A 72089-nucleotide genomic window follows, 5' to 3' on the forward strand; every position below is an offset into this window, starting at 1 on the left:
TTTAACTATAATAAGTATAGTTAAGACTACTGCTCATTCCCTCTATTACTATGATACTCACAATAATTACTACTATTACAAGTTAATGCATGTTAAATAGAACACTCTATATACTATACTAAAAGTTCACTATACTATAATACATGAGATTTCATTAATCCAAAATATGACACACTATCCCTCTATACGGCACTCTACTGCGCAAATACCATGTAACCAGAGCTTCCCGGAAGGAAAGCAACCCTACATGTATAGATCTATACAGGACGGACGCTATTACATCCCGACTGCTAACTACAGTCCGAGCCAACTAGGCCCAGGGGTGACAAAACATCGCTACACTATGTATGACCGGAAAGGTCATCGGACTCTCTATTATCACTCAGTTTGGTTACATGAGAGATCACATCCATATCAAAATTAACACACTAAGAATTTAAGTAAGAGCTAACTTCCCGAAAAAAAATATATATATATTACAAATTGAAGTTTGCAACACTACTACAGTCAATCTGCAAGATCTTTCCTCATCTACTTTACTTGAATGAAATCTGTTACCTTATTTTTATAACTGGAAGTTTCAATGGAAATACCTTTACACACTCGAAGGATTAAACTTACAAACGCTCGAATCTGGAAATTATAGGATTTTTTAGGGATTTTTACTATTCTCAAACATTAATCACCGCTTTTATATTACATGATTGTAAACACTTTTATACAAGCAACAACACTAAATTCTTATGAACTCACAAGCTTTATGTTGATACTCGTTTTCAAAATAACTTGTATTCTCAGGTCAAAAATAGACAGGTACTGGTGCAGCTTTTGAGAAGATGGAGCATATCAAAGACCCATCTTTTATTTTGTTTATACTTTTGGCGTCTATCAAACTGTACAGAACACGCTTGTAGTTATAATTACTATATTAATGGAATAGTTGTTGTCGCTTGTTTTTACTATTATGCAACTGTTATGATACTATACATGATGTACTCCACCCCAGAACATATTCTGTCGTTCTCGGTTTTGGGGTGTGACATACGTGTTCATTTTGGTTCAAGGCTCCATGTGTCTCGTTTGGCCAATCAAAATAATCATCATCTATGTTAGTTAAAACGTATGCAATAATTTTAGTACAAGTATTATCTTTTATTGCATCAATATTTTCATCTAAATAAAGTTCCACTCTCAAATATAATACTCATATATTAAAACAATTGAAATGTTGAAATACAAAAGTATTTGGTTTTAATAATAACAATAATAACTAGTTGCTTAGGATAACTTGATGGACCATTTTTGTCTTTCTTATTTTCATACCATTTCTAAAAGAATTTAGAATTTTCAAAATGTTAATAGTTCAAGGACCATTTATGTAACTTCTGTTTTTAATTCAAAATAAAAAAGACTGAAGCGTTGTTTCCTTTAGGAAATGAAAACTTGATCAAAACCAAAGGGGTTCTTTCTATAAATTTGAATCCCTCAAAAATAAAAAGTACACACTTGACTAGTTGTTTTGACCATTGTTTTGATCATTCATGCTACCCATCCAAAACAAAACCTGAATTTCATTTCTTGTTTACCTCACACTATTTTTATTCCATGTTTAAACAATTTGAAGCTTCAAAATTTATGTAAATTTAATCTGTAAAACCAACATTAATCATCTCCGCTTCTTATCAAATGTAATCATAAATTATTTTTCTGAAATACTCTCGAATGAATATAAATTCAAGCTTTTACAAAAATTAAAACACTTCAAAATTTTCATAAATTAAACTCTTATTGGGCCGAACAGAGACATTAAATGGAACCAAAACACTTAATGCAAACGTACAACCCTAATCAAATGACTATACAAAGATAAAATCAAAGAATCATACTTTAATTTGCTAGAAAGCTCCAAAAACCTTCATGAACTTCATGAACTTCAAACCCCGATTTGCTAGAAAAACCTTCATGAACTTTTGTGGGCATTCCACTCTATTTCTCGTGCCTTTTATAATGCCTAAATTTGTAACATTTCTAGTTAACCCAAAAGTCAAAATTTATGACTCTAATCAAAGTGATGGGTTTTGCAATTAAAATTCCATAATTTATCTATTTACTCCTAATTAGTTCCTTTATCATAATTATAATAATACATTTAGACCATATATTTATATATTTATTTTAATTTGAGTTATCACATTAGGCCCACTAGGGTTTTATTAGTCGGGCACCACCCACTACCACCTCGGGTAGTGGTGGTCAACGGCGAATAATGGTGGTGGTTATGGTTCTAGTCCATTTTTGCCCAATCATCCCAAATGAAATCTAAAAACAAACAAAACACACTGCCACCCAACACGGCAGCTGGTGGTGGCAGGAGGCGGTAGCCACTACCTCACGGTGGTGGTTATGAGTTTTCTTTATTATTCTAGTCACTAATTACAATTTACAATGCTTTAACCCAAAAATAAATACACACAAATAGATAAACACACACATACTACCATCCTTGTGTTGGCAGGCGGTGGTAGATGATGGCAGCCACCACCTCACGGTGGTGGTGGTGGATTTTCTCATGAAATCCGGCCAAGATAACCACACACACACACTCACTCTTCTGTTGGTAAATGTGTACAGCCACCCACCTGGTGGCGTATGGCGGTGATGGTGACACAAGAAAGCAGGCAGCAACGGTACACCTTTGTCATCGGCGGCAGCCACCATAGTCGACTACCATGGTGGTTCTTCACGACCTCTATTCAACAAAAAACCACCCTTCATGCACATCCATATCGCATACCTTGAAATATAGTTGCTACCATCCTCCTAGTGGCGTTCCATGAACGACAACAACCACCATGTTAACGATCGGCGGTGGTGGCAGCCGCGTCTTCAACAAAAATGGTGCTAGGTTGGCTGGAGGTGAGAATCTAGCAACACCCATAGGTCACCCGTTGTCCTTCCTTGGTCTTGGTATCTCTGGCCGTATTTAATGAGGCGTGACTAGTTGTCTGTGCTGCTCGGAAACATGAGAGGAACGGAGTGGTGGTGCGGCGCCGGAAGGAGGAAGTGAAGGTGGCGGCTCGGAGGATTCAGAGGTATAAAGTGGCAGCTCAAAGGGGTCTCCTAGGGTTAGGGTTTGGACAGGGGTTATATACCCGACTCCCATGAAACATCACCCCATAATGACAACATTATCCTCTCATCTTCCCTTTTCTTTCAAAACAGATCCGTAACTTACCATTTAAACCCTACCTCCTGAAATCCTTTACAAATTAAATCCGAATTTTACCAAGCAGCCGCTGCTTGACAAATTCTTTTCAACTTAGGTACATGATTTACTCTTTTAGCCCCAACCATCCAAATTCCTTTCATATTGAGTCCTGAAATTGCAGTTTTACCCCCGAAACTCTATATCATGTCATTTGGCTCCTCGAAACCAACGCCCCGCTAAATATTATGGATTTGTTGTTACAATAATATAAAATAATAATAATAATTACATCTAGGCGTTCCGGATTTATTATTTAATTATTCTATTTTAAACGGAATGTTACAGATACGGGCCCCTGCCCACACTTCGCTAACTAAACATACATACAAGTATCACACAATCAACAAGTATAAACATAATCTACCAGTTCATAAACATACTCAGATAATAGTAAGATACGGGCCCTGCCCACGCTTAGCTACTAATCATAAACAAATCTAAGATACGGGCCCAGCCCACACTTAGCTAGTCTATACGGGCCGACATTGGTGCCTTCAACCCGTGTCTACTTAAGGAAACTCACCTCTCAAGTTGGCTGCTGAAATCTCGTGTGAGGAATCTTTGATGGTTGCTCCAACGACTCCCCGACTATCACTATCACAATAATCACTTAGTCAAAAATTGAGAATCTTTCTAAGAGTAGAATGACCATTTTACCCCTAGGCAAAGTCAACATCCTGGTCAAAGTCAACATTCCGGGTTGACTCAACTCGCCAATTTGGCCTGTCATCTTGCTGAGTTCTATAACTCAAAAATCGTGAAATTGTGATCCAACTTGTCGATTCATCCCTCTGACTCGTCGAGTTCTATTTGGCAACTCATAGTCGCGATTTAACAAATCAACTCGTCGAGTTATCCATAGACTCGTCGAGAGTTACCATAATCAGAAATGGGACAAAACGACTCAACTCATCAAGTTCCTCTACTTGTTTGGGCCATATTAACAGATTAAGCCTCTACTCTTCGGATCCAAACTCCATACTTCTTCTACATACTGAAAGTTCCGTCTTAAGGGTAAAGTTTCCAACTTTACCCATTAATAGTCCTTCTTAATGGGTTTAGCTCAAACCCTAGTTCTTTAGGTCATAGATCTTTGTCCAAAAGCCATACTACTCTAAACCAAAGCATGAAAACCGAGATCTAGGTTCTAGACACCAAATAAACACGTAAACTCTCAAACTTTCCTTCCATGAACGGCATTTTGGGCTTAAAAAGACCAAACTAACACCTTAGAGCTTGCATGGGGACTCCAATGGCATAAAGTTTGCACCATTATGCATTAACAACCCTTAATGATTCCAGATCTGAAGGGATCCTTACTTGGGATGTCCATATCCCAAGGGTCAAGCTTCTTGGACCCAAAACCCAATAAAGTGAGAATAATAAGATCTGAGGACCTACTAGACAAGCTAGAGGCTTGATTACCAGAAAATGAAATGAAAAAGATGTTGCTTCTGGATCTACAATCTTCTCCTGGAATCCTCTTGCTTCTTCTTCTTCTACAAGCTTCAAATCACACAAATATCACTCAAAAATTGCTCACAAGCTCACACAATGCTCTAGGGTTTTGTGGATTGGGGTTTGGGACTTGGAGGATGGAAATGAGGCCAAAAAGTGGGGATTAAGATGCTTAAATAGGCTGCAAAACCCCAAAATTAGGGTTTCACTCTGGCAGACCTACTCATCGAGTTGAGGGCTCTCAACTCATCGAGTAAATTGCTTAAAACCCCACGGCTAATCTCGTTTCTACTTGACGAATCTTGGGCTTCCAACTCATCGAGTAGCTCTATAAAAATGAATAAATTATAATTAAATGCATACCAGGAATCAGGCGTTACAATTCTCCACCACTTGAATTAGACTTCATCCTCGATGTTTGTCGCGTTTGGAAACAAATCCATGTTGTTCTCCCTTGTCTCCTCCTTGAGCTCCTACGTCCACTCTGAACCCTTGTGGTGCTGCCACTGCACCTTCACCAGATCAAACCTCTTGTTACTCAGCTCCTTCGTCTTCTTTTTGAGAATAGCTATTGGTATCTCGATGTAATTCAGGCTATCATCAACTTGAATGTCCTCTAGAGGTACAACCGCTGAGTCATCCACTAAGCAATTTTGTAACTGAGAAACATGGAAAGTGTTGTGGATCTAGCTGAGCTCTACTGGCATATCCATACAGTAAGCAATCCAACCCACCCGGGCCAAAACCCTGAATGGACCGATGTATTTGGGGCCCAACTTGCCCGTTTCCTAAACTGGGTGACACCTTTACAAGGAGACACCTTCAGGAGGATCATATCGCCCACCTAAAAATCTAAGTCTGAACGCTTCTTGTCGGCATACCTTTTTAGCCGACTCTGAGCAGTCTGGAGCCTGCTCCAAACTTGCTCACTACAAATAAAATTACATTTAGGGGCACAAAGTTTTAGTGGCATTTTCCTTTTGTGCCACTATAACATACTTTTAGTCACACTTTGCTTTGGTACCAATAAATGTTTTAAGATATAGTGACACTTTGCTTATGACACTAATAGCTTATTTTTAGTGGCATTAATCATTGATGACATTATTTTCATAATTATTAGTTTTATTAAAAAAAATTCACTAACATTTTTTATATATCATATTTCATTTCAATTTTAATAAAATATAAAGAGAAATTCAATCATTATAACAACTTGATAAATAAATAAATAAATAAATAACCTTGATTTCATAATTATAATTTTAAACCATCCAAAAACTAAAAAAAAAAATAACAAATGATTTAGGAACTTCCACCACTTTTGTTGAAAGCGGGAAAATATTTTCCCCCAAAATTAAACATCCCGCCTACATTCTATTCCATCGAAAATTGCCCCCAGATTTCTACATATGTATAAGATATTAAGAGAAAAAAAATCTAAATTTCAATTTCACCCTTACCCTTATATTAACTTCGAGTCTCCCAAGTCCTACTGTCTCCCACCCTTCCCCTAATCCCTAATCATCGTTTCCGTCATCCTAACTCCAAACTTCAAATCATTTTCGCTTTGTCTTCACAACCTCATCATCGCTACCCCTGGAATTGCTTATATTACGCCAGTCAACACATCTCTTATCCACAAATGAAATTGTTCCTCCTCCAACAAATTTGGTATGTCGTTGCTTTCATAGCTCGCCATCTACGAATGTTAGTTCTCATCCTCTTCCTAAATCATTTGATTTACCGATTTCAAGGAATGATAATCATTTACTTTTCTAATTTTAGCCATCTGCGAAACGTGCTTACCTTCGGTTCTAAAAACAATTGACTATCGTCACTCAAACCCTAAAATATGGTTCGTTTTGGTGGCTATTTCCCTTCATGATAGTTGGATAATTGATATGTCGTTTGTATTAAGTGTTTGGAAAATGTCCAATAGTTTTTTAACGACTGATATAAGGTTCTCAGTTTCTTCTTTACCGTAAATTTGAACTTAAGACTACCGACCCAACTTTTCTATGAATTTCTAATTGGGAGGAAATGGATGTTTATGTTATGATATATGGCATCTATTTTTCTATCTCAAAGGGTTTTGTGTAATTTATGATTAACATTTTGTTTCAGTATAGCAATTGACTTCTTATTTTCATTAATGGCATGATGTTATGTCTTGTTGCTTTTGTTTGCATATAACTGAAGCTTTGTATGCCAATCTGAATTAGCATACAACTACAACAAATGACAATGAGAGCTGATGGTTGTTTTCTATAATTCTTATTTTTTTTCTTTGAAGAACACATGTAAACGAAATATTAGTATTGATTGATGTAATGTTAATTTTTATGAAACATGATTGGTAAACCAAGAGGAAAATTCAAAAATAGGTAGCACCCCCTTCACATTTCGTACTGGATCCGGGAAATCAGTTGCTATAAAGTAGTCTTCCATGTCAAAAGCACTATCTATGTTTGGATGCCAAGATGATGATGCATTTGTAGACAAAGGTCTATCTATTATCTACCTAATTATGTTTCCAAAAAAATATTGTATGTCCAAATCATTGTTATGCATATCTTTTCTTATAATGATGGACTTATATATTTTTATTTGTCCATGTGTTAAAAATACTCTTTTACAGGTCGAGATGGTTGAATTTATTTTTAAGATTGTATGGAGTATGGACCTAAAAATGTATCAAATTCCTCTAAATTGTTTGATGCTTGCATTTTATTTCAATCACTAAGCATCCTATAACTTTCTATATTGCAGCCTTAGTCAAGCTATACATGAATCCATCAAATCAACTCCCTAGTAAGATGCTTTAATTTATTTATAAACACATTATTATTATTATTATTATTATTATTATTATTATTATTATTATTATTAATTACCATTATTGATTTTTTTTAATTTGATTGGTTCAGGGTAGAGCACAATCACATGAACTTAATACAAAATCTCGCAATCCGTTTGATTTTCCTAGCGATACTGATATTCAAGCTAGCAACATCATGTTTTGAGTACTAGCATAATTTAGACTTACTTTTAAGACATTTATGTGTTTAGTTATTGAGATTATTGTTATTCTAAAAGTTTAAATCAATGTAAAGATGTTATGTTTTACATTTATTATCTTAATTGTCTTATTGTTTTATATTTCATTTAAAATTAAAACAACATATTTAATTTATAAATATTGGTTTTTTTTGTTAGAAATGTCATTAAAAACATGAAAATAATAATAATTTTTCAGTTATATAGTGGCATAAAAATAGTGTTACTAAAACCTCCAAGTGTTTTAGTGGCATAATTGAAAAGTGCCACTAAAACCCATTTAGGTTGCAGTGGTACAACCAAAAGGTGCCACTAAAGGTCTTTAGTGGCAGTGCTTTTAGTGACACTGCTTTTTTTTTTTTTGCTGCTGATTACCATGAGGGTTTTTAGTGGCACTTTTTCGGTTTTTAGTGACACCTTTTCTGTGCCACTTAATGCCATTTTATTTGTAGTGGTTGGATCCTCTCTGTAGTCTTAAGTACTACCTTAATACTCCCCATGACTCTCTGACCGACCTCGCCCCAACAGATTGAGGTCCTATGCTTCCTCCCGTAGAGCATCTCGAAGGGAGTTCAGTCTATGCTGGCGTGGTAACTGTTGTTATACAAAAATACCGCTAACGGAAGATACGTATCCCAACTGCCACCAAAATCGAAGACACATGCGCATATCATGTCCTCGATTTTGTATCGTCCTCTTGCTCTGTCTGTCCATCAGAAGGTGGAAAACGGTGCTGAAGTGGAGACGAGTACCCATCTCGTCATGAAACCGCTTCCAAAATCAGGAAGTGAAACAGACATCTTGGTCTAACACCACTGAGACAGGCACCCCATGTCGTACCAATATTTTATGCACGTAAATCTCGGCTAGTTTCTCAGTCGATATACTCTCCTGGATCGGATAAAATGAGCACTCTTGGTCAACCGATCCATGATGACCCATATTGAATCTACTCCACGTGCGGTCCTGGGAAGCTTGGTGATGAAATTCATGGTGATATCCTCTCATTTCCACACGGGGATATATAACAGCTGCATCTTGCCATGGGGTCGCTGGTGTTTGGCCTTGACCTTCCTGTATATCAAGCACCTCTCCACATGCCACGCTACGTCCCGCTTCATGCAAGGCTACCAGTAATCAGGAAGAAGATCCCTATACATCTTCGTCACCCCGAGATGAATGGAGAACCTCGAGTTGTGGGCCTCATCCATCAAAACCTGTCCTACTCTACCCTAGTACGGAACCTAGACCCTCCCGTGCAGGGTTAACAACCCATTGCTGTCATAATCAAATGAGGCCACCTGGCCTATAATCTGCTCGCACTTCCGCCGCTCCTCCTTCAGGCCCTCAACCTGCACCTCTCTGGTTTGCTCCAACAATGGAGTAATTACTGTCATCCTCATACATATGTCTCGAATCGGGGTCGTTACTGCCTTGCAGCTCAGGGCATCAGCCACCACATTAGCCTTGCCCATGTGGTAAAGGATCTCACTGTCGTAGTCCTTCATCGCGTTTAACCACTGACACTGCCTCATGTTCAGAATTGACTGATCCATGAGGTACCTCAAACTCTTGTGGTCCTTGTAAATGGTACAACGGACCCCATAGAGGTAATGTCACCAAATATTAAGGGCGAAAACCACAAATCATGCGTCGGATAGTTTGCCTCGTGAGGCTTCAACTGCCTCGATGCATAAGCTATCATGTGACCTCGCTGCATCAAAACTGCACCCCTAACCATGATCAAAGCATCACAGTAAACCATGAAATCATTGACTCCTTCTAGCAAGGTCAGAATCGGAGCCTTGCATAACTGTTGTTTGAGAGTCTCGAAGGTTGCCTGCTGCTCAGGTCCCCAGCGGAATGTCACCAACTTCTTGGTCTGTCGAGTCAAAGGAACAGTGATCTTGGAGAAATCTTGGATGAATCTCCGATAATAACCCGCTAGACAAAGGAAACCCCGAATCTCAGTTGGAGACCTCAAAATTCCCCACTGCATCATGGCCTCTATCTTGGCTGAATCGACAAGACTACCCTTCTGGTTGACAAGGTGCCCTAAAAACAGCACCTCGTGCAACCAGAACTCACACTTGGAGAACTTTATGAAAAATCTCTCCCTCATTAGTGTCTCCAGCATCTCCCTCAGGTGCTCCTCATGTTGCTCCTGATTCTTGGACTAAACCAAGATGTCATCGATGAAAACTATCACAAACTAATCCAGCATCGGTTAGCACACGTGGTTCATGAGATCCATGAATGCAGCAGGAGCATTGGTGAGCTCAAACGGAATCACCATGAACTCATAGTGACCATAGCGAGTCCTAAAAGTTGTCTTTGGAACATCGTCGTCTCTGACTCACATCTGGTGATAACCTGATCGGAGATCAATCTTGGAGAACCAAGATGCACCCTATAACTGGTCAAAGAAATTGCCAATCCTCAGGAGAGGATAACAGTTCTTCATTGTTACCTTATTTAGGTCTCGGTATTCTATACACATGCGATGTGACCCATCCTTCTTCTTCACAAATAGGATTGGGGATCCCTATGGTGAGATACTCGGCCTGATAAATCCCTTGTCTAATAGATCCTGCAGCTATGAAGACAACTACTGCATCTCGGGAGGAGTCAACCGATATGGTGCCTTGGCTATCGGAGCCGCACCAAGGACTATGTCAATCCTAAACTCCACCTGTCTCTCCGAAGGTATCCCAGGTAAATCCTCCAGGAATACTCTCGGGTACTCGCACACGACCGATACATCATCCACTATCGTCTTACCCTTATCCCGGGTATCCATGACATAGGCGACATAACCTGCACAACCCTGTTGAAAGTAGCCCCTCGCTCTTGCTGCTGAACATAGGGTTAATCCACCTTGCGGCCTCTCGCCCTAAATCACTAACCCTCCCCCACTAGGAGTCCGAAGCCTCACTAGCTGTTGCTCGCAGTTGATCACTACCCCATTAGGGCTCAACCGGTCCATACCAACTATAACCTTATTTCCTCGTAGGGGAATAGGAACTTGATCCATAGAAAACTTCTCATTGAACAATTGCAGTATACATCCTCGATGAACCATCACGACCCTGACAGTCCTATCGTCTACTATCACCACATCAAGTGGGCAATCCAGCTCCCCGGGAGTCCTTACGAATGTCTTGTTGGGCGCAAGCAACACAAACAAATGGGTAGCACACGAATCAAATAGTACCAAGGCTGATATATCATTCACTAAGAACGATCCTATAACAAAACACACAAACATAAGCAATAATCAGTATAAATAAAGAGATAAGGACAAGATACATACTCTCACCACATCGGGAATTGTTCGTGCCTCCTCTGCTAACAACTGAAAGGCCCAAATCTTCACCACAGGCACCTCAACCTAACCCTGATGGTCGTATGTAATCCTCAACGTAGCAGGAGCGGGTACTGACACCTTCCCTACTACTGCTAAACTCGGGCACCGAGACCGCTTGTGTCCTTTCTGATTGCACTGAAAGCAAATTAGGTTTGATATTTTCTTGGTGGTGGTAGTAGCTATACAATCTCTGCTCAAATGTCTAGTGCGGCTGCACTTAAAGCAGCCCGAACTACCTGCCCTGCATACACCATCATGTGTCCTGCCACACTTGCCACAGCAGCCTCGGCCCTATTGGCCCTTCCCTTGGGAATCTACCTTGGGATTCTTGCCCGCACTCCCTGACTGAACCCCCTATGGTTTCCTCTACCTCTTATCTCTAAATCCAATTCTCTCTCTCTCTCTCTCTCTCTCTCTCTCTCTCTTTCTCTCTCGCCCTAGCAATCATATCTTCCAGCATCTTGCAGCTGGATCGGCTCACAAACTGGAAGATACCACTATGCAACATCTCATGATATCGGGCCTTCTTTATCTCCCCGTCCACCACGTATTGCGGAATGTGAAGGGCCCTCTCCCTAAACATAGCGATGATCTCAGTCACTGTCTCGGTTGTCTACTGGAGATCCTGGAACTCTCTAGCAAGTTGATGCACCTCTACCAATCAGAATACTAATCATATCTCGAGGGATCACATATACTACAAGTTCCCTAGATTCATCTTATCCTTCCTTGATTCGAGTACATATCATCTGCTTTCAGTAGTACGAGCCCATACTACCTTCCACATCTATCTGTACTTTCCTCAAGAACTGCCTTGACTTCACCAAGTCCCTTCTACTACTACTGCTTCACGTGTTAATCTCATCCTAGGACTGCCCTAGGGTAATCAACATCCCAATCTCCGCCATCAACTACATAAGTAGTCCATGATATCTCCTTCTAACTACCTCCCGAATACCATTACATATCACTAAGACTAGATAATTTTTTGAATGAGAGATCCTACCTTACAATGGTTCAACTCAGACAAGAGTTGCGAAATAGAGCTAGACCTAACCTTCTAAAATTATTTAGTCCTTGCAATATGTAACTTAACATATTCATTTACTAGTTAGTAAAGATAACTAGAACTCCTAAAAGCACAAATCAAGCAACATTCGATCATTGAGTAAACATAATCAAGCATATCCTACTCATCATATCACTGACTCATCTGTACTAGCATGCAGTTCATAAAGTTGATACACATATAATAGGCATATAAGGCATCCTTCCTAGATCCTTAGCCCAAATCTAGCATGCAGTTCTCATAAACACATCATAACATAAACTTGTATAGGTAATCTGGGAGTACTTACTTGAGCTCGGCTGATTGCATGCACCACACCCTTTCTCCTTTTTTTTTAAATTCTTTTCTCTTTTCCAAATATCTTTTCATAAAAATGATTTTCTTTTGAAAAAATTGATACCAAGTCCTCAGTTTGAGTTCAGATACACTCGAGAGTGTGCCCGAATCCCTCAAACCAAGGCTCTGATACCAACTTGAAACATCCCAAAAATACGGTCCAAATATTTTGTTTTAAAACTCATTTAAGAAAACCATAATTCATCAAACATCATAATAAAGATCATATATTGTGCATCTTCATTCACCATAACAAAATATTGTGTCAAAATCATGTATCAAAATATCAGAGTCTAAACATCCCATGCTAAACGAATAGTGTGCGCACTGCAATCATCCCGAGCTCTTCCTTTAGCTACCGTAAGTACCTAAAACCAAAACTAAAAATTGTAAGCACGAAGCTTAGTAAGTCTCCCCAAACTACCCCATACCATACACATAACATATAACATGCAACTAGGAGATATGGGACTCGCCCACACTCAACTATCTTAGAGATATAGACCTCTCCCACACTCTGCTAAATAAGAGATACGGGCCTCGCCTACACTCAGTTGGCTAGGAGGTACAGGCCTCGCCTACGCTCTGCTATCCGGGAGATATGGGCCCCCACCCACACTCCGCTAACTAAACATACATACAATTATCACACAGACAATAAGTATAAACATAATCTACCAGTTCATAAACATACTCAGATAATACTAAGATACGAGCCCTTCCCACGCTTAGCTACTAATCATAAACAAGTCTAAGATACAGCCCAGCACACACTTAGCTACTCTACACGGGCTGACATTGGTGCCGTCAACCCGACTATAGTTAAGGAAAGTCACCTCTCAAGCAAGCTGCTGAAATCTCATGTGAGGAATCTCTGATGGCTGCTCCAATGACTCCCCGACTATCATTATCACAATAATCAGTTAGTCAAAAACTGAGAATCCTTCTAAGGGTAGAATGACCATTTTTACCCCTAGTCAAAGTCAACATCCAAGTCAATGTAAACATTCTAGGTTGACCCAACTTGCTGAGTTGGCCTGTCAACTCGTCAAGTTCTATAACTCAAAAATCCTGTAATCGTGATCCAACTTGTCGAGTTCTATCTGGCCACTCATAGTCATAATTTAACAAATCAACTCGTCGAGTCATCCTCAGACTCGTCAAGTTCTACCATAATCATAAATGGGACAAAACAACTCAACTCGTCGACTTCCTCTATGGACTCGACGAGTTCCTCTGTCTGTTTGGGCTATCTTAATAGATTATGCCTCTACTCTCCAGATCTAAACTCAATACTTTTTCTACATACGTAAAGTACCATGTTAAGGGTAAAGTTTCTAACTTTACCCGTTAATATTCCTTCTTAATGGGTTTAGCTCAAACCCTATTTCTTTAGGATATAGGTCTTTGTCCAAAAGCCATACTACTCCAAACCAAAACATGAAAAATGAGATCTAGGTCCTAAGACATCAAATGAACACGTAAAGTCTCAGACTTTCCTTCCATGCATGGCCTTTTGGGATTAAAAAGGCAAAACTCACACCTTAGAGCTTGCATGGGGACTCCAATGGCATAAAGTTTGCACCTTTATGCCTTAACAACCCTTAATAATTCCAGATCAGAAGGGATCCTTGTTTGGGATGTCCACATCCCAAAGGTCAAGATTCTTGGACCCTGATGCGACCTTCCTTCACAGCTCCTGCTCAATCGTTGGTATGGCACTAGAAGGTATCTGCAAGGTCACAAGAGAAAACAGCCGTCAGCCGCTTCCCGGGAGGAGGCTCCTGGAAGAACGCTCTGACGGTCAAGTTAGATGAAGTTTGAAGTGCTTTCAGTAAGAATTGCTCTGAGAAGAATGCCTACCTTTAGGGACTCCTAAGTGATCCCTTTTATACCTAGCGACCCTTCTCGTCCGTACGGGACAAGATCGCTTTTAGGGGACAAGGTCATAGGCGCTAATTGGAGAATTGTAGCCTCTTTCTATCAGAGTACTGCCATTGGATCCGGCGGTAATGCTCTGATTCTTTGCCTTGTCGCTTGATCGTATCCTTTGTCTTGATTCCGGGAGTATCCCTGGCAGGCGTGAGCCTTTCACCGGGGCACCCTGCTCTTAGGGGTGCTAGTGGGTGCTGAGCCTACTTCTCTTGACTCGGCCAGGGCGCCATGTTTTTGGGTGGACGTGACTCTTCCGTGCTGGCTTAGGCACGTGATCAAGTCCCCTAGTCCAGTAGTTGTAGCATTGTACTACTGGATAAGACATTCAGGTCTTGATAGCCTTATGCTTGTTGTTTCCCCGTTCGCTCGACTTTTCGATCTTAATGGTGACGTGACCGCTCATGATGGCCAGTAGTTACATCATCATGTCAGACATTTTGAACATCCCTTCCTTTCCATTTTCTTATAATAGCATTCATCATAACTTCTTATATACATTTCCTTTTCCGTTATATTCTTCTTCTTCTTCAACTCCATTTTCTTTTCTTCCTTCAATGGTGAGTCCCCCAGGCATTGTGTCCTCTGCTTCTGAGTATTCGTATCTTAAGACCACTTATGGTCTCACTTCTCTCGATGGTGCGGAGTTTCCTTCACCAGGTTCTTTTATCCTCTCCCCCCTCTTAGAAAAGTCAGGATCGACCAAAAAACCCTAGATGTTGGCCTTTGTCTCCCCTTAACTGATTTCCAGGAGGAGGTACTTCAAAGGGATGGTTGCAGCGTTCACATGCTAACACCAAATGTTTTGAACAAGGTTGTTGCTTTTGAGATGATCTGTCGGGCTAACGGGTATCTTCCTGATTACTTCGTGTTTAAGTACTTCTTCCGCTTTTGTTGCACCGGTGATAAATACACGTTTTTCGTTCTTCGGGGAGGACACACTCTAGTGCATGACGGTCGGACGCCCAAAAACTGGCAAGACAAGTAGTTTAGGGTTAATCATGGTTTGGTGGGTAGCGGATGCTACCGTGTTAATGCTTTTTCTGATACTACCCGCAAACTCTTTCCCCATAACCAGGGCATGGCCGATCTTCTTAAGAGTATCCAGGTATCTCCCGAGGATTATTTTGAGGCCCTTCTCGTCGGTGTAGGAATGAGCCCATCTTGGAGGCATCGCGGTAAAATTGCAGTTTTCTTCCTCGTCGTTGGTGATACGTACCTGTGTTTTCCCTTTGTTTATTAATGCTAGGGTTTTATTATTTGTAGGTCTTCCCCTCCTGACTCTTTCTTTGATGTCTTGATATTTCCAGGCAACGAGTCTCCTTTGTCTATGGATGAGGTGCTCCGGAAACGCTACAAAGGTAAACTGGAGCATCGAGAAGTGGATCTGGTTGATCGTCTCCCTCCTCCCCACCGCTTGTATCAGCTTGCTCTGACTGCTGCTATGCCTATTCCTCCATCGATGAGCTAAAATCTATCATCTTCCGAAGTTGACCCCCTTGCAGTTCGTCCTCTTTCCTCCATCATGCCTTTAGGTGGTGCTCACCATAATTCCTCCTACGGTGACGAGGATAGCAAGGATGATGTTATCACTGATTCTCGGCGGCTGCAAGCGAAGCGGAAGGCCATTCTGGCCATGTAGGAGTCGGTTGTCGGTGTGCCCAATGCTGCCAAATGAGTTCAGACTAGGCGTAGCTTTTCGTGCCATCTGAGTTCAATTTCTTTGTCACTGGCAGTCGTTGTTTTAATCCCTAATGATGACACTCCACAACCTGAAGGGATTGGTGGGGCACATAAGCAGCCCATTGTTCCTATTCAGGTAATTCCTTCTTTTTTGTCAATCCTTCTCCTTCAAAGGACCTTCGTGATCCAGATCCAACTCCTGTTTCTCCCCTCAAGGACTTGGTTGGGGAGCCTTCATGGCCTTCTCCTTCTATCCCCTCTTGGAATCTTCACAATGAGTCTCATCTTTCTATTCGTGTTAATGCTTTGGAGTTTGCCCGGCATGCCTTTCCTCCGGTCGTCGTTGCTGATATGGAGGCCATGGGTAGTCCTACGCTTTCCCATAACATGACCTACGTTGCTGCGCAGTCCATGTTTTATCTTGTTGCCGGAGCATCGTGTATTCAGATGTTCAGTGAGTTGGAAACGACACATGCCGGTTATGGGGCTCGCGTTACTGAGTTGGAGCATCGTATGTCGGAACTTGACAATGATCTTCAGCATTCGGAGTGGAAGTACCAGCTTCTTGCCTCTGAGAAAACTGCCATGGAAGAGATCAGGTCTAGTTTGGAAGCAAAAGTTGATTCTCTCTCTCTCTCAGGTTAAAGATGTTTTAACGATTCAAGTTTAAAGTCTTAAACGTGATGCAGTTGATCATGATCGGGAAGTTGCTGATTTGAAGTCAAATATGAATGTTGTGCAGCGTGATCTGAACTGCTTATTACGAGTGGGGCTTGTACGAGTCGTGGATAAGTTGATCGAGCATCCGAAGTTTATGGGGGTGGTGAGCCTCATTCGTTACACTGCCTTTGTTGCCGAAGCGAAGTCTATACGTAAGGCTCTAGCTAATGCTGGTCACCGAGGTCTTGTGGATGCCCGTGCTTCTGGCTCTGTTACTAGTGTCAATGAGGCTCTCTTAGCATTTGCTAGTATGGATCATGCTTCATTGTTGGGATTAGGTAAATTGGACATGCAGGGGGTTCGCGATCTTTGTGATTTTTCTGGTTCTGATGGTACTCCTGAAGATGTGGCGGGTGGTAATGAGGGGGTTGATCGTGGTAACAACATGATTTTTGGTGACGAGAATGTCGTTATTGAAAGTGGTGGTGGAGGTGGTGCAAGTAGTCATTTGGATGTCGATGGTTGTTTGGGTGGTGAGGGTAATAGGGATGCCATAACTATTGTTCGTGAGCAAGGCTGTATTGAGGATATTGTTTCTGAGAGCGTTGGAGGCATGGAAGATGTTGTTGGGCTTGGAGGTGATATTGTTAATGTTGAGGGAGATTGTGATGGAAATGGTTATGGTGATGATGTGATCGGAGGTGTGTAGATTATGTGTGCTACCCTTATGGGGCATGAAACTTGTGTGTGTTTGCTGCTTTGTTCGATGTTTATGTCTTGACTTCCATGTATGGTTGTTTTTTACTTTGTTGATTATGTTACTCCTGTGTAACTTTTGATGGTTTATGTTATGCGATTGTTATGTGTTCATTGCTCTATATTTTGTTAGTTGCTAAATTGATTAATGTCACAGGACCACGCTCTAAGCGTTCAACCTTATGCTGAGTGTAAGGGATATGCATTGATGACTCGACGCACTAAGCGTCCGCATAAGCCAATGTGCTGAGCCTCGTATGTGTTGATCATAAGGTTTAATACACTAGGCATTAAGGCTGAATGCACTAGCATTTAATACACTGAGTATTTAATACACTAAGTATTAATATTGAATACACTAACCATTATAATTTAATGCGTCAAAATTTAGGACTTAACGCATTGAACATCGCGTGCGTCACTCATAAAATTAAGAGTCCAGTACACTAAGTACAGGTTTCATCATTTTGATTGCTTAGATTTGTACACTAAGTACAAGGTTTTAAACATGTCGAGTAATAGAACCTTTCTTTTGTAAGGTGCTTAAACACTTAAGTCTCGATCTTGGTCACTTACACTTTAGCGCTTAAACCAACCACCGGCACTCGCTTAGAGGAATACCCTGGCTTTATCGCCCTCTCGTGGGAGATTTCTTTTAGAAGTAGAATTTCCTCAAATTCATTGCATTCCACGTTCTTGGTATATGTCTTCCTTCCATCCTTTCCAAGGCGTACGCCCCATTCTGGTTTGCTTCGAAAACTCTATATGGGCCTTCTCATATGGGTCCCAGCTTACCCTGAGGCTAAGCCCAACCTGCCTCGTTCTTTCTTAGCACATATTCTACCACTTTGAATGCTTTTTCCCTGACTCTTTGATTGCAATATCTTTCTGTCACACGTTTGTATGTTGCCTGGCGTATGCTTGCCTTCTCTCGCCTCTCCTCAAGGGTATCTAGATTCAGCCTCGGGTCCTGAGAGTTGGCCTCTTCGTCAGTGTGGCTTTTCCACAACATGATTATCATCACCTCTGCTGGAAGCATTGCCTATGTTCCATATGTCAAGCTAAATGGTGTTTCCCGCATGCTTATCCACGGGGTGGTCCTATATGACCATAGCAATGTTGGTATCTCTTCAGTCCAGTTTCCTTTGGCCTTCCCTAGTTTTTTCTTGATCCCGTTCACAATGGATCTATTGTATGTATGTCTGTTTGCTTGTGGATGTGCCACTGATGTGAATCGCTGATTGATCCCCTTGTTGGCACACCACTCTTTGAACGGGTTTTCAGCAGATTGGAGCCCGTTGTCACTTATCAGTGTTTTAGGCATGCCGAACCTAGTTATGATGTTCTTCTAAACAAACTTAATCATGTGCCTTCCTGTTATGCATGCCAACGACTCCGCTTCAATCCACTTTGTAAAATAATCCACCGCCACGGCTATGTACTTTAATCTCTCTGGTGCTTTTAGGAACGGTCCCACAATATCTATTCCCCATTGATAGAATGGCAATGAGCTGGATATATTGGATAAAGTCGTGGGTGGATTTGCTTGGACTGGGGAAAACGCTTAGCATTCCCTACACGCTCTTGTTAGCTTTGTTGCGTCTCGGTGCCCGGTGGGCCAGTATATCCCCATCCGGAGCACCTTCCCTGTTAAGGCTCGTGCCCCCTCATGTGCGACTGCTTGGCCTGCGTGTGATTCATGCAATGCCTCTTTCCCTTTGGTGTCATATACGCATCTTAGCCATAGGGTTGTGAACCCCTTCCGATACAGCTCCCCGTTGATTAGTTCGTACAAAGGTGCCTTTATGCGTATTCTTCTGGCCTCATCATGGCTATCAGGAAGGATGCCTTGCTGCAAGTAATCTATCAGCGGTGTCATCCGCATAGGTCCTGATGTCGTGAGTGTGTTTATCTTCCGTTCCTCTATACTTCTTTCCTTGAGTACTTTGACTAAAACCTTCTTTGACAAGTGGTCGAAGCATGTTGACACTAATTTTCTTAGGGCATCTGCCCTCCTATTCTCGCTCCTTGGGATCTGTTTGATTTTGAATTCCTTGAAGGTTTTGGTGAGTTGTTGTACTGTTTTAACGTATATTTCCATTCTCTTGTCTCTAGTTTCGAAACTTCCATTAACCTGATTAGCAGCCAATCCTGAGTCTGTCAGTGCTGCTACGGCCTCCACCCCCATTTGATTGGCCAGGCGTAGGCCGGTGAGTAGTGCCTCATACTCCGCCTCATTATTTGAGGTGTGGAAGTCAAAACGGAGGGTGTACGTAACTTCTTCTCCCTCTGGGTTGGTTAAGATTAGAATAGCTCCTGAGCCCTCCCTACTAGATGCTCCGTCAGTATACAACGTCCACTTTCAACATTCCTCCAAGATCTCTTTTACTTCTATAATTCCATACATCTCCTTCTCCTGGGATTTCGAGTAGGAAATCTACTAATGTCTGCCACTTGATGCTCGTCCTTGGCCGGTAACTAATATCATGTTTACCCAACTCAATTGCCCACTTTGCAAGTCTGCCTGACGTTTCGGGCTTGAGTAAGATTTGTTTGATCAGGTAATTTGTCAGGACCTCTATTTGGTGTGCCTGAAAATATCATCTTAAGCACCTTACAGCATAAATGAGTGCCAACACCAGCTTTTCCAAGGCATGATAGTTAAGTTCACGACCCTGTAGCACTCGGCTAACGAAGTACATTGTCTTATGTTCCCCTTCTCTTTCCACAACTAGTACGAAAGATATGGCTTTGGTTGAAGTTGAGACGTATACCTACAATATTTCACCCGGAATGGGGTTGGCTAGCGTGGGTAGTCTTTGTAAAGCTTACTTGATGCCTTGGAGTGCTACCTCTGCTGCTGTTGACCACTGGAAATTACTTTTCTCGATACAGACCTTTAGTGTGTTGAATAGCGGCATAGCCTTGTCGGCCGACTTTGAGACGAACCTGCTGAGCGCGGTGATTTTCCCATTCAGGCCTTGCGCATCCCTTAAAGTGCTTGGAGGTGGAGTTTCCATGAACTCATCTACCTTTTCTGGGCTAGGTTGGATGTCTTGCCTAGTAACATAGTATCCTAGGAACTGGCCTTCTACAACTCCAAAAGTGCACTTGTTCGGGTTCAGCTTCATCTTTGCTTTCTCCAACGTTTTGAAGGTCTTTTCGACATCCTGTAACATTCTTTCCTCATCCTCACTTTTAATAACAATATCGTTGACATACACCTCGATGTTCCTTCCAATCTGATTTGAGAACATGGAATCGACCAAGCGTTGATATGTTGCCCCCGCATTTTTTTTTTAACTTGAACAGCATTTTGGTGTAGCAAAATGTACCGTGGTCTGTGTAGAAAGCTGTTTTTTCCTCTTCGTCCTTGTTCATCAGGATCTGATGATACCCTTTATACACATCCACAGAGCACTTGAATTTGAAACCTTGTAACGATTCTACCTTCTAATCGATTTCTGTTAGGGGATAGCAGTCCTTAGGGCATGCTTTGTTAAGATCAGAGAAGTTGATGCACATGCGCCATGACCCATCATGTTTACGTACCATGACGGGATTGGCTATCCAAGTTGGGAAGACTGCTTCTCTCAAGACCCCCTCATTGGTCAGTTTAGCCACGTCTGCATTGATCGCCCTATTGCATCCCCTCCTTGAACCCTCTTTTTCTGCTTAACTTCCTTTGTGCCTGGTTTAATCATGAGTTTATGCTCTATGATTTTCCGGTCTACGCCAACCATGTCTGTGGGGGCCCATGAAAACACGTGTTTGTATCGTATGAGGAGATAAATGAGCACCCTCCTGGTGTGCCCTAAGAGGTTGCAGCTGATGTTGATCGTCTGATCAGGGTGTTTTTTGTTGATCACTTCTTTCTCGTATGTCGTTCTTGGTTTCCCTTTTCATCCCGGCTGGTTGCATGATCGCAAAGCATTGCAGTTGTCTTGGCGGTGTGGCCAGGATTGTAGTCGGTCCTTAGCTAGTGTTGAACTTCACTACCCGTACATTGTTGACGGGATCGCTCCTAACTTAAGCATAGCTGGCCTTCTCAAAATGATGTTATGTTCTACTGAGTTTCGAATTACAACAAAATCGACCAAAACCGTTTTCCTCCGTTGCTTGTCGTGACTAGTCAGTGTAAGGGGGAGGTGGATGGTGTCTAATGGCCATAGACTATGTCTCGTGAATCTGACCAACCTTCCTGTTGTAGGTCTTAGGCCATCCTTCCACCTATCTGGGAGGAGACGGAAACAGTACTCGTAGATGATGTCTGTTGAGCTACCTGTGTCGATGTACACTCTGTGTATGACCACATCCTTAATAGAGTCTTGGATTATGAGTGGGTTATCCGCAGGTAGTTCCTTTATGTCTGCCCCTCTTGCCGTGTATCATGAATATTTCTTTGGGTTGAGTACCCTCTCTTAGAGCTCCTTTGGCCTTTTCTGCGTCGGATTTGGCACGTAGGCTGCGTTCTATCTCCACAAGATCCCCCCCTTGATTTTTTTCTCCTCCATATCTTTCTTAAGGACTGGCAAATGGTGGTATCGTGTGTTTTGCTTTTGTGGTATTCGCAATACCTTCCTTTTGGTGCCTTTTCTTGTTACATATCTGCAACCACATATACATCTGGTCGACGTCCCCGTCTTTCGTCTCTGACGAATGGTCTGAAGCGACCAAACGGTCTATTTCCTCGTTTGGAGTATCTGCTTCCTCCCGACATTTCTACATAGGTTGGGTTATAGTGCTTGACTGCCATGGCATTCAAATATGCTTGTTTCGCTGCCTCGTCTTCCTCTTGTCTTAGATATCTTTCCACCCTTTCCTTTAACTCGGCTCTCGTCTGTCGTTTTTTGCCCATGAGTTTTTGTGACAAAGGACCTGGAAGGAGTCACCATGTGAAAGCACCTGCTATAAGGCCTTCTCCATGACCCGGCATGTCTAATGTGGCATTCATAAACCGTGTGAAGTATTCTCTTACGCTTTCCCCTTCCCTTTGCTTACATCCGATGATGGAGTGGGAGTCACCTTTGTACTTATACAGTTGCATGAAGTTTGTGAGAAACAGATATTTGAGTTGGCCAAAGTTGTAAATGCTACGCGGTCGTAGCGTCTTGAACCACATGCTTGCATTTCCATCAAGGGTGGTCGGGAAATATGTGCACCAGAAACACTCGTCCAACTTCAATGTCGTTATCGTCCACTCATACGTATCAATGTGGCTATCAGAATCGGTAATACCGTTGTAAGTTTTCAATTTGGGGAGTTTCGTTGTATTTGGGATTTCATAATCCAGCAGTTCCCTGGCAAACGGAGATGTGACACTCCGAGACAAGCAATCCTAATTGGGTATGGCTAACGAGCCTTGCACATGATATTGGTGGGGCGTATTATACGACTACGCCCCCAGATGATCGTAGAATGCCTGGTACCCTGGGTTGTGTCCATATAAGGCTTGTTTCTGGAACGACAGCTGTAGCGAGTATCCCGGATGCATAAGTTGAGGTTGGGTTGGGAGTTGTGTTGGTGTAGGTTGCTGTCGGCTCATGTTGGCGGTCACTATAGGTTCGCCCCATGTGCCTGTCGTAGAGTAGGAAACCGATAGTGGTGTTGTCATGGCTTGTGCGAGCAGTGGGAGCATCAAATGTGTGCTCGTTGGTATTTGGTTTGTGGTGGCATGTAAAATGTCGGTTGGGTGTTCCGTGTTTGGCTTATTTTCATCGCTGTTAGGAAAAAGGGCAACTGGTGTTGTACCACTGGGGTAAAGAATGGTGATGTTTGGTTTACTAAGAATTACGTCGTCGTTGGCTGAAATGTCAACGGCGTCGGAAGAGGTGTGTCTAATGGTACCGTCCCCATAGTTGGCCACGGTTGTTGAGATGGTGGTTGAATGGTGGTTCCCGTGTTTTCTTCCGATGGTGCACGGGGCGGTTGAGCTAGCTGCTGGCTTGTCGGAGGTATCACAGTTAGCACAGAGCTTCCCTCCCCGGTGACTTCTTTGGTGGTCGTTATGGGTGATGGTATGTCGTCCAACGGTTTCATGAAGCGTATGGGGATGTTATGGACTCCTTCAACTCCGTCACTGCCGTCAGACGCCATGGATTCTGTTGAACGGTGGTTTTAGTTTCATTCTTCGTCACACAAAACGGATGGCGCCAAATGATGCGACCTTCCTTCACAGCTCCTGCTCAATCTTTGGTATGGCGCTAAAAGGTATCTACAAGATCACAAGAGAAAATAGCCATCAGCCGCTTCCCGGGAGGAGGCTCCCGGAAGAACGCTCTGACGGTCAAGTTGGATGAAGTTTAAAGTGCTTTCGGTAAGAATTGCTCTAGGAAGAATGCCTACCTTTAGGGGATCCTAAGTGTGCCCTTTTATACTTAGCGACCCTGCTTGTCCGTACATGACGAGAGTGTTTTTAGGGGACAAGGTCAGAGGCGCTGATTGGAGGACTGTGCACCTCTTTCTGTCAGAGTACTGCCATTGGATCCGGTGGTAATGCTCTAATCCTTTGCCTTGTCTCTTGACTGTATCCTTTGTCTTGATGCCGGGAGCATCCCTGGCAGGCGCGAGCCTTTCACCGGGGCGCTAGCGGGTGCTGAGCCCGCTTCTCTTGACTCGGCCAGGGCGCCAGGTTTCTCGGTCGGGCGTAACTCTTTCGTGCCGTCTTAGGCACGTCATCAGACCCAAAAACCCAATGAAGTGAAAATAAGAAGATCTAAGGAACTACTAGAAAAGTTAGAGGCTTGATTACTAGAAAACGAAGGGAAAGAGATGTTACTTCTGGATCTACAATCTTCTCTTGGAATCCTCTAGCTTATTTGTAACGCCCGCGTTTCCTGTCTAGGCATTATTGTTGATGTAATAGTCTAGGTTAACCTTTGTAACTCTTTTTGAAGTAATGAAGATGAATTATATGAGTATTATGTGAATTATGTGCTTATTTAATTGTTTATAAAGATATAATTGAATTAAGGATAAAATAAGCATCAAAATTTAAGTGTGAGATAAACCCGATGTTTTTACATAATGTTGTAGTGGTCGAAACAAGGATTCCGGAGATATAAAGAACGCCGAAATCCAAGTTATAACGAAGAAGTTATGATATGTCGAAATTTCGCGACAGAACCAGCACGACGCCAAATAACGTAAAACATGAAATTAAGATAGAGAGATATCTAGCCTTACTGATCTAAACGAAGGTTGTAGAGTTCGTTAAACCTAGAGTGTGCATAAAGAGAATGCCCAAATCTGACTTCGTATGAGGAAGTTATGATTTTTCCGAAGTTTCGACTTAGCATTATGCAGCCCGAATCTTCGATTTGAGATCGAGTGATTTTTAGTCGAAACAATCTAAATTAGAATCAAAGATCTCATCGATAGTAGTGAAACGATAAAAAGATAGGTGAAAACGGACGTCAGATGAAGAAGTTATGAATTTATAACAGAGTTTTCCTGTCCCGACCTACTAAAAATAATATAAAAGTAATATATTTATAATATATTAAAAATAAAGTCAAAATTAGCCAACGGAGTCTAAACGAGAGTTGTAGAGCATGCTCTCACCTACGCATCGATATAAATAACGTCAAAAACGGAGTTCGTATGCGATAGTTATGAATTTCTAAAGTTCGGGGCACGAAATCCCAAAACTGTCAGCCACTACGACGTGGTAAAAGTGCCATGACGTGGCAGGAGCTCTGGAGTCTGTCAGACCCACTTGCAATGACGCATGCAGTGACGACCCAGCCACCATAACGTGGTAAACCGTACGACAACTTGGCAAAGGCAAATTTTGCCCTATAAATAGATTTGAAGGGCCAGTCGAGTTTGGTTGCTCAAATTCTCTCCTCTCACTCATATTACCTCGATTTACGTGCAAAGAAGTACCTCCCGAAGCCCTGGTATCATCCTGAGACCCGAAGAAAGTCCCGAAGCTCGAAGATCCCGCGAAAAAAAGAGTTTCCAAGCCGAAGCTCTGCCCGCAAGAAGCCCGGTGAGTGAAGTGAACCTAGTTTCACCGAAAAATACTACTTCTACAAGTCGTAGTGTTGTCCGATCATCTTCTGATCAAGTGAGTGTGTAGTCACTTTCTTCTAACGCATAATTATGAAGTATTCTATACAAAATACGTCTTATGTGTTTATTTTTTGTTATATGTGTGAATTTATATTCACTTTCTTCTATCTCATAGATATGATTTATTCTCTATGAAATACGTGTTATGTGTATGTGTCTCATCTATTGTTTGGAATATGTATTGAATAAGAATGCTATACAGGTTTTAAACTATGTATAAAAATATATATTTTTATCTACTAATATGTTGGGTAGAACATGGGTAGATAGTTGTTTTTCATTCAGTCATCTAGCGGAGTTTAGATGACGACCACAAACTTTTCTAGACAGTCTTGTGGAACGCTAGCAGGTTCGCCACCTGTAGGTGTTAATGAACTTGGGTGTTCATTTGTTGTACTACATCCCCCTCATGGTTGCCTTATTTGACATATATTGTTGGGAAACTCTTGAATGCATGTGTTGTCTCCCCGATGAAATATTTTTAGACTAGGTCCCTTGTGTTAGTTGTCTTAGGGACGTAAAGTGAGAATAATGGGAATGGGTAATTGGGTTATTGTTTGATGAAAATTAATTTAATTATTTATTATGGGTTGAAAATCCTATATGTTCACCAGGCTCCCAAGCCTGACCCACTCAGTTTCTTTGTATTACAGGTAGTGGCGCCAGAGCATAAGTTAGATGACTTGTCAAGTTATTTTTGGATTATAGACCTGTTGTTGTAAATAACTGTTGTAAGATCTGTATTGAAATGTTTATGCTTTTGGTCTGTTTATCGGAACATGACATCCTGAGTATTGTAATATAATGAAAAACACATTTCTTTAAGAAATGCTTTGGTAAATCTTATTTTTATCATATTTTGTTTTGGGGACAAATTCCGCAACTCTTTTAATTAAAGGATTACTCTGAAATCATTTTAAAAACATAAATTAAACCGGTCTTTTCTGGCCGTGATTTTGGGGATGTCACATTCTTCTTCTTCTACAAGCTTCACATCACACAAATATCACTCAAAATGGCTCACAAACTCACACAATGCTCTAGGATTTCGTGGATTAGGGTTTGGGACTTGGAGGCTGGAAATGAGGCCATAAAGTGGGGATTAAGATGCTTAAATAGGGTGCAAAACCCTGAAATTAGAGTTTTACTCTGGCAGACCTACTCGCCGAGTTGAGGGCTCTCAACTCGTCGAGTAGATTGCTTAAAACCCCACAGCCAATCTCGTTTCTACTCGATGAGTCTGGGGCTTCCAACTCGTTGAGTAGCTCTACAAAAATGAATAAACTATAATCAAATGCGTACCAGGAATCAGGTTTTAGATAAGTTATGTAGAGGAAGTTATGATTTCCTTTGGGCTTCACAAGTGTAATGAGATATCACTTACATCTACTAAAGTATTTAATATTTCTAAGTTATTCATGAATTCTTTTAGTGTTTTAGGTCCTATAAATAGTTGAGGTTTTGTTAAGAATCGTCAATTTTAAAAAGTTCATTTTTCTCTTCTAATATTGTGTGTTTTTGGATCAACTTCAAAGAGAAGTATGGAATGATCCCAAAGACTAATAATCGTGTATCTTATATCCTAGGAAATCTTTGGATGTTTACTTTCTAATGAAAAAAAGGCATATCTTTTGGAGTTTTATAGAGGAAGTTATAACATTTTTGTCACAGACTGTCCAATAAACAGAACAATGTTCGATGGTTTGGAAAAAATAGTTTTCGACTAACTTCAATGAGAATGTAATGGTCCAAAATAGGGGTGTATTGAACTAAAACGGTCCAATGTGAACTGACACATCCAACTACAAACTGACCGATTTAATTGGATATCCAATTACAATTTGATTGGACCAATTATTGGATCACCCTGAAAATCCAATGGATAACTGAACTGAACCGATCCAACATTCATCTAAATGGATATCCAGTATTAGTTAAATCACCATCCAACATTATTATCCGGATAGTATTAGAAAATTTTACAAATATAACTGATTCTCTTAATGATTTTGCATATTAGAAACTTGGGCATAGACGTTAAAGACTTGAAGTGTTGTTTGTTAGTCTTATCTAGCGTAATTTTATGTGGTTTTAGTTTTAATTATCATAATTATATTAAGTTATTATTAGATATATTAGATAGAAAATGAATTTAGATTGATTGGATGATAGATACCCAATCAAATATATCAAATGGATAAACCGATCAAATCCAATATCCTTTGGCTTAGCGGTATCAGGAATTGAGGGTTCTAGTCCCATTGTAGACGAAATGTGTAGATATAGGAGTAGAGTATTATTGTATGTATAAGCCGTTCTAAAAAAAATTAAATCCAATATCTGATTGAATCATATCAATTGCATATATAACTAATTTGATAAGATCGATTGACGAAATCCAACATCCAATGAACGATTATATTGAATCGGTTCCATCCACAACTATTGGATTTAAACCGGTGACATTCCTAATCAAAAAGTCACAAAATCATGTATCTTATATGTTTGAATAGTTGTGGATGTGTAGTTTCCAATTAAAAACATGAATAGTCTTTTGAAGTTATGTGAAGAAAGTTATGAAGTTTTTGTCAAAGACAAGTCTTGCTTTGATACCATTTATAAAAAAAAAAAATAAACATAAAGATACTTAAACAACGTCCAATAGATACAATTTCTTGATTATGTATATCCATGTGGTATAATAGATCAAAATTTTTGAGCTTGTGTACGAATCTATCACTTAATACTATATTATAATCAAAAATATTGAAAAAAAAATGCAATTTTATTTTATTTTTATCAATTAAATGCATTACAAATTAATGTTTTATACAGAAAAATCATATTATTTTGGGAAATTTTTTAATAAAGTTTTAATTTTTTTTAACAGATTAGTTCCGATTATTTAAGGGGTGTTTGGCTTAGTTTTTTAGAGGCCAAAAGTCTTTTTTGGAAAAGTTATAAAAAATCAGGTTTTCCTGACTTTTTCAAAAAATTGATTTTCCTTCTATCCAAAATTCAAAAGTTGCTTTTAAAAGTCTTTTGCCAAACATTTTTTAGCTTTAATCTTTTCCTAAGACCATCCTCCAACCCACCTCCATTCCCCCCCCCCCCCCCCCCCCCCTCCCCCCAAAAAAAAAAAATGGAGTAAACAATGGAGCAAATAGTGTTTCATCTCCAACCCTACTCAATTTTTACCCTATTTTTATCTCCAAAAAGTATATTCCAGTATTCCAATTTACATAGATTGTTAAACACACCCCTCTACTAATTTAGTTTTAACAAATATATAATCTATATATTTTTTTTTCATTACATTAATATTAAATACAAACGATTATATTTATAATAAACTTATAACTAAATATTATACAAACATTCAAAAAAGTATTACACATACACACTTTTAAGTAAATATTAAATAAATAATAGTATTGTTACTTGTTGGTTTTTATTAGATTATTATTGTAATATATATGTTAATGACAAGTTTAATAGAATAAGTTATCGTGTTTGTAATATATATTTTAACTATAAGTTTTTGTAAAATACGTTATCGTTTTTTAAAATTTCAATATATATTTAAATTTTTATATGAATTTGATGAACAAAAAAAAAAACTTTATATTTTTGTAATTATATAATGTAATTTAATATATAACAAAATATTAAAAGTATTAAATATTATATTTAAATTATAATTAGTAGGTAAAAATGAACTAGAAATGTAAAAATATATAACAGTGGTACTAAAACCGACAACACAAAGTTCACCCCCATTTTGAGAGAAATGAATAGTATAAAACCATATGTCGTATAATACTATTCATATCCCCCAGAATAGGGGAATAAATGGGAAATGGTTGGAGAAGAATGGGGGAAGAAATAGAGGAAAAAATAAAGAATGAGAGTGAGTTGGAGATGCTCTAAAGGGACTTTTGGCATATGAAAAGCCAGTGGCGGACGCAGAACATTTTCGTAGGGGTAGCACTAAATTTTTTTTCCAAATAAATCTATATTAGTAGTGTCACTCGTGGTGCACCCAATAGAAAAAACATTAAAAAAATATTAAATTTTTTTTACACTACATGCCGGCGTCGGAGCAGTGGCCCGGGACCCTTGGGGCACCACTAAGGTCCGCAACTGTGAAAAGCTAAGCCAAACACCCCCTTAATTTACATAATAATTTATCATTTCCTGTTAAAATAAAAATAAGATTTTTTTTGTTAATTTGGATAAAATATTAAATAATCAAAACTTTTTTATTCCAAAAAGAAAAACTTTATGACTATCAAAAATTTTCTCAAAAAATATGCATAAAATCGTTACAAATTATAGTTTTCTTAAGAAAAATAAATTATTTAACAAATTTCTTTTTCTTTGGAAAATATTCAAGAAACCGAACGCACAAAGTTTTGTCAAATATTTTTTTAACATATACTTTTTTTTATAAAGACCATGAAAGTACACGGCATTAGCATTGTGAGTGAATGAGAGGGCTATATATTAACGTTTTTTTTCTCATTTCCACCGAGATCCAGCGAATCAATACAGGAAGAGTATATCTACGAGCGAGTAGTTATTGCTGTCGTCTGGCTCGGCGGCGACACTGGTCGGAGAAATGGTCGATCAATTAGTTATGGGTTCCATTTTCGCATCTGTTGTTGGATTCATGATAATATACGCATTCTTCGTTATGAAAAATGTTCGGAAAGTTCTTCCGGCCGGTGACGGAAATAGCAACGGAAAACCATCATCAGTAACGACGAATACGATATGCATAAACGGAGAATGCACATCTGCTGATGATGCTGATATCATTATCGTTGGCGCCGGAGTTGCCGGAGCTGCTCTCGCTCATACACTCGGCAAGGTATAGTTTCTTTTATTATTAATTCGATCTTATTTTGTCACGATTGCTGTGTGCAAATACTATATTCTTTTGGAAGCAGAGCTTATTAAATTCTTGTATATATTTCGAAATTTAATGTTCCAATATCACATTCGTTACTATACCTTCTCACTTTGATCAGTTTGAGCTATTTATTATGAATAAATAGTCAAATAAACACATGTAAATTAGTATACATGGGTTATATTCATTGTGGTGGAAATCAGGGCTGACTTTGTTAAGTTATAATTCTAGCGATGGTGTTTTTGCAGGGTTTATTAGCTTTATGCGTATGAGCCTTTGAATTGGTATTTCTGGTTATTGTAGAAGTCATAATCATTTCTAATAGTTAATATCTCATCCTCGTTCGGCATAATTGTATATAGAAAATTGATCAATCTGTACTTTTTTTTTTGTCGTGGTGGAAGCAATTGTTTATTGTATGAATAGAAAATCAAATATTAACTATTAGAGCAGGATGGGCTAATTATATATATATATATATATATATATATATATATATATATATATATATATATATATATATATATATATATATATATATATATATATATAATTTGATCTAATTATTTTGTAATGGTGTGGAGTTCAGGATGGGCGCAGGGTACTTGTAATTGAAAGAGACCTGACAGAACCTGATCGAATTGTTGGTGAACTGCTACAACCAGGCGGTTATCTCAAACTGATGGAGTTGGGGTTGGAAGGTTTGGCAATCACAATCTTTAATCCTCGTGTATGTGTATTATAACAGAAGAGAACAGGGGTGCGTTTAATTGTAGAAAATTGTTTTTTCAATTTTCTAGAGAATGTTTTCAGAAAATAGAGTTGAGTTTTTATTTTCAGTTTTCAATGAAAATTTTAGAACACTCATTTGGTTGAAACCAGTGGAGTTTTCATTTTCCATCTTATAATTTTTTTTTTTTTTTTTTTTGAATACTTTTCCTTGGATAAATAATTCTTTATCTTCCATTATATGTTTGTGTAGATTGTGTGGAAGATATTGATGCTCAGAGAGTTTTCGGATACGCTCTTTTCAAAGATGGAAAGAATACTCGGCTCTCTTATCCATTGGAGAAGTTTCATGCTGACGTGGCAGGCAGAAGCTTTCATAATGGTCGATTTATACAGAAAATGAGGGAGAAAGCCTCATTGCTTCCCAAGTATCATTCATCTCTTAACACTAACATCTTCTGTATAATCTAGATACACTTTGATTAATTTACCAATCCTTGTCCTTAGTGTTCAGTTAAAACAAGGAACAGTTTCATCTCTTCTTGAAGACAATGGAACAATCAAAGGCGTGATGTACAAGAATAAAAACAGTGAAATAATGAAAGCGTATGCACCTTTAACCATCGTATGCGATGGTTGCTTTTCAAATTTGCGGAGATCCCTTTGCAATCCTCAGGTGATGATATTATATAAACCTTCCACTTAATATTGTTTAGTTACAAAGAACTACTTTACACGATGGGGAGGGCATTCACGTCTTTTTGCACATCCCATTGCAACTTTTGTCTCAATCTCAGTTCAATGCATGTCAAACATAATACATCTGTCCTGGGTAACAAATTGCAATTTTGTCCCATTGACTCCATGCCAAACATAGTATCAAAACAGGGCTTAAGCAACTTCTGCTTTCTAGGGCAATTTTAGATGATGTAGATGAAGAAATTTTTTATGTGTTTTTTTCCAATTGACATAATAGGTGTCATCTTTTTTGAGTGGAAAATTGCAATTTTGGACCATTGCTATTAGTTGGTTGATTTTGGGATATATCTAACAACTATATTGTTGATTCATATATATTATATAATATATATGTATGTATGTATTGAACAGGTGGATGTGCCTTCATGTTTTGTTGGTTTGATCTTGGAAAAGTGTGAACTACCATACGAAAACCATGGGCATGTTGTTTTAGCAGACCCATCGCCCATTTTGTTTTACCGAATCAGTAGTACTGAAATTCGATGTCTGGTTGATGTACCTGGTCAAAAGATACCCTCTATTTCAAATGGTGATTTGTCAAACTATTTGAAGACTGTAGTTGCACCTCAGGTACGTACCAATACACCCTCAAATTTCAAAACATTTAAAAAAAAAAAGATGGAAGAGTTAATTGTGTGTTGTTGTATAGATACCGGTGGGAATGAAAGATGCATTTGTGGCAACAATTGATAAAGGAAACATACGGACAATGGCCAATAGAAGTATGCCAGCTGTCCCCCACCCAACCCCAGGTGCTTTGTTAATGGGTGATGCATTCAACATGCGGCATCCTTTGACAGGTGGAGGAATGACTGTAGCACTTTCTGATATTGTTGTGCTACGCAATCTTCTCATGCCTCTACATGATCTCCATGACTCCTATACTCTCTGCAAATATCTTGAGTCCTTTTACACTCTGCGTAAGGTCAGTCACTTGCATAATATTTTCTCAATTTCTATTTTTAATATCATTTATCCGACAGAAATATATCTGGACAGTCTAATGATTAAAAGGACGAGTGAGGGTATCTTGGTCTCTTTTAGTCAAAGTTGAATAAGTTTTCACGATGACGTTTGTTTGCTAATTTGTTACGATGGCTAGATTTATGCTTAATTCATATTTTTACATAAAAATTGCAATAAATAAGCTTCACTAACAAGAAATTAATAAAGAGTTGGTTCTACTTCTGCATTTATCATTATTATGATATGATACGTCCTTTTACATCTTTACAAACTAAACAAAAATAGGGAATTGAGTTTTATTCCGTTCTCTACATAAATTCTAGATTTACAAGCAGAAACAAAAATACTAGGAATTGGAAGGCATGTTCGGTTGACAAAATGGATGTAATTCAATTCCATCCAAATCCTTCAAATTTAAATTTTTTAACGATTCCAATTCATTTGGGCTTTGACAAAAGATTTGATTTCTTGGAAATGAGTATTAAAAAAAGAAAAAGTTAATTTTGCAGCCGGTGGCATCAACAATCAATACATTAGCAGGAGCATTGTATAAAGTATTTTGTGCATCAGCAGACGAAGCAAGGCAAGAAATGCGAGAAGCATGCTTTGACTATTTGAGCCTCGGAGGCGTCTTTTCAAATGGACCTGTATCTTTGCTCTCCGGTTTAAATCCTCGGCCTTTGAGTTTGGTTGTGCATTTCTTTGCTGTGGCAATATTCGGTGTTGGTCGCTTGTTATTACCTTTTCCTTCCCCTAAAAGAATGTGGATTGGTGCCCGATTAATCTCGGTCAGTATTGCTTCTTTTTTCTTTTATAATTTCACTTAAATTATTCAAATTCCATTAATAAAACATAGAAGAAAATATTAAAGAAGAAGAAAGAAAAGGAAAGGTGGACTTGTTCCCACTTGACATATGGCAGTCTCGGTTGCCTTATTATTTCTTTCATAATTTATTATATATATATATATATATATATATATATATATATATATATATATATATATATATATATATATATAAAATGAATGATTAAGGCTTTTTTTCCCACTTGACATATGGCAGTCTCGGTTGCCTTATTATTTTTTTCATAATTTATTATATATATTAATAAAATGAATGATTAAGACTTTTTTTCCGAATGAAAGAATGTTGTTATAAATGAATTTAAATAGAATGGAAATTGATCATAGATAATAGTGTTTTTAATGAAATAATGTTCGTAATTATATATATATATATATATATATATATATATATATATATATATATATATATATATATATATGGGAAAAGTGAATATACCCTTAAGGGTATATAAGCTTAGGTACCCAAACATATCATAATATGTCATTTTCTTTGATATATTTATTATAATGTTTTTAAACTTCAACCTTAACTTGATTTACTTTCAAAATATTCGAAATTTCACTATTATCTTTCTCTTGAATCACATCTTTTTGCCGAACATCTACTAGGCTATATATATTGTAGTTGAAAATGAAAATTATGTAAGAGGAACATAAATGTGTAATTTACAAAAATCTTGGAAGTACATCAAGTAAGAAGTTAAATTATAAGAACGTTGGACAATTAGAATGTATTATATGATACAAAACGACTTAATATGGTGTGTTTGGGTACCTAAGCTTATATACCCTTAAGGGTATATTCACTTTTCTCATATATATATATATATATATATATATATATATATATATATATATATATATATATATATATATATATATATATATATATATATATAGCGTTAGGTTATTTTGTTTTCACTATCTATTATGTCTATGTATGATTGATTATGGACCAATCATTTTAGTTATTTTAAGAAAGTAATTAATACATATTACATGTTGAAGATATAGTGGGTATTAATTACATCTTTAGCATTTAATATGCATTAATTATTTTTTTAAAATAACTAAAATGATTAGTTCATAATCAATTATACATGCACACAATAGATAGTGAAAACATTTGAACCTAACTATATATATATATATATATATATATATATATATATATATATATATATATATATATATATATATATATATATATATATAAAGTTGGAATTGTGTATATTGATGACAGAATATATTTTTACGTAAATGTTGGGTTGACAGTAAACATAGTCGTACACCAGCTGGCAGCTACTTAGATTCATACCCAACAATACATGATGCTCTTGGGGTGGCCAGAACAATAAATCTATCTATTTATTTATTTTAATGAAATTCAAATCTAAAAATTGGCATACCATTAAAACGATGCAGGGTGCGTCTGGAATCATATTTCCGATCATAAAAGCTGAAGGAGTACGGCAGATGTTCTTCCCTGCGACAGTGCCTGCATATTACAGAGCTCCTCCCACTCAATGAACAACAAGAGGAAGACCCGGGTTCGAATCCCGGAACCCCCCAATTCCGTTTCAATTTTTTATTTAAAAAAAAAAAAAAAAAACAAGAGGATGAGGCTTTCAATTGTATTATAGTCTTTACTCTAGTCTTCATATTTGATTGTCTTTCTTTATAGAGTGTTGGAGATGGTCATCCACACTCAAGGGTTTAGCGGTTAGTTATTAGGTTTGAGTTTCAGGTATGTAATCTGATTTCGTATTTTGTTATAGATTTTAATACATCATCGTATATCCAAAATACCTGGTAATGTAGTAAAATCATCCCAAGCTTCAACACACTTAAGCATAAAGATTTACTTCTAAGTGAACAAATTAAAATCTTTCCCTCTGATCTTAATTACAACATAAGAGAATGCTAAAATAGAAAGTTGTTCCTTAATGTTGTTAATCGTAAGAGTCCTTGTTGATTGGTCGTGTTTCTCTTAGGTTTGAATTCGTAATATACAGTATAAACTAATTCAAGTGTTTTTGTGTCAACAGTCAACCCTATATTCCACCACCTCCCTTGAACCCTTCTAAACTAACTTAATACCCATTTGGTGAGCAAGTTAGCCGGTAAATGAATTATCATTCATTAATTGTATGATGTCACTATCTATGCAAATGATGATGTCTTACATGGTGCACCAATAATGAAATGAAATGAAATGTGGATGTAAAACCAATGTAATGAATTCCAAAAATTTGATTTATACAGAAAATAGTAACATAAGCATCCTAATTTCCAGCATTCATATACAACATATCAAATTATGTTGTTATTTTTACATCTATTCCAAACTTAAAAACTTGAAAATTTTAAATGTAATTAGAAGCATTAACTACTATTTATGTAAACCATTTACTTAATATGTGAACAAAAACAGTACTTTAAATAACCAAAACATGTCATAGAAAAGTAACATCATAGTACAACTCTCAAAGATCTCATAAAACAGAAATCATGGTGTGATGCGTTGCGATCATGTGAGCTCCTTTCCTTTTGAAGAAGAAGTACCTAAAACCAAAACTGAAAACCGTAAGCACAAAAGTTTAGTGAGTTCCCCCATCATACCACATAATCACATACTGTCAGGCATATCTCGCATGCATGACCTTCTAGGGCTTAAAAGACCAAAAAGATTGTCTAAAAGTTGCATGGGACTTCCATGGCCATAAAGTTGGCATCTTTATGCCATGAAGTCCCCTCAAAACCCTAGATCTGAAGGGTTTGCCCAAGTGGGATGTCCAAATCCCAACCATCAATATATTTGGACCAAAACATGAAGCAAAACATCCTAAGACTAGATCTAAGCATGCCATAGACAAGGTTGAAGCTTTATACCTCAGAAAAACCAGAAATGAAGCCCAACTTCTAGATTTACTCTCCTTTTCATTTGTTAATTCTGTCTAATATTTATGTTTTATTATATGAAATAGCTATCTTGATCTAATGAAATATTTGTTTTCCTGTTTTGTAGTTGTTGGGCATTTAGTAATATTCAGTCGGTTAATTCGGTCCAGCAAAAAAACGAACCTTATACATAACACGTTTTATCGTAAGTAACAGTTTAGCTACTTTACCTAATGGGAGAAAAAGGAAACAACCCCTGCGAAATATAAATCTTATCTCAATTAATGACCTAAAATTCCATTTTTACACCTCAGGCTTGTAAGTTGAAAATAGGGGATGCGAAAGGACCATTGTTGGACACAAAATTTGCTTTGTGTGATCGTGCAACCAATCCAGGAGTTTTGTTGGACCCAAAATTCCATTTATACAAACCAATTTCACTTAATAGAATGATCTTTAATTGTTGGCAAAACAAATAATTATGTTCATATAGGCACATATGGCTCTGAGTGAGATAGATGTTGCAATGAATTAGATTAAAATTTTTGAGCTTGTGAACGAACCTATCACTTAATACAATATTATAATCAGAAATACTAAAAAATGAAAATTTATTTTATTTTTACCAATTAAATGCATTACAAATTAATGTTTTATGCAGAAAAATCATATTAATTTGGGGAACTTTTGATAAAATCTAAATTTTTTTTAACAATAAAGTCTCGATTATTTAATTTTACACAATAATTTGTCATTTCCTGTTAAAATAAAAATAAGATCTTTTTTTTGTTAATTTGCAAAAAATATTAAATAATCAAAACTTTTTTATTCTAGAACTTATCAAAAATTTTCTCAAAATATGCATAAAAATCGTTACAAATTATAGTTTTCTTAAGAAAAATAAATTATTTAACAAATTTCTTTTTCTTTGGAAAATATTCAACAAACCGAACGCACCAAAGTTTTGTCAAATATTTTTTTGGGTAAATGTCACTCTGACCCAACCATCTTTCTAGTTATGGTTTAAATGGTCCCTGTTGTTTTTTGTTTCACACTTGAGAGGAACCAAGACTTAGAAAGTAGTTTTTAAAGCCATTTTGTTCAAAGTGGAAGGGTTGATTCGGTTAACATTATCCTAGTCATCATATAAGGTACACACGTCATCGAAATTAATCCACCTAAGCTGCCATGTAACCTGCTCGTTTACTGAGCTTGCCCTACAAGACATATTATATAAAAACCCTCACTTTCTTCTTCCCCTTTTTGTCGTATTTTTTGTCTGCAAAATCACGTTGTCATGGCGGTTTATATGAAGATCGATCTTCACTTTGCTAGGTTTTTTACAAGGTACCCCGAAATTAGTTATACAGATGGAGCAAAACAAAGGTTCGAAGATGTTGATTTTGCTGGAAAGGACAGGAACGAGTTTGTTAACTTCGTACAAAGATTTGCAAATGAAATGTGTGTAAATGTTTTTTATTGCATGCCTGGAAAAGACTTTCCTGATGGATTGAGGATCTTGGCTACTGAAATAGACTACCAGGACTTCATCGGAGCTGGGTATGCTGCTGATTGTGTCGTGTATGTGTACATGGATCATCTAGGTGTGAATGTCCAACAGTGGATTATTGATGAGCAAGTTGATGAGAGCGTTGTGGAAGACAATCATTATGATGGATTTGTGCAGAATGGCCCGGATGAACTACAAGGTAATGTACACAATGACCTTGAACATGTAGATGACAATCCAATGAATAAGACCATTAACGATGAGTTTTTGAGCAAGTTATGCCCAAAAGTCCAGTCAACTCCAAATAGTCCGCCTTATGAGGATCCATATCTTCAAATGGAAGAAAATGAGGTAAATATTGAAGAGGTTACTACATACAATGAAAATGTGCATTGGAAAAAACAAAAACCTGTGTTAGGAATGCGATTTCATAGTCCAAAACAGTTAAAGCTTATGTTATGTAATTATGCTGTTGCTAATGGGTATCAGTTGTGCTATAAAAAAAATGACAGTAGAAGACTATTAGTTAAATGTTGTTCTGGGCAGTGTAAGTTTAGGCTATGGGCTTCATGGATGAGTGAGAAAACTCTTTCCAGATTAAGTCCCTTATAGATGAACATAATTGTGCTAGAAATTTTAAACTTGGATCAATTGTTATCTATGCTTGGATTGGTAGCCATTTTACAACTAAGTTCTTACAAAAACAGAAAATGAGTGTTAGGATGCTTAGGAAAGAAGTGAAACAGGCTTTTGGTATAGATGTAAGTATGGGTCAATGCAGGAGAGAAAAAAAGCATGCTATTGAGCTAATTGAAGGCACATTGGTTGAGCACTATTCAAAGTTTTGGTCATATGGTGAGGAGATAAGAAGATCAAACCCAGGATCAATTGCGAAAATTGATGTCACTACTATGCCTAATGGGAAAAATTATTTTAGTAAGTTTTATGTATGTTTTGAGGGACTAAAGAAAGGGTGGAGGGGTAGTTGTAGAAGAGTAATTAACCTGGATGGTTGTTTCCTTAAGGGGCTATGTATTGGAGTGTTAATAACTGCTGTTGGAAGGGATGCTAATAATCATATATTTCCAATTGCATGGCAGTTGTGTGTGTTGAAAACAAAGAGAATTGGAAATGGTTTTTGGAAAATTTAAAAGATGACTTAGGAATGGACAATGGTTTTGGAATTGCATTGATGTCAGATTAGCATAAGGTATGTTTCTTAGTTGTATTTTATTTATTAATGAAAGTTTCCTATACTATTTTACAATTTAAATTGTTAATGTGAAGGGACTATTGGAAGTTGTGAAGGAGATTTTGCCTACTGTTGAACATAGACAGTGTGCAAGGCATGTTGTTGCCAACTTTAGGAAAAGAATCCCCAGAGTAATGTATGAGAAGATGCTTTGGAAGGCATGCAAGGCATCTACTGAGCCTTTACACAATGCAGCAATGAAGGAAATACAACTTCTCAATCCTTCAGCCTTTGAGTATCTAACAGAAAAGAACCCACAATCATGGTGTAGAGCTTTTTTTTGAGGAGGGCAAGATGTTTGATGTTGTAGAGAATGGGTTGTCGGAGAGCTTTAACAATGTTATAAGAGATGCAAGGAAGAAACCAATCATCATAATGCTTGAAGAGATTATTAGATTGTATACTATGGAAAGGCAGTTTCATTTGAGCATGAAAGGCAGTTCATGGCCAGATTTTGAACCATGTCCATCAATTAGATCCTTGTTGAATCAATTGAAAAAAGCTCAAAGGTAAACTTAGTTTGTGTTTGTTAACATCATAGATAATACTAAACTTACACTAACTTTTAGACAATGTTATTAGATATTGACAGGTTTTACCAACTGGGTTGAACCAATTTGAGACAAGAAACTTAGCAGAGTCTTATGTCGTTGACTTAGATAAGAAGACATGCTCTTGTAGAGTTTGGAAACTAAATGGGTATGGGTGTGTGCACTCAGCTGCAACTATTAGTTACCTAAACAGAGATGTCGGAAGTTATGTGGATCCCATGTTCTTTGGAGCTTTTTATAGAAATGCTTACAAGTATCCACTGAGAGGGATGAATGGCAGCAATAAGTGGCCATGTACCAATTTCATACCACCACTGCCACCTTTGAAAAGGAAAATGCCAGGCAGGCCTAAAGTCAATAGAAGGAAGGACCCAGGAGAAAAGAGTACTAGACACACCGTGTCAAATGTTGGGAAGAAAATTCTATGTAGTGTGTGTAAAAAAGTTGGTCACAACAAGGCTACATGTCCTAAAGTTGAGAAGACCAAAAAACTCAAGGTGAAGAGAAAGAGATCAACTACTAAAGGTGGTAATGAAGGGGAAGGAAGTGGTTAAAAAACAACTGTTGGACGTAAACACAAGCAATCTCAAGGTGGTAATGAAGAGGAAGGAAGTGGTTCAAAAACAATAGTTGCACGTAAACGGAAGCAATCATAGAGGATTATAAAGAAAAAATTGGCAAAAAGGGTTGAAGGGAAAAATGGAAAAGGAAATTCTGGTGATAATCCAATGAATATTGAATAGATATAACTGTTATTTGGTATTGTGTTAAGACTAGGTTGGTTGTTTGATGTGTGTTTATTGTTTGATGTGTTATTTAACTTTGTTTCGTAATAGTATTATTATGGTATGTGTTTGTTGAATGTTTTTTATGTACACTAGTAACACAAACAAAACAATGACACACAGTAGCAGGGCACTTTCATTTATTTAATAGGAAAGGGATTGCAAATCCATTACATAACCATTACAAATACATTGGTAAACATGAAAGGAAACCATATTAGAAATAACCATAACTTCATCTTAATAGGAAAGGAAACCACATTTAATACGAAAGGGATTACAAACCCTTTACATACCCATTACAACTTGTAGACTAATACCACAAAAAAAAAAAAAAAAAAAAACAGCCCAACTTAGAAATAACCATAACTTCATCTTTCTAACATCAGATTGAAGCTTCTTATTTGCCAGAACCAAATTTGTAACCAAAGTTGTGTCACCAGTCGTGTTAGTACTCTCCACTTCATCTGCCCAACATATGAAGCCATCACGAGGCCCCTACAATGGAAGTTATTATTTGTTATAGATTAAGTTACCAAACCCAGAAACAAATTATCAAAATCTAGGTCAACAGTGAACATGCAATTTACATTTACCTTTTTGGGGCAAGCATAAAAGAGTCGGCCAGGGTTGTATTTAGTAGTTGATGTTCGTAATATTGCTTCGCATCCACATGAGAATTGAACTGATTTCATCGAACCCTTCATTTCAGTTAGGTCACTTGAACGGTAAGAAGAATATGATAGCAAAAGAAAGCTTATTAAGCCCACATATGTGTCTGAAACATGAGTATATGTAAGGGTAAATTGTGAAAGGACGAAATTACCCTCTTTCACACTAATTAACTGTAATTTCCATTAACTACTATTTTTCCATTAAATAAACTCGGTTACAAAGTTTACTTTATACAAAATTGCCTGTGCTTAGATAGGTCTTTAATCACCTTCGCCAAAACAAACACATAAACCCTAATACACAACATTATACTACCAAAAGAAGACACATCCATACCTAATCAACATAAACACTACGAACCACCAACATAAACACCAACAAATCAGGGGTTCACGATATGAAGAAACTTCTCCACCATAAAACCAAAAGTCACAATCACAAGTCCAATCACCAATACAGTCAACGAAGTCACCTTTTTCTCTGTGCGCTCAATCCGACGATGCAATGCGAGTGACTGAACCCTGCTTAACACCAAATCTCGACCCATTTCTTCTTTGAACCGGGCGACTTCCATTTTCTGCTCCACAATCACTATAAATCGTATGCAAATCACCGAAGTTGAGACGGTCTCGTGAATTTATAGATATTGACTCCGGTGAAAGTAGTGGTGGGGTCGCCATCGTGACTCACGTGAAAGCAAAGTATCGAGGTTATGTCGGATTGTTGGTAACCTTTAGTGGAAAAGGGTATTGAAGATTTAGGGTTTCATCGAATAAGCCCCTGCTTTTATAGACTGATGGGTCCATAGTGACCCTTAGGCCCCAAGCAAGGAACCGGTCACAACTCAGTGACATGCACATGAGTTAACTCAGACTCAACTCACTTGCTGACTATGCTTATTACGTGTATGGTTTACCTGTTAAAATAGGGAACTGGACCAATTTAGCCGGTAAAGTAAAACTTTGTTCCTCTCAAGTGCGAAAAAAAAAACAATAGGGACCGTTTAAACCATAACTAGAAAGATGGTTGGGTCATATTTTTTTAATATATATATATATATATATATATATATATATATATATATATATATATATATATATATATATATATATATATATATATATATATATATATATATATATATATATATTTTTATAAAGACCATTAAAGTACACGGCATTAGCATTGTGAGTGAATGAGCGGGCTATATATTAACGTTTTTTTTTTTTCTCATTTCCACCGAGATCCAGCGAATCAATACAGGAAGAGTATTTCTACGAGCGAGTAGTTATTGCTGTCGTCTTGCTAGGCGGCGACATTGGTCGGAGAAATGGTCGATCAATTAGTTATCGGTTCCATTTTCGCATCTGTTGTTGGAGTCATGATAATATACGCATTCTTCGTTATGAAAAATGTTCGGAAAGTTCTTCCGGCCGGTGACGGAAATAGCAACGGAAAACCATCACCAGTAACGGCGAAAACGATATGCATAAACGGAGAATGCACATCTGCTGATGATGCTGATATCATTATCGTTGGCGCCGGAGTTGCCGGAGCTGCTCTCGCTCATACACTCGGCAAGGTATAATTTCTTTTATTATTAATTCGATCTTATTCTGTCACGATTGCTGTGTGCAAACACTATATTCTTTTGGAAGCAGAGCTTATTAAATTCTTGTATATATTTCGAAATTTAATCACATTCGTTACTATACTTTCTCACTTTGATCAGTTTGAGCTATTTATTATGAATAAATAGTCAAATAAACACATGTAAATTAGTATATGGGTTATATTCATTGAGGTGGAAATTAGGGCTGACTTTGTTAAGTTATAATTCTAGCGATGGTGTTTTTGCAGGGTTTATTAGCTTTATGCGTTTGAGCCTTGGAATTGGTATTTTCTGGTTATTGTAGAAGTCATAATCATTTCTAATAGTTAATATCTCATCCTCGTTCGGCATAATTGTATATAGAAAATTGATCAATCTGTACTTTTTTTTGTCGTGGTGGAAGCAATTGTTTATTGTATGAATAGAAAATCAAATATAAACCATTAGAGCAGGATGGGTTAATTAATTTAACTATATATATAATTTGATCTAATTATTTTGTAATGGTGTGGAGTTCAGGATGGGCGCAGGGTACTTGTAATTGAAAGAGACCTGACAGAACCTGATCGAATTGTTGGTGAACTGCTACAACCAGGCGGTTATCTCAAACTGATGGAGTTGGGGTTGGAAGGTTTGGCAATCACAATCTTTAATCCCCGTGTATGTGTATTATTATAACACAAGAGAACAGGTTGTACTTCCTTTGACTGATTTTAATGGGACAAAAATTACAATTTTCTATCCCACTCAAAAAGATCAAATTTTGTATTCTACCCGATCTCTTGTTTGAGGAAAAGACGTGAATGTCCTCAGCCCTAACATCAAAAATAGCCCTAGAGAAGTTTAGGGTGCGTTTAATTGTGGAAAATTGTTTTCAATTTTCTAGAGAATGTTTTCAGAAAATAGAGTTGAGTTTTTATTTTTAGTTGTTAATGAAAATTTTAGAACACTCATTTGGTTGAAACGAGTGGAGTTTCCATTTTCCATCTTATAAACTTTGTTTTTTTTTTTTTTGAATACTTTTCCTTGGATAATTCTTTATCTTCCATTATATTTTTGTGTTAGATTGTGTGGAAGATATTGATGCTCAGAGAGTTTTCGGATACGCTCTTTTCAAAGATGGAAAGAATACTCGGCTCTCTTATCCACTGGAGAAGTTTCATGCTGACGTGGCAGGCAGAAGCTTTCATAATGGTCGATTTATACAGAAAATGAGGGAGAAAGCCTCATTGCTTCCCAAGTATCATTCATCTCATAACACTAACATCTTGTACATGTAGAATCTAGATACACTTTGATTAATCTTTACCCAATCCTTGTCCTTAGTGTTCAGTTAAAACAAGGAATAGTTTCATCTCTTCTTGAAGACAATGGAGCGATCAAAGGTGTGATGTACAAGAATAAAAACAGTGAAATAATGAAAGCGTATGCACCTTTAACCATCGTATGCGATGGCTGCTTTTCAAATTTGCGGAGATCCCTTTGCAATCCTCAGGTGATGATATTATATAAACCTTCCACTTAATATTGTTTAGTTACAAAGAACTATTTTACATGATGGGGAGGGCATTCTCGTCTTTTTTCACAGCCTGTTGCAACTTTTGTCCCAATCTCAGTTTAATGCATGCCAAACATAGTACAGCATGTCATGTAACAAATTTCAATTTTGTCCCATTGACATCATTTCTACTCCAATGACATAGTATCAAAACAGGGCCTAAGCAACTTCTGCTTTCTAGGGCTATTTTAGATGATGTGGATGAAGAAACTTTTTATGTGTTTTTTTCCCATTGACATAATAGGTCTCACCTTTTTTTGAAATTGCAATTTTGTACCATTGCCATTAGTTGGTTGATTTTGGGATATATCTAACAACTATATTGTTGATTCATATATATTTAAAAAAAAATGTGTTGAACAGGTGGATGTGCCTTCATGTTTTGTTGGTTTGATCTTGGAGAAGTGTGAACTACCATACGAAAACCATGGGCATGTTGTTTTAGCAGACCCATCGCCCATTTTGTTTTACCGAATCAGTAGTACTGAAATTCGATGTCTGGTTGATGTACCTGGTCAAAAGATACCCTCTATTTCAAATGGTGATTTGTCAAACTATTTGAAGACTGTAGTTGCACCTCAGGTACGTACCAATACACCCTCAAATTTCAAAACATTTAAAAAAAAAAAAAAGATGGAAGAGTTAATTGTGTGTTGTTGTATAGATACCGGTGGGAATGAAAGATGCATTTGTGGCAACAATTGATAAAGGAAACATACGGACAATGGCCAATAGAAGTATGCCAGCTGTCCCCCACCCAACCCCAGGTGCTTTGTTAATGGGTGATGCATTCAACATGCGGCATCCTTTGACAGGTGGAGGAATGACTGTAGCACTTTCTGATATTGTTGTGCTACGCAATCTTCTCATGCCTCTACATGATCTCCATGACTCCTATACTCTCTGCAAATATCTTGAGTCCTTTTACACTCTGCGTAAGGTCAGTCACTTGCATAATATTGTTTTTTTTTTTCTTTTCTCAATTAGGCATAAAAATGACTTAACAGAGATACTTTCCCATTTAGTCATATCTCATACAAATTCGCCCCCATTTATTTGTTCGACAAGTGTGTTGTCATTTTCTCAATTTTTAATATCATTTATCCGACAGAATTTAATTTAATTTCTTTTTTTAATGATTCAATTCATTCGGGCTTTGACAAAAGATTTGATTTCTCAGAAATGAGTATTAAAAAAAAAGTTAATTAATTTTGCAGCCGGTGGCATCAACAATCAATACATTAGCAGGAGCGTTGTATAAAGTGTTCTGTGCATCAGGAGACGAAGCAAGGCAAGAAATGCGAGAAGCGTGTTTTGACTATTTGAGCCTCGGAGGCGTCTTTTCAAATGGACCTGTATCTTTGCTCTCCGGTTTAAATCCTCGGCCTTTGAGTTTGGTTGTGCATTTCTTTGCTGTGGCAATATTCGGTGTTGGTCGCTTGTTGTTACCTTTTCCTTCCCCTAAAAGAATGTGGATTGGTGCCCGATTAATCTCGGTCTGTATTGCTTCTTTTTCTTTTATAATTTCACTTAAATTATTCAAATTCCATTAATAAAACATAGAAGAAAATGTTTATATTAAAGAATAACTAAACATACATACAAGTCTAAAAATTGGCATACCATTAAAACGATGCAGGGTGCGTCTGGAATCATATTCCCGATCATAAAAGCAGAAGGAGTACGGCAGATGTTCTTCCCTGCGACAGTGGCTGCATATTACAGAGCTCCTCCCACTCAATGAACAACAAGAGAATGAGGATGAGGCTTTCAATTGTATTATAGTCTTTACTCCAGTTTTCATATTTTGATTGTCTTTCTTTATAGAGTGTTGGAGATAGTCATCCACATTCAAGGGTTTAGCGGTTAGTTATTAGGTTTGAGTTTCAGGTATGTATGTAATCTGATTTCATATTTTGTTATAGATTGTACTACATCATCATATATCCAAAATACCTGGTAATGTAATAAAATCATCCCGAGCTTCAATACTCTAAGCATATATAAAGATTTACTTCTAAGTGAACAAATTAAAATCACTCCCTCTCATCTTAATTACAACATAAGCGAATGCTAAAATAGAAAGTTGTTCCTTAATGTTGTTAATCGTAAGCATCCTTTGTTGATTGGTCGTGTTTCTCTTAGATTTGAATTCGTAATATACATTATAAACTAATGAAGTGTTTGTGTCAACAGTCAACCCTATATTCCACCACCTCTCTTGAACCCTTCTAAACTTACTTAATACCTGTTTCAGTGAACAGATTAGCCGGTAAATATGTGTGTGTGAGAGAGAGAGAGAGGTGATGACTTACTAGTAGTGGCATGGATAGGAATTTTTGTTTTCTTTTAATTAAAACATAATAAAAGAAATTAAAAAATTATTAGTTAGGGGTATATTGGTCATTTCAAGAAGGATGTGGGCCAAAATCACAAAGAAATGATAATTATAGGGACCAAAAGTACAAAAAAATTACCATTTTAGAACATTGATGCAAATCAAAAAGTTTTTAGACTTCATCCATTGTTTTTGCAAACCACAATGACCAAATTTGCAGTTAGTTGTGTTTAAAACTCGGAAGAATTTGAATTCTATCCTGAAAAATCATGCAAACTATAAAAGCTCAAGTGTTTAAAAAATGGAGAAATATAACCAACATCATCGTATGTTGTAATGAAGTTTTCCTAATCTCACCTAAATTTTATTTTGCCTAACATATGACTAATCTTTTTGCAACTATATAATAATTGAATTGTCAAGAACAAAAACTCCCCAAGAACCCACAAAACATTACATCGGGGAATTTATATTATATGTTACACAATGTCCATAAAAAAGAATTTCATAATCATTCTACAGCTTCTTTATTTCATGTTTTTCCTTTCAGACTTTATGGCCTCATAAGATGTCATAACCTCCTTGAACCTTGCTTCAGCAACATCTGCAGCATTACACAATTCACGATTGTCAATTTCTTAACACCAATCACTTGCATATCCTCATCTAAAATTAACTAAAAAGTCCACTTGGACACCATATCAGTGCCACGTCAGCACATTTAACCAGTCAACATTTTGGTTGAGTGACTTGACTGACTGGAAAGTTTAGGGACCTAGGATGAACATGAAATGGAATGGTTTTTTTTTTTTTGACATTTCCTGAATTTAGCACTTACCAATGTAAATGATTGTAATACAAGATAATAACTACAAAAAACCCTAAATGACATAAAAACCTTTTTAACTTTTTCAAAAAAATACGGTTTTACCCTAACATCACTTTTTTGTTCGTTAAAACCAAAACTTTGCAATTTTTTCTACCTTTGCCTTTTCACCGGTTATAGCAGGTTTCCAAGTTACCATGAAATCAAATTTGTAAGCAAACCCTTAAGTTTATAGATCTGTTACGTTTTTAGCTTAAATATGTTTTATTTTTCATACTACACATACGTATTCATGCATAAATAAATGTATTTATACACAAAAAAGGTATCCAATTAAACATCGTATTTATGTTTTTCAGATGCAAAACTGTCTTTACATTTGGGTTACAGTTATAAAAGTATAGAAGTATATACATATTTTTACATTTATAAAAGTATAGAAGTATATACATGTATTTTTATGTATTTAGAAGTATAGATACAGTTTTTGGAAGTATAAATATGTACTTTTACATTTCTTAGAAGTATACATACATTTCTTAGAAATATTAATATGTTTCTAGAAGTATAAATACATATTTTTACGTATTTAGAAATATTAATTCTAAAAACGTATTCATACTTCTAAAAAACGTAAAAATACATATTTGAACTTCTAAAAATGTAAAATGTGTATTTATACTTCTAAAAATGTATCTATAATTATAAATACATAAAATACATATTTATACTTCGAAAAAACAAATTAATATTTCTAAAAATGTATTTGTACTTCTAAAAATATAAAAAATACATATTTATACTTCTAAAAAATGTATATATATACTTCTAAAATCATACAAATACATATTTAATTATACTTAGAAAAAAAGATTAATATTTCTGAAAAAAGTATTTATACTTCTAAAAAATGTAACAAAACGTATTTATATTTCAAAAAACGTATCTATACTTATGAATACATAAAAATACATATTTATACTTCTATACTTATAAAAATATGTATTTACATTTTATGCCGTATAAATAGGCAAAAAAACAGCACATAAAGAAATAGCATTTAAATAAACATAGATAGGATGTTTAAATAAAAATAAAAAAATCGTATACATATACATGGTAACCTGAAAACCTGCTATAACAGGTAAGGGCAAAAGTAGAAAATAAAAACTTGCAAAGTTCCAGTTTTAACGCACAAAAAAAAGTGATGTTACGGTAAAATTGTTTTTTTTTTTTTTTTGAAAAACATAAGGGCTTTTATGTCATTATCCCTTTAAGTAAACAACATAATCTTATAAATAAACAAATTTGACCTCAACACCCTTGAATCAATTCAAACAGAGCTATAAATTCTTACCTAGATTATACATAAAGTTAGATAATTTCAATAAATGGACAATTATGTAAAATGTTCCTACCTTTGTTTTCTTGATTCTGATCAGGGTGAAATTGCTTTGCCTTGCTCCTGAATGCTGTCTGCAGCATCAAGAAAAAAATATTTAAAAAAAAAAAAACAGTTTATATGTATGCAGCACGCATAATATATACATCTGGAAAAAATCTTCAAATCTAATGCAAAGAAATAAAAGCAGACATAATAACGTAACAGTTGGTGAAGATTTAATTAAAAAATTGTCATTTACCTTAATCTCATCATCTGTGTACGGTTTTGTCCTCGACCTATTTACAAAGAAAGAAATAAATAAATAAATAAATAGTGTTTAGTTTATTTCAAATGAAAATTAGGAATGTACATATTATTTAAATTTTAATAAAAAATAATGTAATGTTATATTTAAGGAAAGGTATAGTTGACCTGCTAAGACCCAAGATTGCATAGTGGTGTGACAATGAATAATTTATATGGGAGCGAGGAGGATGAGGTTCCCTAAAGTTACTTCTATTTCCATGTGCTGTATCAGTTTTCCAGTACCAATCTTCCCTTTGAAAATGTTGATGATATCCGCTTGTGTTTGCATTACCATTATTTTGCCTCCAACTCTCATACCCCCTTTGGTGTTTACTTTTTTCCCGATTGAACACGCTTTGCATGCGCCTTATACGCTCCTACCAACAAAAAACATGAATCATAACTTTTACTCACACCAAACAAGCATAAAAATCAATAATAAAGACATCTATTATACATCTATATAATGGGGCTACAAGTTTTAAAATACTAAACTCTCCCTAAAGTAATAGGTTTATGTCAATGACCTATCTCATGCAACTTGGATTTACTTGTACTGAGATCCTTTCTGTTGTCTGTGGATTTTATGCTTATAAATGGGTTTTAGTAGTAATGGGTTTCAGGCGTATGAAATGTTCCGTAGGTTATACTGTCTTTATTTGAGAATTGAGCATCATATTTAGTAGTCTACATGGATGACATTTATCTTTACCTCCAATAATAGTAAAGTTGTAGTACTGTACATTCTATGGTCTCAATTTCATATCATGGATATAGGACCTTTACGTTACCTCCTCGGGATAGAACATCAATCTCCAAAAGAGATTCCACTATATTAATACAAGTCTCCATGGAAACCTATTTATAACATACAAAAAGTCTATGAAGAATCCATAGCATAAGTAAACTATCAAATAGTTATCCAACACTTGACAAGTTGACATATCATTTCCGGTTTGTCTCTTGAGCCAATTGAAGATACATACACTTCACCTTTACATGAGTCATCAACGGTCTAGAGAGTTAAAGACTTCTCAAGAGAATGGTAGAAGAATCTTCAAGACTCCATCTAGTTGTAGTACTTAAAGTGTGTATAAATTCCATGTAAATAAGACTTCAAGAAAAATGTACATTCAAGTACATGACTCTACATGTACTAGTCGCTTCGTTTGATGAGACAACCTCTAGCATTGTATAAATAGATAATTTCATTTTCATTCGTAGACATCCCTTAACTTGTGTAATCTTGTCTCTTGCAAGGATTCTTCAGCACTAATACGGTAATACTAGTTACTACATTTTCCTATTTAGCTTTTGTTTTATTTTGTTGCTTTTATCACCTACTTTTTCCTTCTTATGATACTTTACATGATAGGTTGAATTAGTTTGAGCACTTAGTGTCGCATGATGAGCTTGTATAGACAAGTTCGTGACAAATGGTATCAAAGTAGACTCCTTCAAGAAATGGAAGAAAAGCTGATAACCGAGTTCAAGTTTGTTGAGTGGTGACAATGATAAAGGGGGGAGTGTTTCGTGCGCCAAAAACCACATCGAGTGCAGCATTGGCCAAAAACAACAAGTTTTCAAAGAAGGGTGACTGAAACAAAAGAGAATCATTGAACGAGGAGGTATACATGGGATCAATGTAATTTGTCAATGTCATCAAAGCTAAAAGGCAATTGCCTATCATCATAAAGATCCTAATCAACATGAAAATAGAGGTAAGCAAGGTAGAGACAAAGGGAATCCGATTCATGAGCGTAAGGTTGAATAGGATACCCACGACAGCGTTAGTCGGGAGCATCTTATAACTTTGTCTCTATATATGAGGCTAAGAGATTGGAGCTCAAGACAATTAAAGAAGGTAAGTTGATCAAACTCATGAATAGAATAACAAACAACTAGGTATGGTGGGATATGGTGTGAAAGCAAAGATCAGAGTAGGAAGGTCCGGTAAACTTATTATCGATGCCAATGATGGTATTGATCTTGTGCTTAGGATGAACTCCTTCGATAATTTATAAGTTTTTCCTATTACAACAATGAATAGTCAATAGAGACTAGATGGAGGATTTACGAGACCAAGAGTAAAGCCATTATAACGTTGACCATGCATGACAGGACGTGCATATAAAGGCCGGTTTAGGCAAGAAACTAAGAGGCATCAATGTGCCAAACAAGATCAAAGACGAGAGTTGAGAGACCTGCACCAAACAACAAGCACTTGTGTGGTCACTGGGTGGGAGACAAACAAGATGAAAGCGTTAAGTATCAAGGCATGTGAAAGCTCAACCGTGAGAGTTCCCAACGAAGGGGAATCAAGTAAGCTAACACATATGAAGGCAAGATATGGATCATATCGAGCTGTGCTAAGACATAGACACGATGAGGACGTCGTGAACTAATGTAAGGGAGAATGTCACAACACAAATTCAAGGCCTAAAAGTTTTAAACCCACAACACAAGTCGAAAGCATTTTATAGTGTTCCAAGACTTCTTAAAAAGGATGGTGGAAGAATGTTAAAAAAAACTTATAGCCCTAATACTAAAGTTTGTAGAGAATTCAATGTAAATATCCAAAATAAGAGTCTTTAGAAAATGCCGATTCAAGTACATGACTCTTGAATCTTTATATACTTGTCTCTTCGTTTGCATGAGCTAAGGTATAAAGAGCAGGTCCATCCCCTTTCATTTGTTCATAGTCCTTAATTTGCATGTCCTCTCTCTTGTAAGCATTCCCAAAGAATAATACTATGTAGTTTCCCTTTCCCAATAAGTTTTTGTATTATCGTGTTTCTTTTATCACCTTATTTTTTTTCCTTGTTGACAAGAACGGTCGGAGGTAGCTGACTTAGTTTGGTAGCTAAGCGTCGCACAATGAGCTCGTGGAGATAAGTTCATGACATTAGACATATTTTAATATGATAAATCATTGCAAAGTGGTTGCATTTACCGAAGAAGGAGATGGTGTGTTAGTTGGCTTCTCTTATGCAAACTGTGTCTATTGGATCGATCGATTACGAGATATTGTGAATTACGGTATGATATTAATAAGAACTAAGAATTGAGTGAATAGAAATTAGATGAGGAATTGTAATAGATGAAGATGAGAATCGAAGAGAGTGATGAAATTGATAAGAAAAGTAACACAATTGTTCTAGGGAATCCTCCCTCTCTTACAACCCTAGGTTGGAGCCAATACAAAACGTATGTAAGCATCAAAATATCTGATTTCATATCATTACTCGCTCCTTCAAACAAAGTCTTGTCCTCGAGACTTGTTTCAAGAATTGTTTGCCTTGTACCTTTTGTCCACAGAATAAACCATTAGTCTACCTGGTCTTGATAGTTCTTAGTCGTATGAGCAACCCAGCTATGTGTAGTAACCACCACATAAACAACACATTCTCAATTTTTAATTGTAAAACTTGTTCTATAGAGACCAATATTGCCTTTGTAAACAATGACACTTGAAAGACCACGGTCCACGAGTACCTTGGATTGCTTCAAAACTCCATCACAGCCTTACCATTGGTTCCACCTAGCTCTAACTCGTACCCCACCCATTACACATTGAATTACCATTGGCAATCTTTGATCATGCCCATTTTCCAAAGATGATTTTCCGACAAACCTACAGAAGGTGGAATTATACTAGAATTTTGCACATGGAAACCCATTAGACCATAAATTTCGAGATGTGTCCATCTCCTAAATATGAGCTTCCACCTCTTGATATACAAAGTTCATCCAAAACTTGTTCCAATTTTGGGTGACTTCACCTAGAACCCAATCAATGTTGCCAACTTCAAAAACTAAAGCATTCACCACATTTGAACAATTATTCAATTGAGTGTTTAAGTTTACTCGTTGTTCAGCAACTCACACCACATGCCCATCACCAAACTTAATGTTAAGACCACTAAATATAAAGAATATCACACTTAAATCCATTACCTATCCACATAAGAGGTAATTGAGGGTATTCCCACTAACTACAAGAAATTATCACAAGAATATCACAAATATTTCCTTCTATATTTAAGGTTTTATCACCCACTTGAGAACTAGCCCGGACTCTAAAAATCTTCAAGGCTTGACAAGAACCAATGAAATTCTCTTGTGATCAATTGGTGTTAGAATAACATCCCAGAAATAGTGATCATCAACTTCTTTCCCTGTATCATCCTTAACCGATAACAAAACCCTAAGGTTGCCTTCAGGACCTTTGTGAGCAAGACCGACTTGTAAACCACCACCAAAACATCGGTCCTTCTTCCTTCTTTCCTTCCATTTTGTGTGTATGAGAGAACAAACTCCCTTATCACTATGAATAAACTGAGTCAGTTTAGATGCAAGCGTTCCAGCCTGTCGAAATAAGGTAGTTTTGCAATTTTGTTATGTCAGATAGTATAAGAGGGTAGTGGAAAGGGAGAGTGAGGCATCCATCAATATTTTGTGAATCTGGAATTTATTCCTTGGGAGAGTAGCTATCTCGAATCAGCTAACCTATCATTTGTTCTTGTAATCTTTTGGGTAAATTTGAGGTTATCAATCAGTATTTGAAGCTTTTAGTTGAATTGTTGATATTGAATCTGTTCTTATAAGTCCAGTTCATAACACGATCAAATGCGTTGATCATTGTACCCGAAGCAACCGGAGACTGTCCCGGTGAATCTGAAATGGACGTTTCCACTGATGTTGTATCCAATTCAATATCACCTTCCAAAATTCACACTCCTCCAAACAATCAACCTCCATAGCGGATTTGAGTTCTACTACGCAATAAGCGATGGAGTTGCTCATCATGTAGATTTAAATGAGCCTACTGAGAATGAGATTCCATAGAAATCAAGGTGAAGTGATCAACTAGTCAAGGGCAAGTCGGACCAATGATAAGAACTAAGAATTGAGTAAATAGAAATTTGATGAAGAATTGTAACAAATGAGGATGAGAATCAAAGAGAATGATGAAATTGATAATAAGAGTAACACAATCAATCGATTGTTCCAGGAAATCCTCCCTCTCTCACAACCCTACGTTGGAACCAATACAAAACTTATATAAGTATCAAAGTATATGCACACCAAACAATGGAATCCTCTCCCTCTTTTATTCAACTCTCTTTTTCTTCTAACAGATTTTAGCCACTTTTCTTGATTTGCCCATTAGGCCCTTCTAGAATAATCATGTCATATCTTACTTTGTTTGTGTTATGCTTACGTAGTTCTAATTTCGTATCAGATATACTCTTACAAAAGAAGAAACAACACGTCGTCTCTTAAATTAAAAGTCGAGTCAGAGTAAAGAATTGTGGCTGATGTCTCATGCGAAATGACAATTGTTAAGGAAACTCCTTCAGTAGTGGAGAAAAACAACATACTACTTGATGAGTAGCAACTTAGCAAGTCAATCATTCATGTATCAAGGAATCAAATATTTCAAGAGGGCAAAACACATTGAAGTTAATTGCCACTAGTTACTAAAGACAGTGTAGTGAGAATACTCTATCAACATTTTCACAACCATTATGAAAAGCACAAACAAATATTATTTGCAACAAGGTGGGCAAGACTAAATTAAGGAGTGTTAGATGTATATGTGGTACAGGTTCTGTATGATCTTAGTGTTATTTTATTGTAGTTTCTGTTTGCATATAAAATGAGAGTTTAAGCTCAAGTTGTAAGATGTAACAAAATATTCAAAGGATATAATTACTTATAAACTCAAAACATGATGCAAAAAAAAGAGGCTATGAAGAGAAACTGACCACTCTCTCCAGCTCCTCTTCATACTCCTCCTGCATACGACGATTATATCTTTTCCAAGCTTCTTCTTGAAAACCTGATCGAAAAGATCGACCAGTGGCACCTTTCCATGACTGTGACCTGGTAATCTTGCATGATGCAATAATCATAATCAGTTTATCCACCCGAATGAACAGAGATTAAGGTATAAGTATCAATTATCAATTATTATGTATTATTTTCTAGTTTATGCTACCTGAGTGTAAACCCAATCAACTGTCTTCCGCATATGTCCAACCTATCAGATTGTTTCAGTAATCATAAATACCCAATTCTATACAAACATATGCCATCAAATATCAATGCGTCTACTGAAATTTGCTTTTATTTCACCGAGAATCACACACTTTGTTACTAATCTCTAAGCTTGTTAGCTATTAAGTGAGTTGTAAAGAGCTAATGTGTTGTCATTTTCACTCTAATGAACCAAAAGCTCAACATATTAAGATACAGAAATTCTACTTCCAATCAACAAAGCTAGCTAAAGTATCAATGAATCCAGACAAGCACAAAAAGGTAAAAATATAAGAAGATGCATACAGCGAGAGTAGTGGCAGTAGCCCCAACTAGTCCGAAGAGGAGAATCCCCCAAACCCCCATCTCTTCTTCTTCCTTTTTATTGCGATGATAGGGTCTGTTTTGTTGCGTCGTTCTTGAATTACCCCAATTAACTTTACCTTTATCTTCGTCGTCGTCATTGATTTTCTTCTTGACGTCTTCCGACATAGGCAGAACTATTTCTTCAAAAATTCAAGAAATTGAAGTTGAACCCTAGAAGCATGGTCGTATTCGAATGTTATACTACTAAGCACCGCCTCGTTGAGATTGATGCACACTGTGACTTTCGTACTTTTATTGGCTCCAACGGCGGCGAACGGTGATGATCAAAACTCAAAGTCCCCAAAATATTTCACCTTCCGAGAAGAGCGAATAGTGATAGAATTGCGTCGAGAGATCGAGACTTTAGAGGACGGAGGATGTCGGAGGAGGAAAGGCAATGGTTCTTATTTGGTGCACATGAAACATTATAGTTTTTTCTTTTAAAAAAAATCTTCTTATTTTGTATAAATTCGAGTCACTTCAATAAATTTAGGTTGCTGATTGTTTTTTTTGACACAAAATGTCTGCAGTCCGCGGATCACATCTGTAGACCTCTGCAGTAGAAGAGGTGGACCAAACGTCTGCAGTTTGAAAAAAGAAGACTGTTTGTTTTTCTAACATCTGCGGGCTATTAAAATAAACTGAAATCTAAATAAACTGATTTTTTAAAACTTCAAAGCGATTTTTTTATATATTTTTACGACTTTATTATAAATATATAACGAATCTAGATCAACTTTTATGTATTAAATGGTATTAATTCACATACATATTTGATTAAAACGAACAACTTTGATTGTAAAGTTATAACTAAACATTAAAATTAGTGATCAAAGAATTTGATACATAAATAGACGGAAATAAACTTCGATTTTTTCAATTATAATTTATTAAAAACGTACGATAAATATTTTCTCGAGAAACTGATGATACTCTATTAAATAAAGTTTTACAAAATTTTGGTAAAAAAATATAAGAATATATTATGATTTTTTGTTCATATTTATATAAACAACTTCAACGACTATTATTATAATAAATTTTTATTTATAAATTTGTTAAAAATATCATGTTTGTATCGTCAAATGTTTTTTTTAAGTTTTGTAATTTTTTTTTTCAAACTGTTTATCATTAATAAAGTTGGAAAAAATATAAATTGAAAAAAAACTTAAAAAAATAAAGATATATATGTTTTTTTAGGCTAGAAGATGTCTGAAGATGTTAGAAGACTCTGGTCCACATCTGCGCCAAGAAGAGGGCGCGCAGACATTTTTAGGTCTGCAGTCTTCAAAAAAACAAACAGTCTGCGAAGACTAATGTCTGCGCGTGGTCTGCACGGCGCAGACAGAAGAGGTCTCGCAGATCTGCAGACAAAAAACAAACACTACCTTAGTCTTTGATACTTTTTGTTGTAAAATAAGTTATATAAAGTTTTTATACACATTTAATCTTTAGGCTCAAAGACCATAAGGGCAAATGCGTAGGTTACTGACACCTCTAAATACAAATAACAAGAATGCATAAACAACGATATGTGAAAAAGAATAAACAACGATACGTGAAAAAGAATGTGGAAACATAGTGAGGGGAAGCTTCCCCGCTTCCTCTTTCCTGTTTTGAATTTTTTTTCAAACCGTCGAATATATATAACATGTTTTGCTTAAGACCACTTTTTATGTCAAGAATTCTCTTAGGTGAGAATTATGGGATTGTTTTATGTTTTAATATAATTTAAGGATGCATGATAAGTTTTCTTTGGGATTGTATAATTTAAGGATGTATGATAAGTTTTCTTTGGGATTGTATAATTTCAGTTTATACTAAAATTTTGTAAAAATATGCTACTTCAAAGGATATAAAAAAATCTTAATAAAGAACTAATGGAATATAAGATTTGGCTAAGAGATAGGATTTTTATAATCATTGATCCATCAAAAAATTATCTCAACCTTAAACAATACGATTTAATCAACTTTAAAAAACTTGACTTCTTAAATCTTGTATATAATAAAAATGTTGATCCTACTAAAAGTCTTTTTAAAAATTATAATGTAGTGTGCAGATTTAAAAACAAATATAAACATAGTATACATACATAAAATATACACCTAAACGGCATAACATATTTAATTATTAATCTAGGAGAAAGTTTAGAAAAAGAGTTTAAAAGTAATAAAAATATAATAGAAAAAATAGTTAAAAATACAACTATAAAAACCGAGTTCTTAAATAAATTAGTAGACAACCTAGGATATATTAAAGAACAAAATAATCAACTTACTAAAGAACTAAAAGATATAAAACGATTAATTCCAAACAAAGAAGAAATTTATCAATTAAGTTATCAATCAAAAAATAATAAACCTAAAAGGATAGAAATAGAGACAAAACAACTTATAAATAAAATAGAAAATCATTTATTACAATTTGAGCCTAAAATAAATACGCTAGAAGAAATGTTACAGGCAGTCAAAACCATTGTTGAAAGTTAAAACTAGAAAACTCTAAAGAATATATTAGAGCTTTAGAAGACATTAAAAAATATAAATCAGAATATAATAAAGAAGAAGTTATAGGATTTACTAGATATTCGGGCACAGGAAAAAAGTGATAAAACATATCATCTATTATTTAATTTTAAAATCAGTTTATTATTACAAATTATTGAAAAATTGAATATATTAATAGAAGTTAAAAATCCTCTCATCATACCTAATATAGAAAGTGGTTTAGACAAAATTATAAACGGAATTAACCAATTAAGTATTGAAGACAGTAAAATAATAAGAAAACCTAAACCATATAAACATTGGTTACCAAGAAAATAAATGATATTAGAAGTTTCTTAGGACGTAGCAGGACATTACACGACACTAGAAATTCAACTAGCAATATACAAGATATAGTCACATCGGTCACATTTTTTAAATAGAATAATTAGAAGAGGATCAGGATCTAATAGTAACCAACATATTGTATAATTAGAAGAAGAAATTGATTCAGATAGAAATATAAATTTATTTAACCAACATGAGCTGGATATATTAAACCCCAAAATATTATATCAAACTGGAATGTTAAATGTTAATACAGTATTAATACAAAGTAGTAGAGAAGAAAGCTTAAGGGGTAATAGATAATACAGGAACAATAGATCTATTTTCTCTCGAGACAATACAAAAAATAAAACAATCAAAAAAGCATTTTGGACATCTAGGATTAGTTATTATAGGAATAAAAGCCTTATGAAGAAAAAATTTAGGAACAAAAATATTAGCATTATTATTAGATAAATCATGGAAAACATATTTAAAAAATTGCAATAATCTCAGGAATGGAGGTAGACTTGAGTCAAAATACTGCACCATTTTATTGTATACCTGGAATATTAAAAGATATAGAATATTAACATAATATTAAAATAGCATTACAAACTAAAGGGTATGAAAATTATGAAGATAATAACATAGTAATAAGTATAGGAGTTTTAGGAAAAGCAAGTAATAGATCATGAATGAAATATAAAGTTAATATAGAAGGTATAGTAAATACAATAGCATCAAAATCCATAAAAATGATAGATCCTATAAAAATAGATCCAAAAGATTTAGCAGGATTAGAATGGTCGTTAAATGATTTAAAAGAACAAGAAAATGAAGTATTAATTCCAAAGAAAAGTTACATATATGAAGGGAGTGGTGGCATACAAAGTCTTCGATTTATAAAATTTAAAAAATAAACAGTAAAACAAAGTGATGAAGATGAGAATACAGAGCATAGCTTTATGAATATAGAATACGATACCGAACCAATATATGATACAGATAATGAAAAAGAATGTGAACCGATGGAATTAGGATTTAGCGAATTTGAAAAAGAAGAACATATAGATTATACTTCTTATCTATTAGCCATATGTTGTCTCCTCTGCGTGACTTCTAATCCGACCTGGTACACAGCATATGCAACCTTCTTCTTCTCAACCCTTCTAAAGTAATAAGTAATAGAATTCTGAATCTATCCTCTCTCTGAATGGTTGTCTGCTCACTCGGTGTAAGGAGTACTCTGGAAGTTCTTGATATATGGGGCATATCAGGAAGCGGGAAACACGTTCCAGTACACTTAAAATTGAACTCATACAGATTGTCTATGGATCTCGCTGCTCAATTTAGGTGGATAACAATATCCCTGGTCGTCGTCAGCTGAATGGTCCTTAAGATATAGTATCAAGGAACTTAGGGTCATATATGATATCTAGGAACTTAAGTTCACCTTGTTTTGTATCAAATAGTATGTCCTAAATTAGTCACAATTTTTCGTGTTTAAGTGGACAACAATACCGACGATCGAACAGACAAAGACGTGAAGATAGAAGGTACCAACAAGTGGATAAAGGCTGTCTAAAAACTTTGATCACAAATCACTCTTAAAGTTAGATATCATTTTTATTTTTGTTAAATTTGTCATAGTTTCTTCTAATTTAAATATTATGGGAGAATTAAAAATTAAAAATAATAATAAAAAAATCAGAAAAATTCGAAAATCAAAGAAAAATCAGAAAAATTAAAAATCCAAAAATAGTGTTATTTCTGTTTTATTTCTTGTTCAGAAAAATCAAAAAATCCAAAAATATTTTTGTTTCTGTTTTAATTTGTGAGCTAAGTTTTCTTTTAGTTTTGTTCTGTCTTGAAAAGTGATTTCAGGTATAGATAAGACTCATGGAGTTTGTGTTGAAGATTTCGGAGCCAAAGCCTCGTCCGTGAGCATCGGAGAATTCGCATTCGAAGGAGCAAGAAATGAAGATTATTCTTTCAACATTCAATCCTTCAACCCCAGAAGCAAGGTGAAGTAGAAATTGAAGATTATGTGACGGATTGCATTGAAGCATTCTCAATCAGTCTGCTGCTATTGTTGTACCTGCTGAAGTGATCTAGAAGATTTGTTCTCTCTGAAGATTCTCAAGCTGAAAGCACTATGTTTCAAGAATCAGTACGTCAAGCCTCCTCACCCAATGTGCGTTCAATGCCAAATTCTAAAAAAAAACCTCAAGTGCTCAAGATGAAGTCATTCAATGAAGATTAATATGTTCATCCTGATGCTGTGAAGAAATCGAAGGTTAAAGCTGAAGCCAAGCTCCCATTGAAGATTGACAAGAAGAGCTAGCTACCTTTTAGGGGGAGCTTGTTAGGTCATTAAGAAAAGAAAGCTATAAACCAAGGGGGAGATTGTTGGGTCAAAATATGGTTTATACTTTACTTTTTTAGGCAATTGTATTTTTTTGTAATATTTATGAATTTATGGTCTAGTTTACGGCTGAGTTTACGGCCGTAAACACCTTACGACCGTAAAATCATTTACGACCCATTTATTTCCGGCCCATGTTCCCCTGGTATAAATATAGGTATTAGGGTGTGAGGAACATATTGATGAACATTAGAGAGTTTACGGCCTAGAGAGAGAGAGAAACGTGTGTGTGTGAATCTCTTGTATCCGGATCATCATTCTATTCATTAATACATTGAGATTCATCATCTTCTTCTTCTCCTTCTCTTCTATTTTATCTGACATCATCCGTTTGATTAGGATTCCGCACCATCAAATGGATATGACTGATACACAGGCAGATTAGGGACTTACAAAATCTGCCTTCGTATGAGGAAGTTATGATTTTTCTAAGTTTCAGATTAGCAGTAGACACCTAAAAACTCGAAATAAAGTCAAGGGATATTTAGCCGAAACAACCTAAATGAGAATTGAAGGTCTCGTCAATAGTACTACAACGGTAAAAAAGACTAACGAAAACGGACTCCGTATGAAGAAGTTATGAATTTTTAACAGATTTACCAGTTCCGGTCTGTTAAAAATAATAATATTAAAAATAAAGTCAAAATTAGCCGACAGAGTCTAAACGAAAGTTGTAGATTATATTCCCGCCACACGTGCATATAAAGAACGTCAAAAACGGAGCCCATATACGAAAGTTATGGATTTTAAAAGATTTGGGCACAATTTTCAAGAATTTCTGCAAGGATAAGGTTCTTATCCGGAGATGCCATGTCACCTCGCATGAATAGTAGCCGCGTGTCACCTTCCGATTGGACCGAACTTCGGTCTGGTAAGCATCCGATGCGCCTTTTGGCATCCTAGGCGATGTCTAAGACGCCTCGTATCTGGCTGCCACCGAGCTGTTTCGTTGCTGACACGCGCCTCTCCCTCCTTGCTTCGGATCCGACCCTCGCGAGTATATATAGAGTGTAACGACGAAATTTTTAAAGCAAATTTCATTTTCAACAACCAAAATTAAGCAAAACATTCTCGAAAGTATTCAACAATTGTTATCACATATAAAATTTCCCAAGATCATATGAAATCAAATCCTTTCTCTAATGTGTACGGGTCGCGTCGATGCCTTCCCACGGTCCTCACTAGTACCTGAGACACAAAACATAACAACTGTAAGCATTAAGCTTAGTGAGTTCCCCAAAATACTACATACAATACAAACGCCACTCAAGGCTACTGTACAACCCTCCAGTCGATGTGTCTCGGTGGAACCCTCCAGTCCCGTAATTCGTTGGGCCCTCCGACCCGGTCTAAATCGTTGGACCCTCTGGTCCGGTCTGTATCGTTGGACCTTCCGGTCCGGTCTACACAATCGCATAGCATACGAATATCACATAGCATATAGATTCACATAATCTCGTACATAACACATAAGACTCTCCGATCCACATAAATACCACTCTAGGTAATGTATAGTGAGAAGACTCACCTTGTGTAGCTCGGTAACTCGTAAATCTCGAAAATCTCGGACTCCGTGGGATAAGACCTAGCCTCCGCCTAATCATATGAAATAAGTACTCGATATCAACACATTTCTCAAGGCTAGACCATCCCTTCTCTTAATACTCTCATGAGGGTAAAAGACCATTTTACCCTTCTCATGGCTCAAATACCCTAAAGTTGACCAAACCCTAAAGGTCAACAAAAGTCAACCCTTTGGGTTACGCTGCGCGTACCAAACATGTACGTTGGGCGTAACCGCTAACTACAGAGGATCGGGGTGCGCCACCCCCTACACTGCGCGTACTGGAATTACGCCCGACGTAATACCCAGTTTCAGTCCTTCAGCTCTTGGGGTCTTAAACAGTTAAGACCCACGTCCAACTTTTAGATCTGACCATTTCTAAGCCTCCAAAACCATAAAGTCGATGACTTTAAGCCCTTGCATGGATGAATAAGTCACTAGCACCCAAAACATCTCATTCTTTAACCCTAGAAGGCATAGAACTCAAGCATGACCTCATAACAACGACCAAGATGGGGACTTTATGGATCTAGACCACAAATACTACTAAAAAGGGATAGATCTCGGACCATGGAGCACCTTACACTCATAAAGTCTCCACCTTTGGGGTTTCTAACGTTTGAAATGGCACATGCAACAACAACCCAAAAGAAGAGGAAAGTTTTGAACTTTATACCTCTAAATGCAGCTCCTTTCTCTGTAGGTCTCAGATCCAAACTTACACTTCAAGCTTTAGTCTCCACAAGCTCCTTTCTTCCTTCTTCAATAACACACCAAGGCACTAATAGCTCTAAGAACACACACACTCACTAAGGACGATGGAAGGCTCTCTCTTAGGGTTTTACTCACTGATATGGAGGCTGAGAAATGAGCCTTAGCATCCTTTAAATAGTGCACAAGTCTTAGTAGGGTTTTGCATCTGGGCCAGGTACGCCCAGTGTAACTATGGGTACGCCTAACGTACCTAGCCAATCCGCGTCCAAAATAAGTGCATGAGTACGTGCAGCGTACCCCTCTGGTACGCCCAACGTACTCACTTACAAGGCTTCCTCCACTCAAGGACCAATCCTGACCAATTGGCAAAGAATAAGGGTGAAATAAATGTACCCGAATCTTGGGGTGTTACAATTCTCCCCCACTAGAACCAGACTTCACCCCCGAAGTCTCATTCCACGAACAACTCTGGATGTTGCCCTCGCATATCCGACTCTGACTCCCAAGTCATCTCGGACCCCTTCCGATGTTGCCATTGAACCAGAACCAGAGGTATCTCCTTGTTTCTCAGAATCTTGATCTTCCGATCCAAGATTGCGATTGGCTTCTCAGCATAATTTAGACTCGCGTCCACCTGGATATCCTCCAATGGTACCACTACCGACTCGTTGGCTATGCACTTCCTCAACTGCGACATGTGGAAGGTATCATGAATCTGGTCCAACTCCGTGGGTAGGTCCAAGCGATACGCTACCCTGCCCACCCTCGAGATCACTCTAAACAACCCAATATACCGGAGTCCCAGCTTGCCCCTCTTCCTGAATCGGATCACTCCTTTCCAAGGAGATACTTTCAGGAGCATGAAATCACCGACCTGGAATTCAAGTTCGGATCGTCGCCTATCTGCATAACTCTTCTAGCGACTCTGAGCGGTCAATAACATCTGTCTGACCTGCTATATCTGCTTTGTCGTCTGAAGCACTATCTCTGTACTACCCATCACACGTTGCCCTACCTCGCCCCAGCAAATGGGGGGTCCGACAGCTCCTTCCATACAACAACTCAAAGGGTGGCATAACAATGCTCGAGTGACGACTGTTGTTATAGGAAAACTCAGCCAAGGGCAAATACGTGTCCCAACTCCCACCAAAATCCACTACACATGCCCAAAGCATGTCCTCGAGCGTCTGAATCGTCCACTCGCTCGGCCCGTCGGTCTTCGGGTGGTATGCGGTACTAAAATGCAGCCTCGTACCCAATTCCTCATGAAATTTCTTCCAAAATCTGGAAGTGAAACGCACATCTTGATTTGAGACAATCAAGATCGGTACTCCATGCTGCGATACCACCTCCTTCACGTACAACTCTGCCAGCCTCTCCGTGGAAGAGCTCTCACTGACGGCAAGGAAATGAGCGCTCTTCATCAACCTGTCCACAATCACCCAAATTGCATCGACACCCCTAGCAGTCCTTGGCAATTTGGTGATAAAATCCATGGTAATGTGTTCCCACTTCCACTCGGGAATCTCTAACGGCTGCAACTTACCATGCGGATGTTGGTGCTCTGCCTTAACCTTGTGACAGGTCAAGCAACTCTCTACAAACCATGCAAAATCCCTCTTCATACAGGGCCACCAATACTCCTTCTTCAGGTCCAAATACATCTTAGTGGCACCGGGATGGATCGAGAACTTCGATCTGTGCGCCTCCTCCATCAAGATGGTACGCGTTCCGCCTACAAACGGTACCCAAACCCGACCTTGGAAGGTCATAAGTCCTTGACTATCGGTAATGAACACCGATACTTGTCCGATCACTCGCTCCCTTTTTCGGTTCTCCGATCTTACAGCCTCCGTCTGGACCCCACGAATGGTGTCCTACACCGGAATTATCACTGTCAATCTCATGCAAACATCTCGTATCGGGGCTCCCTCTGCCCTACGGATCAAGGCGTCGACTACAAGATTAGCCTTGCCCTGGTGGAACAGGATCTCACAATCGTAATCCTTTACTACGTCCAACCATCTCCTCTGGCGCATATTTAGGTTGGGCTGATCCATCAAATACTTCAAACTCTTGTGGTCCATGTATATCGTACACCGAACCCTATACAAATAGTGACGCCAAATTTGAGGGCGAACACTACTGCCCCCAATTCCAAATCGTGAGTAGGATACCTCGACTCATGAGGCTTTAGCTATCTTGATGCATATGCTATCACATGCCCCCTCTGCATAAGTACCGCTCCCAACCCTGATATCGATGCATTACAATATACCACGAAATCCTCCACCCCTTCCGGAAGGGCCAACACTGGGGCTTTGCATAATCTTTGGCGAAGTGTCTCGAATGAGGTCTGCTGCTCTGGGGCCCAAGAAAAAGAAGCACCCTTCCGGGTCAACTTGGTGAGTGGCACGGCGATCTTGGAGAATTCCCTGATAAATCTCCGATAATAGCCTGCCAACCCTAAGAAACTCCCGATCTTAGTAGGTGACCTCGGCACCTCCCAACTCATCATGGCCTCAATCTTGACTGGATCAACCAAAATCCTCTGCTGGTTAACGAGATGCCCAAGGAACTGGACCTCCCGTAACCAAAAATCACACTTAGAGAATTTGGCATAAAGCCTCTCCGATCTTAAAACTCTGAGGAATTTCCTCAAATGCACCTCATGCTGCTCTCTGGATTTCGAATATACCAAGATGTCATCGATGAAAACAATCACCAAACGATCCAACATTGGCCTGCACTGTAACAGCCCGAAATTCAGGTACAACCAATTAGCCCTTCATCTTTTAAATAATTGTCATTTTTGGCCTTTGTGTTGGGCGAGTACGCTGGGCGTATAAGGAGTACGCTGCGCGTACTCGCGCGCCTCATTAAACACGTTATCACCTGGGTATGCTGAGTGTACCCTAATTTGGGTTGTTGGCTATAAAAGGAATGAGATGTCTTGGTTCCTCAGCCACCATCCTTCATAAAGAAACCCTAAGAGAGTTGTTCCTTCGTTTATAGCTTGAGTGTGAGTGTTCTAAGCTTTGAGGAGTCATTTCAAGGTAGCAAAAGAGAAGCAGAGTCAATTGTGGAGGCTAGAAGGTGGTGTACAAGTGTAGATCCGTGGATAGCAAAGGTTGGAGCTTCTTCCCGAGGTAAAAAGTTCAGATCTTGCCTTGTAGTTCCTATGGTATGCTTCTTGGACCAATTTCTAGGGTTTTGGTCCCAAAGATGGAGACTTTGTGAGCAAGTAGTCTCCATTGGCTTAGATCTATATTATTCCAGGTCTATTTGAGTTGTATGTTCATAAAAATGTAATCTTGGATGTAAATGATTAGCCATGCATGAGATCTAGATCTTTTGAGTTGAAAAGGAAAGGTATTAGAGAGTGTAGGAGCCTTTACAGCCATGCCAAGGCTTAAAGGTTCCGACTTTATGGGTTAGAAGACTTAAAGAGAGCCGGATCTAGAAGTTGAAGAAGTGTCTTAACCATTTAAGACCAAAAATATGGTATGGCTGAATCTGGGAATTACGCTGGGCGTAACTCCCAATACGCGCAGCGTAAGGGGTTGAGACCCCGATTGTGGTTCATTGATGTACGCCCCGCGTACAGAATCCGTTACGCCCCGCGTACTGTGGTATGTTGACTTTTGTTGACTTTTAGGGTTTTGGTCAACATGTGGACTTTGAGTCAAGGAGGGGTGAAATGGTCTTTTACCCCTCTGATGAATAATAAAAAGGGTGAAGCCTAGTCTTAGAAGTCTATATTAATTAGAATGATATGATTAGGCGGGGTTGGGTCTTCGTTTCGAGATTTGGAGATAGCGAGCATGTGAGATTCTAGACTTCTTACGAGGTGAGTCTTCTCACTATACTGTACCCGGAAGGGTACTTATGTGTGACCGGAAGGTTGGATATGTTATGAGTTGTATGCATTGTATATGAATAAGTTAACCGTTTGTATGTGCTATGTATGCTATGCTTGATATGGGTCGGAAGGCATTTATGTATGGGCAGGAAGGTATTGTGATGTGGACCGGAAGGTCGACGCGGGTAGGACCAGAAGGTTTACCGGGTCGGGACGGAAGTCCCCTGAGACACATGGACCGGAAGGTCATGGTCTGGAAGGGCATATGTGCGTAAGTAGTATTTTGGGGAACTCACTAAGCATTTATGCTTACAGTTGTTGTGTTATGTGTTTCAGGTACTAGCGAGGACCGTAGGAAGGCACCAACGCGATCTGTACACACTAGCAGAGGATTTATTTTATGATCTTGGGATTTATATGTTTTGTATGATGATATGGTACATTGGATTTTTATGACTTGATTTGGATGAAAACATGTTTAAGAAATGAAAATTTTGTTTTGAAAATTTACGTTGTTACATGCACACCCGGTTCATGAGATCCATGAATGCTGCTGGTGCATTGGTGAGCCCGAATGGCATCACTGCGAACTCGTAATGCCCGTAACAAGTTCTGAATGCAATCTTCTGGATGTCCTCATCCCGAACCCTCATTTGGTGATATCCCGACCTCAAGTCTATCTTGGAGAACTAAGACGCCCTTGCAACTGATCGAACATATTGTCGATCCTTGGTAATGGATAGTGGTTCTTGACCGTCAACTTGTTCAACTCCCGGTAATCGATGCACATCCGTTGTGAACCATCCTTCTTCTTGACAAAAAGAATCGGTGCTCCCCAAGGTGAGCTACTCGGTCTGATACACCCCTTTCCCAGCAGCTCCTGAAGCTGCGAGGATAACTCCTGCATCTCGGGCGGCGCAAGGCGATAGGGTGCCTTGGCAATAGGTTCCGCCCCTGGCACCAAGTCGACACGAAACTCCACCTGCCTCTCAGGAGGCACACCTGACAACTCCTCAGGGAAAACATTAGGGAACTCCCGCACAATTGAGACCTCATCAATCGAACTTGGCCTCCCAGCAGCCACTCGCGTATCCATCACATAGGCCACAAATCCCCTACAGCCCTACTGTAAACTCTGTCTCGCTCTAGCAGCCGAACAAAATGTTGACTCAGGACGGGTGCCTTCACCATCCACCGTAAGTACTCCCTCACGAGGGTCTCGAATCGTCACCAACTAACGCTCGCAGTCTATAATAGCTCCAAATTGGCTCAACCAATCCATGCCCACTATGACACATACATCCCCCATCGCAATCGGAACTAGATCGATCGGAAACCCCACACCAAAGATCTTAAGTCTAATCCTCGTATCACCTCCATGGCATACACTGCTCGCTCGTTAGCTATAGAAACTCGCATAGGTCGACTCAGAGCCTCTCGACAAATACTGATATGAAGACTAAAGGCTAACGACACAAAAGATCGACTCGCTCCCAAGTCAAATAGCACCAGGGCAGGTACATAATTCACATGAAAAGTACCTATGCATAACATGATATAAGCATAATATCTCAAACTCAAATAAATGGAGAGAATAATACATATTGGCCACAATGTCGGGTGTTGCGCGGACCTCCTCCGTTGTGAACTGAAAGGCCCTCCCACGAGCCTTTGGGGCCTTGGCCTTCACTGGTTGAACCTCGGTAGTCCTGGTCGCAGGCACAGATCCCTGCAGAAGCTGACGGCACTCGGCCTTCCGATGGCCGGTCTGGTTGCCATGGAAGCAAACCGAAAATCCCTTCAGGCAATCCCTCACAATGTACCCCTCTTTCCCACACTTGTAGCATACTCCTTCCTGGCACGACCCCTCGTGACTCTTGCCTCACTTCCTACAAGTGCGGCCCTTCGCTCCCCTAGATCTCGAATTAGCGGGCTTAGCCCGCTTGGCTGCCGGCTGAGACTGAGCCGACCACCAATCCATCCTCTGTGACTCGGCCTCCTCCCTGGCCTGAGTCTCCAATTCGATCTCCCTCTTCTGGGCATTTTCCTGTAGCTCAGCAAATGTTCGGTAAGTCGAGTTCGCCACGAACTCCCGTATATATCTCCTTAGAGCACTCAGATATCGGCTCATGCGAGCCTGCTCAGTAGACACCTGCTCAGGGCAAAACATCGCCCTCTCGTGAAACTTCATGGTAATGACTGTAACAGAATCGGTACCCTGCTTGAGTGTCAAGAACTTCTGAATCAACCGTTCCCTTTCCACCGGGGGAACATACTCGTCTCTGAACATGGTGGTGAACCTCTCCCAGGTCACCTCAGAAATCTCTGCCAGAGTGAAGCTCGCCGTCACGAACTTCCACCAATCCTTTGCTCCCAAGCGGAGCTGGTTCAGAGCGAACCACACCCTCAAGTGTTCTGGACAAGAACACGTATAGAAACATCCCTCAATGTCGGAGATCCATCTCATCGCAGCAATCGGGTCCTGCGTCCCATCAAACTCTGGTGGCTTCGTGTTGTTGAACTCCCGAAACAACAACCAGTCACCTCCATGAGATCTGACGGCAGCAACAGTAGCAGTGGCTGCAGTAGCCGCAGCCTCAGTCACCACTGCATACCGCTCGTCAAAGGTCTCAATCAGTGTAGTCTTGATGTCCCCGAACATCTCTCGAATCTTAGTGCGGATGGTAACTGCCACCTCCTCATGAATCAATCGACGGATCTCCTCGTCACTGACCCCATTGCTCTCAGGTGTGTGTCGTGTCCCAACCATGATGCCTCTGAAATACAACATAAAAATATCAGAGACTCGATTGAGCATCCTCGCACTTGATAACGCAACTCTACTTCTTCTCCAATACCCAAAGGATGCTTACATGGGCTGCTTACTGATCCGGTGTCTTTAGTAGTACGGGCCCTATACAACTAACTACACCGCATCAGCATTCAACCCAAGTTCTCTTCCTTGGATCCCAGATCGCAGGTACTCTACTCTCTCTATGCATTGGCTACCCTTTGATAGACCTCTCATGAGCTCCTAACTGCTACCCACTCGCTCTCCAGGCATCTTATAGCAGCATAAATCTCCTAGGCTAAGGCCTCACAAATAATGCCACTCTAGTCCTAATATGAATACCTAGCCTATTCTAGCATGCATAACATTATGTAAGGGTATTCTGGGGATTCACTGTTCGGGCGCTGGCTGACTGTACACATTACTCTGCTCTGTTTGTTTCAAAACTCCTTGATCTTTTTAGAAAATTTACTTTTTCTTTTATTGTTGAAAATTTCTCAAATCCTCGGTTTGAGTTCAGATACGCCCAAAGGTGCATCCAAATCCCTCATACCAAGGCTCTGATACCAACTTGTAATGATGAAATTTTTAAAGCAATTTTTTTTTTCATTTTTCAACAACCAAAATTAAGCAAAACATTCTCGAAAGTATTCAACAATTGTTATCACATATAACATTTCCCAAGATCATATGAAATCAAATCCTTTCTCTACTGTGTACGGGTCACGCCGACACCTTCCCACGGTCCTCACTAGTACGTGAGACAGAAAACACAACAACTGTAAGCATAAACCTTAGTGAGTTCCCTAAAATACCACATACAAGACATACACCACTCAAGGCTACTGTACGACCCTCCGGTCGACGTGTCTCGGCGGAACCCTCTAATCCCGTAATTCGATGGGCCCTCCGGCCCAGTCTAAATCGTTGGACCTTCCAGTCCGGTCTACACAATCGCATAGCATACAGGTGTCACATAGCACATAGATTCACATAATCTGATTCATAACACATAAGACCCTCCGATCCACATTAATACCACTCTAGGTAACGTATAGTGAGAAGACTCACCTCGTGTAGTTCGGTAACTCGTAAATCTCGGAAATCTCGGACTCCGTGGGATAAGACCTAGCCTCCGCCTAGTCATATGAAATAAGTACTCGATATCAACACATTTCCCAAGGCTAGACCATCCCTTCTCTTAATACTCTCATGAGGGTAAAAGACCATTTTACCCTTCACATGGCTCAAATACCCTAAAGTTGACCAAACCCTAAAGGTCAACAAAAGCCAACCCTTCGGGTTACGCTGCGCGTACCAAGCATGTACACTGGGCGTAACTGCTAACTACAGAGGATCGGGGTGCGCCCCCCTACGCTGCGTGTACTGGAATTACGCCCAGTGTAATACCCATTTTAAGTCCTTCAGCTCTTGGGGTCTTAAACAGTTAAGACCCACGTCCAACTTTTAGATCTGACCATTTCTAAGCCTCCAAAACCATACAATCGATGACTCTAAGCCCTTGCATGGCTGAATAAGTCACTAGCACCCAAAACATCTCATTCTCTAACCCTAGAAGGCATAGAACTCAAGTATGACCTCATAACAACGACCAAGATGGGGACTTTATGGATCTAGACCACAAATACTACTGAAAAGGGACAGATCTCGGACCATGGAGCACCTTACACTCATAAAGTCTCCACCTTTGGGGTTTCTAACGCTAGAAATGGCACATGCAGCAACAACCCAAAAGAAGAGGAAAGTTTTGAACTTTATACCTCTAAATGCAGCTCCTTTCTCTGTAGGTCTCAGATCCAAACTTACACTTCAAGCTTTAGTCTCCACAAGCTCCTTTCTTCCTTCTTTAATAACACACCAAGGCACTATTAGCTCCAAGAACACG

At 37.9% G+C, this 72089-nt stretch overlaps 5 protein-coding genes and 1 long non-coding RNA gene across 7 annotated transcripts; 4 read left to right on the forward strand and 2 right to left on the reverse strand.

Annotated features, from left to right (window-relative positions):
* The first annotated feature begins 6188 nt into the window (after positions 1-6188).
* Positions 6189-7839, forward strand: LOC145018107 (uncharacterized). Its single transcript, XR_013666830.1, has 3 exons — positions 6189-6436; positions 7499-7540; positions 7657-7839. It is a non-coding gene; the product is annotated as an uncharacterized LOC145018107 (long non-coding RNA).
* Positions 7840-19153: 11314 nt separating this feature from the next.
* Positions 19154-19777, reverse strand: LOC145016637 (uncharacterized). The gene has a single exon (XM_078974888.1). It carries the CDS (start codon positions 19775-19777, stop codon positions 19154-19156), a length of 624 nt encoding a protein of 207 aa, XP_078831014.1.
* Positions 19778-30157: 10380 nt separating this feature from the next.
* On the forward strand, positions 30158-35708 carry LOC145013992 (squalene monooxygenase SE1-like). The gene is made up of 8 exons (XM_078972340.1): positions 30158-30538; positions 31170-31281; positions 31563-31737; positions 31817-31985; positions 32420-32638; positions 32718-32993; positions 33544-33822; positions 35328-35708. The coding sequence occupies exons 1-8, from the start codon at positions 30287-30289 to the stop codon at positions 35430-35432; spliced, it is 1587 nt and encodes a 528-aa protein (XP_078828466.1). The 5' UTR covers positions 30158-30286; the 3' UTR covers positions 35433-35708.
* A 3315-nt stretch (positions 35709-39023) lies between these two features.
* Positions 39024-40670, forward strand: LOC145016639 (uncharacterized). Its single transcript, XM_078974889.1, has 3 exons — positions 39024-39260; positions 39601-39696; positions 40158-40670. The coding sequence occupies exons 1-3, from the start codon at positions 39024-39026 to the stop codon at positions 40668-40670; spliced, it is 846 nt and encodes a 281-aa protein (XP_078831015.1).
* A 2130-nt stretch (positions 40671-42800) lies between these two features.
* On the forward strand, positions 42801-46735 carry LOC145014198 (squalene monooxygenase SE1-like). The gene is made up of 8 exons (XM_078972566.1): positions 42801-43158; positions 43708-43819; positions 44254-44428; positions 44515-44683; positions 45110-45328; positions 45411-45686; positions 45964-46242; positions 46386-46735. The coding sequence occupies exons 1-8, from the start codon at positions 42907-42909 to the stop codon at positions 46488-46490; spliced, it is 1587 nt and encodes a 528-aa protein (XP_078828692.1). The 5' UTR covers positions 42801-42906; the 3' UTR covers positions 46491-46735.
* A 626-nt stretch (positions 46736-47361) lies between these two features.
* On the reverse strand, positions 47362-56424 carry LOC145014137 (Chaperone DnaJ-domain superfamily protein). 2 transcript variants are annotated; one of them, XM_078972513.1, is made up of 7 exons: positions 55949-56424; positions 55605-55646; positions 55372-55497; positions 49727-49977; positions 49554-49590; positions 49329-49386; positions 47362-47688 (listed from the first exon to the last, which is right to left on the reverse strand). In XM_078972513.1, the coding sequence occupies exons 1-7, from the start codon at positions 56132-56134 to the stop codon at positions 47612-47614; spliced, it is 777 nt and encodes a 258-aa protein (XP_078828639.1). In that variant the 5' UTR covers positions 56135-56424; the 3' UTR covers positions 47362-47611. The 2 variants fall into 2 exon arrangements, with proteins under 2 accessions (XP_078828639.1, XP_078828640.1); XM_078972514.1 differs by lacking the exon at positions 55605-55646 and having other exon boundaries at positions 55949-56423.
* Between the last annotated feature and the right edge of the window lie 15665 nt (positions 56425-72089).

The sequence above is a fragment of the Lactuca saligna genome, chromosome 9, assembly GCF_052625555.1.
Source record: "Lactuca saligna cultivar CGN05327 chromosome 9, ASM5262555v1, whole genome shotgun sequence".
Classification (NCBI taxonomy): domain Eukaryota; kingdom Viridiplantae; phylum Streptophyta; class Magnoliopsida; order Asterales; family Asteraceae; genus Lactuca; species Lactuca saligna.

Bases quoted from the DNA above. Each gene is read 5' to 3' on its own strand.
- LOC145016637 (XM_078974888.1), bottom strand. From the start codon at position 19,777: ATGGGGGTGGAGGCCGTAGCAGCACTGACAGACTCAGGATTGGCTGCT.
- LOC145014137 (XM_078972513.1), bottom strand. From the start codon at position 56,134: ATGTCGGAAGACGTCAAGAAGAAAATCAATGACGACGACGAAGATAAA. The intron at 49,978-55,371 runs GTCAGTTTCTCT...TTTTGTTGGTAG, and splicing joins AAGAGGAGCTGGAGAGAGTG to GAGCGTATAAGGCGCATGCA. The intron at 49,591-49,726 runs GTCAACTATACC...CTTTGTAAATAG, and splicing joins GCAATCTTGGGTCTTAGCAG to GTCGAGGACAAAACCGTACA.
- LOC145013992 (XM_078972340.1), top strand. From the start codon at position 30,287: ATGGTCGATCAATTAGTTATGGGTTCCATTTTCGCATCTGTTGTTGGA. The intron at 30,539-31,169 runs GTATAGTTTCTT...TGTGGAGTTCAG, and splicing joins TCGCTCATACACTCGGCAAG to GATGGGCGCAGGGTACTTGT. The intron at 31,282-31,562 runs GTTTGGCAATCA...ATGTTTGTGTAG, and splicing joins GATGGAGTTGGGGTTGGAAG to ATTGTGTGGAAGATATTGAT.
- LOC145014198 (XM_078972566.1), top strand. From the start codon at position 42,907: ATGGTCGATCAATTAGTTATCGGTTCCATTTTCGCATCTGTTGTTGGA. The intron at 44,684-45,109 runs GTGATGATATTA...TGTGTTGAACAG, and splicing joins GATCCCTTTGCAATCCTCAG to GTGGATGTGCCTTCATGTTT. The intron at 45,329-45,410 runs GTACGTACCAAT...GTTGTTGTATAG, and splicing joins AGACTGTAGTTGCACCTCAG to ATACCGGTGGGAATGAAAGA.
- LOC145016639 (XM_078974889.1), top strand. From the start codon at position 39,024: ATGAGTGTTAGGATGCTTAGGAAAGAAGTGAAACAGGCTTTTGGTATA. The intron at 39,261-39,600 runs GTATGTTTTGAG...GTTAATGTGAAG, and splicing joins ATTATTTTAGTAAGTTTTAT to GGACTATTGGAAGTTGTGAA. The intron at 39,697-40,157 runs GTAATGTATGAG...AGATATTGACAG, and splicing joins TTAGGAAAAGAATCCCCAGA to GTTTTACCAACTGGGTTGAA.